The sequence below is a fragment of the Morus notabilis genome, unplaced genomic scaffold (assembly GCF_000414095.1).
Source record: "Morus notabilis unplaced genomic scaffold, ASM41409v2 Scaffold365, whole genome shotgun sequence".
NCBI classification, from domain to species: Eukaryota; Viridiplantae; Streptophyta; class Magnoliopsida; order Rosales; family Moraceae; genus Morus; species Morus notabilis.
The window spans coordinates 460,207-531,676 of record NW_010362906.1 but is presented as its reverse complement, the minus strand read 5'-3'; the positions used below and the strand labels follow the sequence as shown (position 1 = coordinate 531,676).

The 71,470-nt window shown below is 35.8% G+C and overlaps 6 protein-coding genes across 6 annotated transcripts; 4 read left to right on the top strand and 2 right to left on the bottom strand.

Moving 5' to 3' along the window:
* The first annotated feature begins 2,389 nt into the window (after window positions 1-2,389).
* LOC21400271 (ankyrin repeat-containing protein ITN1) lies at window positions 2,390-6,084 on the top strand. Its single transcript, XM_010103214.2, has 4 exons — window positions 2,390-2,698; window positions 2,931-3,431; window positions 4,450-4,859; window positions 5,111-6,084. Exons 1-4 carry the CDS (start codon window positions 2,677-2,679, stop codon window positions 5,939-5,941), a joined length of 1,764 nt encoding a protein of 587 aa, XP_010101516.2. The 5' UTR covers window positions 2,390-2,676; the 3' UTR covers window positions 5,942-6,084.
* A 6,864-nt stretch (window positions 6,085-12,948) lies between these two features.
* LOC21400270 (probable membrane-associated kinase regulator 4) lies at window positions 12,949-14,192 on the bottom strand. Its single transcript, XM_010103213.2, has one exon. It carries the CDS (start codon window positions 14,062-14,064, stop codon window positions 12,949-12,951), a length of 1,116 nt encoding a protein of 371 aa, XP_010101515.1. The 5' UTR covers window positions 14,065-14,192.
* A 2,476-nt stretch (window positions 14,193-16,668) lies between these two features.
* LOC21400269 lies at window positions 16,669-41,521 on the bottom strand. The gene is made up of 29 exons (XM_024168983.1): window positions 41,374-41,521; window positions 40,226-40,672; window positions 39,211-39,432; window positions 38,668-38,763; window positions 38,007-38,059; window positions 37,628-37,724; window positions 37,234-37,307; window positions 36,526-36,640; window positions 35,918-36,028; window positions 35,626-35,702; window positions 35,192-35,258; window positions 34,433-34,513; window positions 33,707-33,928; window positions 33,164-33,259; window positions 32,503-32,555; window positions 32,124-32,220; window positions 31,730-31,803; window positions 31,022-31,136; window positions 30,414-30,524; window positions 30,122-30,198; window positions 29,688-29,754; window positions 24,144-24,209; window positions 23,807-23,914; window positions 18,395-18,525; window positions 18,183-18,249; window positions 18,014-18,081; window positions 17,831-17,924; window positions 17,574-17,644; window positions 16,669-17,473 (listed from the first exon to the last, which is right to left on the bottom strand). The coding sequence occupies exons 2-29, from the start codon at window positions 40,373-40,375 to the stop codon at window positions 17,110-17,112; spliced, it is 3,024 nt and encodes a 1,007-aa protein (XP_024024751.1). The 5' UTR covers window positions 40,376-40,672; window positions 41,374-41,521; the 3' UTR covers window positions 16,669-17,109.
* A 7,831-nt stretch (window positions 41,522-49,352) lies between these two features.
* LOC21400268 (chalcone--flavonone isomerase) lies at window positions 49,353-51,490 on the top strand. Its single transcript, XM_010103211.2, has 4 exons — window positions 49,353-49,491; window positions 50,160-50,318; window positions 50,586-50,812; window positions 51,182-51,490. Exons 1-4 carry the CDS (start codon window positions 49,374-49,376, stop codon window positions 51,362-51,364), a joined length of 687 nt encoding a protein of 228 aa, XP_010101513.2. The 5' UTR covers window positions 49,353-49,373; the 3' UTR covers window positions 51,365-51,490.
* A 9,591-nt stretch (window positions 51,491-61,081) lies between these two features.
* LOC21400267 (chalcone--flavonone isomerase) lies at window positions 61,082-64,239 on the top strand. Its single transcript, XM_024168956.1, has 4 exons — window positions 61,082-61,449; window positions 61,564-61,722; window positions 61,952-62,175; window positions 63,720-64,239. Exons 1-4 carry the CDS (start codon window positions 61,083-61,085, stop codon window positions 63,891-63,893), a joined length of 924 nt encoding a protein of 307 aa, XP_024024724.1. The 5' UTR covers window position 61,082; the 3' UTR covers window positions 63,894-64,239.
* A 2,110-nt stretch (window positions 64,240-66,349) lies between these two features.
* LOC21400266 (probable LRR receptor-like serine/threonine-protein kinase MEE39) lies at window positions 66,350-70,392 on the top strand. The gene is made up of 4 exons (XM_024168982.1): window positions 66,350-66,419; window positions 67,374-67,923; window positions 68,837-69,303; window positions 70,268-70,392. Exons 1-4 carry the CDS (start codon window positions 66,350-66,352, stop codon window positions 70,390-70,392), a joined length of 1,212 nt encoding a protein of 403 aa, XP_024024750.1.
* The last annotated feature ends 1,078 nt before the right edge of the window (window positions 70,393-71,470 follow it).

Genomic DNA, 71,470 nt, shown 5'->3' with positions numbered 1-71,470 from the left:
CTCTCTCTTTCTATTGAAAATTTCGGCCACTCTAACAATTAGGGCAGAATAATTGTTTCAAAAATTGTGTTCAATATTTTCTATCATTCTCATATTTAAAGAGTATAAGTCAAACTTCAAAAAGGAATCAAATCTCTATCTCCTATTTAAATTTGAAACAAAAAATCTCGTACACCTTATCCCTTAAGTGGCTGGCCACCCTAGGGTTTTTCATCCCTGTGTGTGGCGCCAATTACACATAAGGAAGGAAGAGAAAATCATCATTTATCTTGCAGTCCAATTTTTAATTCAAATTCAAATTTGAATTTAAGTCAAACTTAAATTAATTTGAATTCTAAATTGAACAACTTATCAAATAAGTTTAAAAGGATAAATTTAAATTATCTTCACAATTCAAATTCAAATTTAAATAATCACATTATTTAAATAATAATTAATTCTCAATTAATTATTTTTTGAGTATTTAATTTTAGAATTTCATAATTCTAAAATTCCCATTTTGTCATTTGTGTCCGGTAGAATTACAAGGACGACGTGGAGACTTATGGACCTATAATCCCGAGCTCTAATAAAATTAATAATTAATTAAACACTTTAATTAATTAATTAATTCTATTAATTCCAATAGTTACTCCACTATAAACTTGGAATTGAACTCTCAAAATTATAGACATTAATTACTTCTAAACTGTGAAGTGTCCATTTGATATAGTCATTACATATAGATCAACTCTACATAAATAATTCATAATTAGAGTCAGGTAGAATCCATTAACCTCTCTAATTATATCTTTATCCTTGAGTACCATTGATTCTCTAATGGATAGTGATTCATAAAACACATTCATGAACCAGAGCGCTCTTACTAATCTAAGTACCGAATCAACACTCAAGAGAGTTATTTATCTACTTCTTTCTCAAAAAGAAATGGATTCCATCTCGTATAATAACATTCTCGGCTACCTATTTCATAATGTCTCCAAAATACAAGGAATTGGATTCAGGGTCTCATAATCCGTACCGAGTAAATCAAAAGACATAAATCCATAAATAGGAGTTTGTTAAGAACTCAGGATTAAGATCATTTTATATATGACTATCGGTAGACTCAATTAGAATTTCTATGCTTAACAGAAATTATTAGAAATTCATATTGTGTCTGTGTCCCTGTTCCACACAATCCCATTATGCTAAATACAGTCATTCAATATCTCACCATATTTACAGTTCGGATAGCACCGTTCCATTCTAAATGGTAATGACATGTATTAATAATGTTTTAATTAAAGATTCCGAACTTTAATTAAATTCATTATGAACAACGTCTTTTATTATTATCCTTAAACATTATCCTCTCGTATATAACACTTATATACAATGTTTAAGGTTACATAAATAATCACGGAATTTTCATTTGATATTCTTAAAATATTCATAAATATATGCACATAAAATAATAAATAAACTCTTTTATTAATTAAATAATAAATATCCTATTACATCTTATGCTTCTAGGACACTATTCCCAACAGATTTTGATTTTTATATAATTTTAACAAAACTAACTTAATAAGTATAAAAATTAAAAAATATTAAAAAAATTCAGGCTATTCGTGCGGGCTCGGACGGCCCGGCCGGGTTCGAGCAGCCACATATAAGCCCTCGGCCTGTTCAAGGGCATTTTCAGGCTCGGGCGGGCGGCCCAAATTTTTCGGGCGGGTCCGGCTCGAGCTCGGGTAAAAACTCGGTATTTTCTGGCGGTCGCGGGCGGCCCATCCAAAGTTCCAACACTAGTTATGTCAGGATATTTTGAAAATTATAAAATAAAATAAATAGTGTTTTGAATATTTAAGTCTTGTTTATTTCGCTAATTAAAGTTTAAAATTTGAGTTTTGTTATAATAAAAAATTATTAAAAATAATTACATTTAATTTTTTTATTATAATAAAAAATTCTCACATAAAATCATATCTTAATTCGTATTAATGAACTAAACGACTCCTAAAAATATTCATTAATATTTTTTAAAATTATACTATGCGCAGCTGAATTTCTTCAGTAAGCACTTTTTTACTTTTTTTTCATTAGAATGGTCTGTTCAGTTCACTCATTTGAGTTTTTAATTCGAGTTGAGATGTGATTTTATGCGATAATTTTTTATTATAATAAAAAAATTAAATGTGACTGATTATAAATTTTTTTTACTATAATAAAATTAAAATCGGTGAAATGTACGGACCTCATTTTGTTATCATTTCGCGGCAGCTACACGTACAGGATTGGACTATGGTCCACGCATGCGGCACACGATCTTTTTTTGTTTCCGATGACGTGGAAAGTCAGAGAGTGAAAAGAGACCAAAAATCCAAAATGCATTTTCTTCGGCTACGCTTCCGAGTTCCGACAACCGCAAATTCACCGACTACCATCTCATAACCATCAATCGTCGGGGAACTACATAAGCTTCAACTAATCAACGGTCCAAAAAATCCACGCTTAACACGCGCGAGTGAGCCTCCACTATTTCTTTTTCGTTTTCTTAATTCAGCGCCAGCCAACACCGCATTTCCAAGCAATTTCCTAGCTAGTGGTAGTAGTCTCTCTCTCTTTTTCTATCGTCTTCTTCTGGTTAGCTGAACCTTGAATGAAACCTGAGAATCTCTAAATCTCTCTCACATGGCGTCCGCAATCGAACACGGTATATTCTCTCTCTCCTCTTTTGTTCAGTTGGATCGATCTTTTCCTTTTTCTTTTTTGGTTGAATTTGAATCCGATACTTGAAGGTTTAGGATGAATATTTTCTCGATAGAAAATCAAAATCGTCTTCATTTTAGTTGAATTTTGATTTAGAACTTAAAAAAAAAAAAAAATTTGGCGGAAAGTTGTATTTTTCTTCTGAAACAAACGGATTTTGGGGATGGAATATGTAGGAGGAGGTGAGAGGGACTTGGAGGCCGCTCTGGTGAGTCCGACGACGCCAAATTCTCTGGCGGAGCCGTCGCCGTCGCCTTCGCCGTCTTCGACGGCGTCGGCGCCGGCGCTGGTGCTGTCTAACTCCGGGAAGAGGATCGACCAGGCCGGGAGGAAGAAGTACGTGAAGCAGGTGACCGGGCGGCACAACGACACCGAGCTCCACCTGGCGGCGCAGCGGGGCGATCTGGCGGCGGTGAAGCAGATTCTCGACGACATCGATTCGCAGATGGTGGGGAGTCTGAGCGGCGCGGAGCTCGATGCGGAGGTGGCGGAGATTAGGGCGGCGGTGGTCAACGAGGTGAACGAGCTGGGAGAGACGGCCTTGTTCACGGCTGCTGACAGGGGACATCTTGATGTCGTCAAGGAATTGCTCAAGTATTCCAACAAAGAGCCTGTTTCAAAGAAGAATCGGTCCGGATTCGATCCGCTTCATATTGCTGCGAACCAAGGCCACCATGGTAATGTTTCTCCACAATTTTGGCTTTGGCAGATTCATTGACTGTGTACTTTAGGAAGTTGATTGTGGTGGAGCGAATTAAATTCCTTTATTTCGGATATGTAGAAAATGAATCAATTTGCTGTGGAGAAAAATGTTGAAAATGCAATTTTTAGTAAATTTGTGATAGAAGTAGAACTAACTGGATGCCAAAGATATGTTGGTGCGGTTGTTCACGTCTGATAGAAGATATGGAGTTAAAGAATGGATAAACGAAACGGCTTTGAAACATAAAACTCATAGTTGTTCTGTTATGGTTTGGAAGTGTGGATATCTACTTTTTTTAAACATGAAACTCTCAAGTTTGTTCTTTTTGGTTTCTCACTAAGCAGTAAGCACAGACGGTGGAATTCAGATTGTCTGTGTTCCTTTAATGTAATAAGATATTGGTAACCGGACAATGAATTCTTCTTTATCATTTTTTCTCTTTTCTAATTTTGATAAATTCTTCAGTATCATGATAATGCTATTATCCGTACACCAATGCTTGAGCAAGATAGATTTATTATGAGTGATACCAGATGTCAACGTAATAAAGGCAAGATGTTATAATAAACTCTTTGGTGTATTTTGGCCTTGATTCTGTAGAACTTGTAAAGCTTATGTGCATTGGTTTACAGTGTAAACTTCTCCATTTGTTGTGTGTTTGGAAAAATGCATAAGCCATATAACAAAAACAACTATAAAATCAGGCTTTTAGGTTTGAAGGTATGACATCATCCGGAAATCATAAAAGGAGAAGAGGTTTTTTACATTTAGATACCTTTGTTATCAGTTAGCATTTTGCTCCTTTTGCTTTTGCACCCTGTTCTTTTGTCAATTCTCAGAACAATCGTTCCCCAATCTGCTAAGGTTATTTAGTTTTGCATCGAATGCATTTCTCCAACGCTAGTTCTAGTTGCAAAACTTTTATTTGTAAATCAATTGTCTTTGCATAGAACTATGTGTATATTCTAATGGTGGTACTAATTCTGTTTCAGCCATCGTCCAAGTACTACTAGATCATGATCCTGGGCTTAGCAAAACAATAGGCCCATCAAACTCAACCCCGCTTATATCTGCAGCTACAAGAGGGCATACTGCCGTTGTTAATGAACTTCTCTCAAAAGATTGTACCTTAGTGGAAATATCCAGGTCCAATGGGAAAAATGCATTGCACTTAGCTGCTAGACAGGGGCATGTAGAAATTGTAAAGGCGTTGCTCGATAAAGATCCACAACTGGCACGGAGGACTGACAAGAAAGGGCAAACTGCATTGCATATGGCTGTTAAAGGGCAGAGCAGTGAGGTGGTTAAATTGCTTCTAGATGCTGATGCTGCCATTGTGATGCTTCCAGACAAATTTGGTAACACAGCGTTACATGTAGCTACGAGGAAAAAGCGTGCAGAGGTACTTTCTTGTTACTTCTAAATTTGAATATTGCACAATATTTTATATCGTGCACTTTGTACAAATGATAGATGCAAAAATGCTCTTATGGTGAGATGCTCTGTAGAAAGTTTTATATTTCTTGTTTTCCCGGAACCAGATGTTTGAATTAAGAATTAGAAATATGCAGAAATTTATGTAAGTATCCCCGTACGGCTTTTAGGATTACATGTTTTGAGTATCGGTACTGAATATTTCTTTTTTCCCTGCAGATAGTCAATGAGTTGTTACTCCTTCCGGATACCAATGTGAATGCCCTGAGCAGGGACCACAAAACGGCTCTTGACATCGCTGAAGAACTCCCTCCTTCCGAAGAATCCACGGATATAAAGGAGTGCCTTGCTCGCTACGGTGCGGTCAGAGCCAATGAACTTAACCAACCAAGGGATGAATTGAGGAAAACAGTTACCCAAATCAAGAAAGATGTTCATACACAGCTTGAGCAAACAAGAAAAACAAACAAAAATGTCGTCAACATCTCCAAAGAACTCAGGAAGCTCCACCGTGAGGGAATTAACAATGCAACCAACTCGGTGACTGTGGTGGCTGTCCTCTTTGCAACAGTTGCCTTCGCAGCTATCTTTACTGTTCCTGGTGGTGATAACGATGACGGAACGGCTGTGGTTGTGAAGAGTCCTTCTTTCAAAATCTTCTTCATCTTTAATGCCATTGCGCTTTTCACTTCTTTGGCTGTTGTGGTTGTCCAGATTACACTGGTTAGGGGTGAGACAAAGGCAGAAAAAAGGGTGGTGGAGGTTATCAACAAGTTGATGTGGCTAGCTTCAGTCTGCACTTCGGTCGCATTCATGGCCTCCTCATATATAGTGGTGGGGCGAAAGCACCGATGGGCTGCAATTCTCGTAACATGTGTTGGGGGATTGATTATGGCTGCCGTTCTTGGCACCATGACTTACTACGTGGTGAAGTCGAAGAGGAACCGATCTATGAGAAAGAGGGAAAAGTCTGCAAAGAGAAGCGGGTCCAACTCATGGCATCACTCTGACTTCTCCAATTCAGAAATTGATCGGATTTATGCCCTTTGATATTTGATATGTGAATCTTGTACCTTAAAAGGAAACTTGAAGGACCGGTAAGAGACCGGAAAATGGATGTTGAACAGGTGCACACGCCATTGATATATTATTATTACATAATAGCCATGGAGTTAAATTAAGGCCGTTACAAATGTGAATTGTCTGTGCATTTCATCAAATATTATTTGCTCCTCCATCTCAAGTAATTAAGCCCCAAAACTCAGGATTATAGCTTTTCTGAACTACCAATCTCTGTGTTTCAATGGAGAAGAGGGATAAGGGGTAGGAATTCTGACGTTGCGGTTCAATCTGGATTAACCTAAAAACGAAGCAAAGACGGTAGTTTATGAGATGGAGATCACGCTACAATCATCTTTTTAGCCAAATGTATATTTATGCGTGGCTTTTGTCATTTGTGCTGGAGAAAAACTGTATCTTGCTAATAAATTTTTCCAAAAAACCCAACTCAAACGGAATTTCATCGAAAAAGCAATTACGAGCTATTCATGCTTGATGAGTTACTAAAAAAAAAAAAAGCCATAAGATTAGACTTCAAAGCTTACGGGGTGTGAGAATTTGAGGCTTCCCACATTATTCCGTCAGTTCATTTTATTTATTTATTATTTTATTTTTTTAGCAACTTCACAAGGTCCATTTGCTTCAGCTTTCTTTCTAACTTTTTTTGCCAACAAATCAAGCTGTTTTATTTCGCTTCAGCGTCTGCAAAGTGAAGAGCATGTTTTTGCTGGAGTACCTGGCATGATGGCAAATTCGGACTTATTTGAGCAAAATCCAAGCTTTATGGATTTGATTCTATGATTCTCCGTATGGAATAGAAAGTTAAATTGATAAGTAGGAAAATCGTATTCTAAATTTGGCTTCTGCATTTATTTTGTTGAATTCTTCTTTTCAATCAGAGAAAAATAAGGGCATCCAGTCATGACATAGGTAGTGGAACAACCAATGGTTTTCTTTCTTTTCCTCCTATAATAGTTCAAGGTTTGATATTCTAGAGTCACTGTCGATGGACCATGCAGCCCTGACTTGTTGCGGTGTGAGTGACATTAAACACATCCTTTGAGTAGATCATTTGGCCATGCAGTTTTGTTTTTGTTTTTGTTTTTTTTTAACCCGTGAAAAAATATTGAAAGAAGTGGATGTTTTGACGACAAAAGGAAGCTCTTTTTACTGGGTTAGTTCAGTTTAACTCAATTTGAATAATGAGTACAGTTTAAATTGGTGTTTAATAAACATGTAATTTGAATTATATTTCTCGTTTGAATTGAGTTAAACAGTCTAACTTAAAGTTTAGCTCCTCTCAAATTTAACCATTCAAACTATTTTTGGACAATAAAAAGGTACACTATTTTTGCTTTTCATACCTTCTAAACACAAATTTAAATTTTATTTCATGTTCAAATTAAAACTTTAACTGTACGTCTAAACGTCAATTCAAACTACAATTTAAACCATACAATTTAAATTTTTCTGTTTAAATTAAAAAATTTAAATCAATAAAATTCAAACCAACGAATCACGAAATATGTTTTGTCCAGGCTTTATTCAACGAAAGAGAAAAAAGTTTGTTTAAATAATTTTCCTTGCAAAACAACACCAGACCATCCAGGTTACCACTTTCGGCTAAATCTCGAGTTATGTTCCAACTCGCTCATTGTTGTTACCCATCGGCCGTTACCCTTCATTTGCCGTCCAAAACAACCAGGAAAGGAGCCAACATTTTAAATGTTGTTGATAACATTTGTCGTTTATCTGTTTTCTATCTTTTTTATTTGCCTGTAGGCTGTAGTTTTCCTTTTCCTGTTGTCGTTTTTACGTCCTTGTAGTTTTTGCACTTTTTGACTTTGTTCATTTGTTGTCGTTTCTGTATGCCGTCAACTCCCATTTTCCTTGTCGCTTCTTGCATTCTCGTTTCTCACATCTCTGTCAATTTTTCTGGTTTTTCCTTTATTATTTTCGTCGTAGGTTAAATTTTTTTTTTTTAATTTTGTTTATTCATTTTGTTCTCATTTGGTTACCGCTTTGTGTTGTCCTTTAACATTTTCTGGTCGTTTTGTTAGCTCATTTTGTCAATGTTTGCCTCTTGTCGTTTTTGTGCATACTCGGCTACTTCCTTTTCTATCGTTGTCGTTTCTGATTCACGTTGCTGTCATTCGCTTTGTCGTCGTTTTTTCTTCTGTTCATTTCCTTTGTCTTTAGTCCTTCTGATGACGTTTTTCCGTTTTTTTCCTCTTTTTTATCCCGTTTTCTCGTTTTGTCTTGTTTTTCCTTGCGCGTTGATTATTACTTCTATTGTCGTTTATTTCTTTCATTGTGTTTTTTTTTTACTCTAATCACTATTTCTGCTTGTCGGCAAATAGCCGAAAAGTATATGAAGTCTTAAAAATTTCAAGTGTAATAGTTCAAAATGTTACAAGTAGAAAATCGAGTTCACCAAAAAATCGCCATAACAAACACGTTGTTGGGCAGTTACGAGTTAAAAACTTTTTTATAAACTGCCAATGGCAAAAGCTCATTAATCCACCAACCGCCCAATGTGCGTCACTGCTTCTAACTCGCACAAAAAACATAATAAAATGGCCTATGGGCGACTAGTGCTTAAAATAATAATACTGTTTAAATCTGGTGTCCCAAATAATTTCTAATTAATCATATTAATATTTAATTAAAATTTTTAAAATGTTATTAATTGATTCTTTACGCGGGTTTCTATCTTAGTGGACTAAATGATAATGATAATATGTAATCTGTAGAGCACACAAAAAAATTGGACAATACATCTGAATGTCCCAAACTTGCATTATAAACATTTATCAAAAGAAACTTCCCAAGCGTTTTTCGCAACTTACTAATATCTCGTGAAGATGACAAAATTTATTATTACAAGTTTCTTAAATAAAGAGAAATTGTACGCAATATAATGATTAAGGAGACACAATAATGGCAAGTGAATTGACACTTCTATCATGATTTTCTGATCTCTTGAAAGCGAAACACCATTCGTGTTAAATAAAAAAGTCTCTTGATTTTTTAAGACATTTTTGAGAGATTTTTATTTTTGTAAAAAGACAAGTTGATGCAAGGCCTACCTTGTCGTTTCTTTCTGGTTGAAATTCATAGAATTTAGGTGAAAAAAGGCTTTTGTCGTTTAATTAGTGCTTATCTTTACATTGTTAGTGCTCAACAACATCAAATTAGCCTTTTAAACCTGCTTTCTTTGGCTCTAATCTTGTCAAATTTCTGGCTGACATCTTCACTTAGTTTAAGGTTTAGTACACCCACTACGGAAATTAAAATAATAAAAATAAACAAATGCCTAAAAGGAACAGAGCCACCTGAAAAGGCTTTCTGTCTGCTCTTTATTAAGATCTCTAATATACTTTTTCCTTTCATTGTTTGTTTCGTTGTTTAATCTTCAATCGACTAAGTAGGATTATTATTGCATAGTGTATCCATCAGGCGTGCATAGTAGACGCATGCTTCTTTCCCTCTTTTAATCAATGAATAAATGAATGATCTTTCTCCACATTAATAAAATTAGATTTTTAATAAGTCACGTCTTTAAATTTCTATATTTTATAGTAATACGGATAGAAACGTAACCATTAAAAACTTATTCATACATATATATGTGGTTTTAACGGTTACTCTATTATTTACGCATCGATCATTATCAATTTTGACCATAAAATATTAATCCGATAATTGTAAAAATTAAATAATTGACTAAAAAAATTATAAAAATTAATGAAATTAAATTTTTATCACGACATAACACGTCATTAAATTTCTATATTAGATGTCATTAAATTTCTATAATAGATGTTAAGTACGGATAGAAACGTAACTATTAGAAGCTCTTCCATATATATATAAAATATTCACACACGCAGAGCTTCAAAAATATTTGATGATAAACTACCGTACTTTCATAAATACTCACATATTTTTTTCTTAATAAAAAATAACTAATTATTAACCATATTCACCCGTACTTCTATTAAATAATTATATGATAGGGTACTAATCATTGACCATATTTTTTATTTAGGATATAATTTTCTAAATAGTATTACTCATACTTTCATTGATGACTTTTTTTTTCATACTTTTATTGATGATTATGTGATCGGTATTTGTTCAGGACTTTGATCAACTTAGTGAGAGTAAGGAGCCAGCTCAATGTGTGCACAACTCATCATTAGAAATAGCCTTTGTGTTAAGAAGTTTGTTAAGACAACTTGCTTTAGCTGATGTATCATGCTTGAACTAAACATATGGAGATAGATGTACATTTTTATGAAATAAGAATTTAAGTTTCTCATTCATTTTAAGTTCTTAAACTCAAATTTAAATTAATGAACAGTATTTTTTCTATTCTTAAAAACATCATAACTTTTTGGTTTTAATTCCGATTGAGAAGATTTTTTTTCTTTGCGTTCACAATGAAGAGACGAATAAAACTCCACTCATGTATCCTATTAAAATTTTTCATCACCATTGAGTTTTATTAAAATACTATCTAAATACAAATTCAAGTTTTGACCCACTCAAACACAAACTCAAATAGATTCTCAATTCAAATTATAACTCAAATGTGCACATCCAAATACAAACTCAAGTTACAACTTCAACTCAAATTATAACTCAAATTCAACTTAAGATGTACACTCAAGCCCAAAGTGTTGCAAAAGGAGTAGATCCGTTTAGTTCGCTGATTCAAGTTTTTAATTCGAGTTGAGATGTGATTTTATGTGAGAGCTTTTCACTGCAGTAAAAAAGTTAGATGTAACTGTTTCTGAGAACTTTTTATTATAACAAAACTTAAATTCTAAACTTAAATTAGTGAAATGAATAGAAATATGATTTCTGAGGATGCGTGACAAACTCAAGGTGGTAGAATCTCCCTTTCGTTTGAGAGGCCGTGTTGAGGACTTTGATAAACTTGGTCAGAGTAAGGAGCCAGCTCAGCATGTGTGTACAACTCACCTATGTGTTAAGAAGTTTGTTAGGACAAGTTGATTTAGCTAAGGTAATAATTAGTTACAGATGCAGATTTTACGGATGATTAGTTAAGCTTTAGCTATGTAAATTAAGCAGCATAAATACAAGTTTCTCTCTATCATATAGTTAGTTACTGAGAGTTTCAAAAATTTTCTTATTCATTTTCCTTTTAGCCAAACAACTAATTTTGTCTGTATTGAATATCTCTACGCCATTAGATTAACCTATTGCTTAATTTTAACACGAGTAATCCTAAAAGAAAAACAAAATCTAACACGAGTATAGTACAATTTGAAATTTTATAAAAGTATCCCTTAGTAGTTATTTACTATCATGAAATCCTATTTTGCAATAAGTGAAAAAATGTGTTGTTTGTGTCAAGTCAATAATCTTTCTTTCTTGCTCATTTATCCAATGCAGACGAGCGTCTCTCAGTTGCTCTAAAGGGGCACGATTAAACTCGTCATTCGATGATTGGCCAAGACATAATCATAATGATCTTTGCCTAGTCTAATCTTACTTTGCCGTATTTACGAAACAATGTCGGCTTATTGAATTCAAAAGCTTTGACATTATAGTACCTAAACAATGCAAACATAGTCAGACCGGTAATCACGGAACAAATTATTATTATTATTTTTTGTTTTTTCATTATTCAGGAAGAAAATAGAACTGTATCTTATATGAGTTATCTATGAATCTCTGTTATGTAAATAACTTAAACTCTTTCGTGTTATTAATGGAGTGGTACAAAGTGTTGAGATTTTATGTGATTGATTGGCAACAATTCTAGTAATTAACGTTTAATGATTCTTTCTATTTTTGGAGATTTTCTAGCTGCATATTTGGTGTGAAAAATCAATTAGCTTCATTGGAGATTTTTCTTAATTTATTTCTTATTTTCAAGTCAAAAATATCCTTTTTCTTTTCCTTTCCTATTTTAGTATGAGATCAAGTCTTAATACTATATGGCTATATTTAAGGTCCTTGTCCGATCAATAAATTTTGTGGTGCTTGGTTTTTGGTGTTGAGAGAGTAAAATTAAGTTAAGTTCTCTCAGTTTCATAATGGGGTCTCATATTCCCGATATAGACAAATAGGACGGGGAAGAATGAAACGAATAATTTATTTATTTTTTGGCTGAGAAAAAAGAAAACTTTAATCCTTTCATTTGAATTAGGCCCTCTTTGTTCTATTAGCAGACTGAAATTTCTTCTATAGCTAAATAGGACGCTAATGATAACTATATTTTTTTTTTCTCAGCAAAAAAACTTTAAATACTTTTATTTGATGCAATTGGTCATGATAATTCTCTCTACATAACTAAGAAACATTTGGTTGTTAACAATTAGAACTTGACCCACTTCCATTTTGACCTATTAAAATGGAAAATAAACAACCTGCTGATTCTTGAACTCTATTCCAGCGACGATCCCTACGAATAATCATACATATAATTTTGAAAGTATTTATGTTTATTGTTTCTGAAAACATAATTAGAATATGTTTAAAATATGTTTCTAACGTATTTGGCATCATTAAAGAGTCCAAGGTCTATATCAAAAGTTGTAGAATCATTGGACAAAATTTAGGACGTTGTAGGCAAAGCAGTTGGAGAAGAAAGAAGAGAGGGGGAAAAAAAACAAAAAACAAAAAGAAGACCAAACTTTTACCAAAATAAGTTAACTAATGATGTAAATTATATGATCAGTTAATGATGTACAAGACATAAATCAGTTGAAAATATTGAGTTCTTGATATGAAAGTTCTGATTTCTTTAGAGAAAAATCTCATTTGGAGATGCTTTGCTTTGACGTTTAGGAGAAGCCATGCAGAGTTCTGAAACTTGTACATTGCACTGACTCAAAGCATAAACTTTTTATGAAAGACCACAAAGACACAAAACTAGAAAGGAAAAAAAAATCATGATCAAGTCAAAAAAGTTTGTACTTGGCTCTTGTTTTTCTCCCTCTTTGTTTCTCTCTCTCTCTCTCTCAGCCTCTGCAAAGGTCTGGTTTTTCTTGTTCCTCACAAACACCAATTCTTGAAGCTGCCATTGAACATAACCCAACTTCACGTGAAGCCTTTCTTTGACAAAACAGCTGCTGAGACTGCTTGCAATGAGCAATAGCTCCTTGAATCGAGTTCTCAATCTCCGAATAGTTTGCGCTTCCACATCTCTTGAAGTACTTTGATTCATGAACACCATTTGAATTGTTTGAACTTGAAGAAGAAGAAGAGGAAGAAGAGAAACCGGATGATATTGATGATGAAGAAGATGAAGGCTTATTTGCTGAATGTCTGCTAAGAGCCAGTGAGAATGATCTCCTGTGGCGACCGGAGTCAACAATCTTTTCTTTGGTGTTTGGTGTTTGGTGTTCGTCTCTTTGAATTTGCCCAAATGGATTCTTCTTGTTATCTTTTTTCACAAATCTCCTAGAACTCTCCTGTGATTTCAGAGCTGAACCTTCATCCGCGACTTTCCTAGCTGCCGTGCTTGACTCGTCCGAGCAACCAGATTTACCAAACAAGGACTTGAGATAAGCCCTTGAAGCCTTGAGCTTTGACCCAAGTGAGGACTGCTTTAGCTTCTTTGCCAAAGACTTCTTGGGGTTTTCTCCATTGATGAAGCCACTAAATTCTGTTGAGTATTCATACATGTACTCTTCAGGGTTTATCTCTCTGCTGATCCTAAAAGACTCCGAGGGCGAGATATTGCACGACTCATATGGGGTACTAGTTGCAGTTGGTGTTGGAGCCGTCGTCATTAGTGGGGTGCTGAAGAATTCATGATCAAAAGTGTTTTCATCTCTTATATGATCAAATGAAGAGATGTTGGAGTTTTGAAGTAGTTTTTCGACCATTTGTAAGCGCGGTGGAAGGTGAAGCGGAAGGAGTTTCCCTTTGTAGAAGAGCTCATCCGCCGGAGAAGTTGTTGGCTCTCTCTCTCTTGTTGTGTTTGACATTTGAAACTCAAACTCTCTTGGGTTATGTGGAGGAGGAGAAGAAGAGGTCGCGGAGTTGTTGCAGAAGAAGTTCGAGTACGAACTAACTTCCATGTCTATGTAGTCTTCTTCTGAATGGTCAGGTGATAAGAGGTCTAAAGCCATTATTAAATTGTAAATTGTGGTTTCTTGTTTAAGATGGTGATCTTCTTCTAGTTGTTAAGAAGGCTAGAGCTTTGTTGAGGCTTGAAGGGAAGTGCAAAGCTTTATAAAAGGGAGGAAGATGTGTTTAGTAGGGCAATTTTTTAGGAAATATCTAAATGGTTGTTACTTCTCTTTCACATAGCTCTATTTTTTGTGGCTTGTTTTCTATTTGCCGTTCTTTAATAACATAATTAATAAATTTGTAGCTCTAGTTTGTTTCTAGGATCGTTTGTAAAGAAACCAATATTTTTTTCAGTCTTATTTGAAAAAAAGCTATGTATGATAGGGACAGGAAGAGGTAGAGGAGAAAGAGAATCAATGATGGGGTGTGTGTGTGTGTTTTTTTTTTTTTTTTTTTTTTTTTTTAATGGTAGATTGAGTTGTTAACATAATCCCACTCACGGGCTCAGCTTCCTTGAAAAATACTGTAGTTAGCATCATCATACATAAAATAGTTGGCGCAATATGTCAAAAGACTCAAAACTAAAATAGTTACACAAAGAATGTGGCAGAACTAAGGAGACCTGAATTTTAAATAAAATAAAAAGGAACAAAACAGGACAGAGTGGATCCATCATTAGAATTTGAAACAATCAGCACCATTTGATTTGGTTTGATACTCGGAGTACCGCAAGGAGATAATAACTAGTGGCGCGAGAAAATACTTCTTAACTATGACTTTAATTCGCTAAATAAACAGGCTCTAGTTCGTCCAAATGGCTGATGTTGGAAACAAGTTTTTATTCCCAAATACTATTTTCCATTGACCAGAGGAAAGTTGATCTCAAAGTTTATCCTTTAACCTCACATCAAATAATGAGTGCATATAGAAAGCAAGTATATGCATTTGAGATGATTGACTGCTTTGGAAAATAGTCAAGGGAAGGGACAGATAGAAACCGCCTTGATGTGTGTACATTTGTTGAAACTTGAAATTGTATTGGTTTCATTTCCAAGAAAAATAGGCACCATTATCCTTTTAAGCTAATTTCAAATTAGGAACAAACCCAAGTCTTAAATTCTGGCTGTTCTACACTTACGATAGGATAATTGGTTATTATATGTCCATCTATTTCTCTCTCTCTCTCTCGTGTGTCAACTAATAAAACAAACTTGAAAAGTGCTCCTTAACCAATAGAATAATACTTGAAGTTAAAGAATCACTTTCTACTTATCGTGAATTTTCTCTAACACAAGTATAGTTTTTAATTTCACTGGATTCCTGGGGTTTTTTTACTTAACTTTCACAACTTTAAAAAAAAAAAACTAATAAAACGTGTGCATCTTCTTTTATGCTTTTTGGTTTTCCTTTTTTTAACCGTCTTGCTTCTCCTAATTGTTATTGTTTATTTCCATTGTTTTATCCCCCTTCTTTTAGTTCTATAAAAATGACACTAGTGTGTGTCTATTTATATATATATATATATATAGAGAGAGAGAGAGAGAGAGAGAGAGAGAGAGTGGTTGACAATCAGCATGAGGCAACACAGGATCCGACATATGGAGGTGGGGAATGGGAAATTCCGGATGAAATGCCTGCAAAGCTCGAGACCTTGGTTTGGCTTCACCTTTTAAGCTTTTAACATATTCCCTATGTTTCAAGCCCTCTTTTAATTTTTAAACGCTAACGAAAGCCATTGGAGGATTCCACTTCCTTTTTTCTAAATACCAACCATTTTTGTCTGCTTTTCTGTTTTTTATGCCAAGCCCCTCTTTTTGTGGCTCTCTCACTAGGCTTCTCTGGTCCTTTTTTGCTATGTTTATAGCACTATGAAAGGCATTCTTCATTTGCAAAACTTGCAACCTACTATTATATGCATGATTCAAGCTGAACAATATCAGGTACAATAAAAAAAAAAAATTTGCCCAATGAATAACATTATGATACAATGATTTTTCAACTTTATATGACTTTTTAACCCAAAAAAAAAAAACACAAAAACAAAAAACATGATGCTCATGATTTAAACTGGCTCATCATTTTCAGCAAGGTTTTACCCATGACACTGACTCCCGCATAATTCACTCTCCATATAATTGTGTTTACTCTCTATATTACAAATAGATGGGCCACTGCAGATATTTGATTTAGCATAATGATGAGACAAAACTTAATTCCACAAAGAGAAAAAAAAAAAAAAAAACAAAAACAAAACAAGTACAAGCAAAGGATAACCATAGATGCATCCATCAAAATGACCCACCACCCAGAAAATCAGGACTTATCTGATTGCTTTAAGCATTTACATGTCAGTTTGTTGAGATTGAAGGAGGGGCTACTCTTGCCTGGTATCCTAGTAGCACTAGCCAAATGAGTGAACTGCAAAGCAAGTGAACAATTCCAACTATCTTCTGTAGTCGTTTTTCAAAACCGGCTTTTTAAGAGATTTTGGGTGGAATAGTACTGCCCATCCCACTAGCTTCTGTAGCCTTCTGTTTAAAACATAGGAGGACCTGCATAATGATGATGCTCTTCAAAAGATGAGACAAAATTTAACATTCCATATCCGGAAAACTTTACAAGACATCAACGTAAAAGGAAATCTCAAACCCCACACTTTCCCCCAAAGTTCCCTCATTTCTTAGTGTGTGTGAATCAAACGTCTTATTACATACATCAGGTGGGTAACCCCAATCTCCATTACCGGTGTGGGAAGCAATTGAAGCCACATTTCTACCCAAATCACATCATTAACCACTTAACTCTTAATGCCAAAGTGGTCCAAGAAACTGTTTTAAGTTCAACATTCGCATCCGAATACCTTTAATTCATTTGTTTCGTCAAATCCCATATTACAACAACAAACGTGTTCTAGAATTTACAGAAGAATGAACCAATTGATAATCCAAGTTGTTAACTAGTTACATAAAAGAGTTTGACACGCAGCTTTTGGGAGGTCAGATACAGATCTATACGGCTATATCATACTCATAAATATATGCAAGTTTGTTTATTATATTTGAACAAGGGCTGGCTAGATGGCCAATCGACATATTTGGTGATATTTAATCCCCGGATCTTAATTCCCTTTCAAGCTCATCAAACTCCCAGTCACCAATCTCCTCAGCCGAGTAGTCTTGACCCACCTTACCAAACTCCGACTCGAGCTTTGCTAGTTCTGCTGCAGGGTCTAACACTTGATCTGCCTTGGCTACAGGTGATTTTGGATGCTCATCTGTCTCGGCTTTATGTGCCCCTGCATCCTTGTTTCGAGGTTCTGGTGGACCACTTTTGATCGTTTCAGTAGATGGAGCTTCTTCTTTTGGGGGTGGATTCTCCATTTCAAGATTTGGTCTCTCAACAGATTCAAATTCCCCTCTTAACTTCTCTATGTCATCAAACAGCTCCTTAACCTTTTGATCACCTTTCCTATTTTACGGCAAGCCATGTATTTATTTTCAGAATTTATTTTTTTTTAAAAAAGAAAAGAAAGAAAGAATATCATAGAAATGAAAAGAAGTTGTGATACCTGGAAATTTTGGATTGTTGAGCATAAAATTGTTCTTTCATGTTATCCACAACACTAAGGGTGGTAATAATCTGGAACATGAGGGGGAAAGAAAAAAGTAATGCGAGTGCTCAAGAGAAAAAAAAAATAAAATAAAAAAATTCGTTCACACCTTAATATCACTTAAATTGTGAAAACCAGACATCGTGTGACAATGGTTGATAGATCACTAATGCGTAATTACATTTGAACTCAAGTCATTTAGAAAATTAAAATACCTTGGCTTCATAGTCCAAATATTCCTCCTCAAGATGTTTCCTTGGGTTTAGTAATCCAGAATCGTCCTTTTCTGCACCGGAAGCAGTCTCTGGCCTATATCATGAGGCCAAAATTATTTTAATTTTGAAAAGGTTCACATGAGAAAAGATCCAAACCACTTCGACAAAACCAAAGAATATTACCCATCACTCAATTTCTTTAGATTCTCCACAAATTTTCCAATACGGCTTATAGACGGCCCAAACTCTTTCTGCACAGAAAGTAGAAAGTTACGACCCAAGAATAACATGAGAGATAACTTCATATCATAGTGCAAAATTTGTATTTCCTCAGAACGAAAATTAAAAATACCTTGTAAGCAGAGAGAAGATGAATGACCAATTTCACATAATAGTCCTCATGCCTCTCCAATTCATCACTTGAAAATGCAAACAAACAATAAAAATAAGCATCAATGCAAAGATAAACAAGACAGATTAGGAACCAAATTGACCAGAAAAATTAAATACTACTAACAAAAGGATTAAGGGAGTATTTTCACAAGGTCGAGTTCGAACACATACTTGACCTGCTTCTCCTTCATTTCTGCATATGAGCATTGCAGAACCCAGGTATCTTCCAAAAAATTAAGCCATGTATTTAGAACATCTGCTTCTATTCTACATGAGGCAACAGATTTTGATAGCTCATCTTCCTGTCAACAAATTCAAAAATATTTTTGATATTGACATTTGTTTTTGGTTTAAAGAGCAGAGAAAAACGTAAAATGGCATCATCAAGTATAAGCCGTCCGACTCATAGGGCGCAGTTAAGAACTTCTAACAAGATTGCTCGAGTGTTAAATTACTTTATGTAGGAAATTAGAAGATTTTATCTTTTCAGTTTTTGAATTAAAGAGCCAAATCCCTTAGTTTGGGATTAGGATCCTAGGAGATGGGGAATTCCAGTTTTTTCTAGATAAACACCGGATCTAGATAGATTTAGATAAGATAAGAGCTTATTTGAATTTCTATGAGCTGTCAAGAGTACTTGGTATCCTATAAATTAGGTTTACGTTACACTAATAATAATAAGAGAAAAAAGTAAGTTTTTCCCTTCAAAACCTACATGGTATCAGAGCCTTAGGGTTATAATCTTAGGGCAGAATGGCAAAAACAGCCATGACAGGCGTAAACAGAGCCCAAACCTCATCTGAGGTAACCTCCGAAAACAACCTAGATAGCTCCCCTGTTACCGGTATTGACAGTATAACAACCGGTACATCCTATAGATTTCCATTCCAAAATTTAATGGGAAAAACTACCTTGAGTGGTCCCAATCGGTGAAGCTTGTGCTTGATGGCAGAGGAAAATTAGGGTTTCTTACCGGGGAAGAAAAACAACCTCAGGAGAAAGATTCTGACTTTAAAAGATGGAGGTCAGAAAATTCTTTGGTGACAGCATGGTTACTAAACACCATGGAAACAGCAATTGCAAAACCCAACATGTTCCTACCAACCGCCAAGGATGTGTGGGATTCAATTCGGCAAACCTACTCTGATTTGGAAAATTCTTCACAGATCTTTGAATTGAAATCAAAACTATGGCAATCCAAACAAGGAGACCATGAGATCACAGTATACTACAATGAGATGGTAGCCCTTTGGCAGGAATTGGATCAATGCTATGATGATGAATGGGAGAATCCGAATGATTGTGCAAGATATATGAAGCGTGAAGAGAATGATCGTGTCTACATGTTTCTTGCAGGAGTTAATCGAAGTCTAGATGAGGTAAAGGGTAGGATTCTTGGTCGAAAACCCTTGCCCTCTATCCGAGAAGTTATTTCAGAAGTACGACAAGAAGAAAATAGGAGAAGAATCATGTTGAACAGCACAGCACCAACCCCAGAACCTGAGAATTCTGCACTAGTCTCCCGCAACTCAGGAGGATCCGACATAGAAGGTGAACGGAAAAGACGCCCGTGGTGTGATCATTGTCGGAGACCATGGCACACTAAGGAGACAAGCTGGAAACTTCATGGAAAACCAGCAAACCTCAAGAAAAAACAAGAGGGCAATGGCAGGGCGTTCAAGACTACTACGGAAGACTCTCAAGAGCAGCCCATTGACTCGGAAGTGTCTCCTTTCACTAAGGAACAATTAGAGCATCTATATAAGCTCTTTAAATCTCCACAATTTACTGTCAATCCTTCATGCTCACTTGCAACCCAAGGTGTAATTCATATGTCACAGCCCTTTCTAGCCTAGGTTTTTTCTCTTCTAGTCCATGGATTATAGACTCTGGAGCAACAGATCATATGACAAATTGCTCACATCTCTTCTCATCCTATAGTCCTTGTGCAGGAAACAGGAAAATTAAAATTGTTGATGGATCTTTTTCGGCGATAGCCGGGATTGGGTCAATCAAAGTTTCCTCTCTCATAACTCTTAATAATGTGCTTCATGTCCCAAAATTGTCATGTAACCTCTTATCTATTAGTAAGATAACACAAGATCTTAAGTGTCAAGCTAATTTTTATCCAACTCATTGTGAGTTTTAGGAACTAGCCTCAGGGAGGATGATTGGCAATGCTAGGGAAAATGGAGGACTCTACTTTTTTAAAGAAGGACCAACTCCGAGTAAACCAATCCAAAGTTCATGTTTTGAAGCTGTCTCTTTCTAGGAATCATGAAATTATGTTATGGCATTATAGACTTGGTCATCCAAGCTTTTATTATTTAAAACGTTTGTTTCCATCTTTATTTCTCAATAAGAATCCTTCATTTCAGTGTGAAATTTGTATTATTGCAAAACAACATCGATCTACTTATTCTCCACAACCATACAAACCCACTAAACCTTTTTCCTTAATCCACAGCGATGTTTGGGGCCCCTCACGAACTTCTACTCTTTTCGGGAAAAGATGGTTTGTCACATTTATAGATGACCACACTAGAGTAAGTTGGGTTTATTTGTTGAAAGAAAAAACAGAGGTTGAAGGAGTTTTCAAAAACTTTTACAGTATGGTACAAACTCAATTTAATGGAAATATTCAAGTCTTTAGAAGTGATAATGGAAAGGAGTTTTTTAATAATATTTTGGGGAATTTTTTAACTGAAAAGGGGATTATTCACCAAAGTTCATGTAATGACACCCCTCAACAAAATGGAGTAGCTGAGAGGAAAAATAAACACCTTCTAGAAGTTGCTAGAGCCTTACTTTTCACACATAATGTTCCAAAATATCTTTGGGGTGATGCCATTCTCACAGCTACCTATCTCAATAATCGGATGCCCTCAAAAATTCTAGATTTTCAAACTCCTTTGCAAATCTTCTCAAAAACCTTTCCATTCTCTAGGGTCTTATCAGACTTGCCTATTAAACACTTTGGATGCACTGTTTTTGTTCACAACACTGATCAAAACCGAAGTAAACTAGATCCTACAGCCAAAAAATGTGTCTTTGTAGGCTATGCTCCAACAAAAAAGGGATATAAATGCTATGACCCTATTTCGAAAAAATTGTTTCTCTATGGATGTCACTTTCTTTGAAACACAGCCGTTTTTTAAGTCTTCTCTTCAGGGGGAGAAAAATAGTGAAGATCCGACTTGGGATAAAATAGAACACTTGGTGACTAAAGTTCCTTTACAGCCTGAACAGAATTTGATTTCAGAATCTGGTTCTAAACAGTCACCAACAAACTCGGTTTTAACTCAAAACCAGGAAGACCAAAGTCTCGTTCCAGCAGAAAATAATGGTCCTTTAGAAGGAGATGCAAATTAAAGGAAATTTGGACTGGTTTACTCCCAAAAGAACTTGACTCATGGAAGGGAGTCTGAAATTTTCCAGCAAAGCCGAAACTCCAACCCGCGGCAGGACCAAAACCTTGTGAATGCCCCTTCTCCCGTCCAAGATTATCCAGGTATCTCTCCTCTCTTAAACTCCATTCCCGGAGAAACAACTCTCAATAATCTCCCAATTACTGTCCGAAAAGGGGTTAGATCATGTACTAAGTATCCAATGTCCAAATTTGTGTCCTATGAAAAATTGTCCCCATGTTTTCTTCCTTCACTACTCAACTCTCACTTGTGGAAATTCCAAAGATTGTTCAAGATGCTTTACAGGTCCCTGAGTGGAAGGAGGCAGTTCTAGAGGAAATGAGGGCTCTCGAGAAGAACAATACTTGGAAGATGGTCGACCTACCGAAGGATAAGAATACTGTAGGCTGCAAATGGGTGTTCACAGTAAAATACAAGTCAGACGGATCTCTGGAAAGATATAAGGCTCGTTTGGTTGCAAAGGGCTTCACTCAAACATATGGAATCGACTACATGGAAACTTTTGCCCCAGTAGCAAAACTTAATACTATTAGAGTACTTCTCTCATTGGCAGCAAACCTGGATTGGCCACTACAGCAACTAGATGTTAAGAACGCTTTTTTGAATGGTGATTTGGAAGAAGAGGTGTACATGGATGCCCCACCGGGTTTTGACGGAGAGTTTGGCTCTAAGGTGTGCAGATTGATGAAGTCACTATATGGTTTGAAGCAGTCACCGAGGGCGTGGTTTGAGAAATTTACTTGCTCAGTAAAAAGGCAGGGTTATACACAGGCTCAAACGGATCACACAATGTTCTTCAAGCACTCATCAAGCGGAAGAATTACCATCCTAATTGTCTATGTTGATGACATTATCTTGACAGGGGATGACTCGGTAGAGATGCACAGCTTAAAAAAGAATTTAGCTACAGAATTTGAGATCAAAGACTTGGGCTCCCTCAAATATTTCCTTGGATTGGAGGTGGCAAGGTCACATAAAGGAATTGTTGTAAGTCAACGGAAGTATGTGTTAGACCTTCTGGATGAGACAGGTATGAGTGGATGCAAACCGGTAGATACACCAGTGGAACCCAATGTTAAGCTCAACAACGATGGGGAAGGAGATCCAGTGGACACAACAAGATATCAGAAGTTAGTTGGTAAACTAATCTACTTATCTCATACGAGACCAGACATAGCTTTCGCAGTCAGCCTTGTTAGTCAGTTTATGCACTCACCTAGGAAGGAACACTTAGAGGCTACTTACCGTATTCTAAGATACTTAAAGAATTCTCCTGGGAGAGGTCTAATTTTTAGAAAGAACACTCAACGTGGGATTGAAATCTACACTGATGCAGACTGGGCTGGATCCTCCACAGATAGGAGATCAACAACAGGATATTGTTCCTATGTATAGGGTAATTTAGTTACTTGGAGGAGTAAGAAGCAAAGTGTAGTAGCAAGGAGTAGTGCCGAGGCAGAGTATAGAGCAATGGCTAATGGTGTGTGTGAACTACTGTGGTTACAACGGGTGTTGAATGAATTAAAGTTGCTGATAGAAGCTCCTATGAAGTTATACTGTGACAACAAAGCTGCAATCAGCATTGCCAACAACCCTGTGCAACATGATGGAACCAAACATGTTGAAGTTGATTGGCATTTCATCAAGGAAAAGCTCGAAGGAGGTTTGATCTGCATGCCATTCGTTCCAACAGTACAACAAACAGCAGATATCTTCACGAAGGGATTGTTCAAGTCGACATTTGATTTTTTTGTTAGCAAGTTAGGTTTGCATGATATCTATGCACCAACTTGAGGGGGAGTGTAGGAAATTAGAAGATTTTATCCTTCCAGTTTTTGAATTAAAGAGCCAAATCCCTTAGTTTGGGATTAGGATCCTAGGAGATAGGGAATTCCGGTTTTTTCTAGATAAACACCGGATCTAGATAGATTTAGATAAGATAAGAGCTTATTTGAATTTCTATGAGCTGTCAAGAGTACTTGGTATCTTATAAATTAGGTTTACGTTACACTAATAATAATAAGAGAAAAAAGTAAGTTTTTCCCTTCAAAACCTACACTTTACAAGGGCCAAAAAGATGCATCGCTCGGAACTGTTACATTGCTACTAGTTACCACATACCACTCATTACAGAATAAAGAGAAAGAATCCAAACCTTCATTTTCAAGTGTTCAACAATCTGATTGTTTGCCTCATCAAACTGGTCTCTCTCTTCCCTGGCATTGCGAAGTCGGGCGTTAGCTGCAGCCAAGGAGATATTAACCTACACCAGACCAAGTCATCTTCTCAAGCATTTGCCATCAATAACGTAAAAAAGGAACAATAAATCCTTTTTTGTCCAAAAGAAAAGGGAAAAAAAAAATCTTACTGCACATTCAAATATACAGAGACAGAAAATTGCTAAATTACTAGTCGTGAAAGTCACCATTTTTGTCTTTTATTATAATAAAGTATAATATGCTGCAGATATAAGAAAAATAAAGGAGTGAAACCTTTTTCAACTGAGCTTCAAGGTCGTCTCTCTGTTTTTCAAGCTCCGCAATCTCAGATGCTAATTCCTGGAAAAGAAACCATTGGAACAAAAAACTCAAATTTCAGTCCAAAATATACTGACAGCACATACAAGCGACAAGCATTGTGATAAACCCCGGGAAGGAGAAGGTAGCCGAAGCACAGGGAAACAATCCTCAGGACGGTTAGAAAAGGGGGGCTGAGTGACACGAGGGAATGGGTTGATCTGGGGAAATAGGAAAGGTTTGTTAGTTAGTTATTTGCTTTGGGATCTGCAACGAATAGGAGGGATCCAAATAAATGGAGAGGGAGAGAAGAGAGAGGGTATCGAAGAAGTGAGAAACTGTGAAAGAGAGAGAGTGCACGGGGTCACTCGAAAACCCCCATATCTTGTATTCGTTTCCGTTTTTGTCTGCAGAATTAATTCCACAGATTCAGTGAATTTACTCAGATCCTTGTGTGTTGTGTGATTATCGCTTGATTAGGCCTGAGAGCTTAACATTTTGGTATCAGAGCATCTTCCTGGGGATGACGAAGAGGACGGACGACCGCAAGAAAGAAAGGACGGAGGGAACGAAGGAGGATTTCAAGAGGGAATTGGAAATGGTAAGGGAAGATTTGAAGAAGATTCCCAGGCTAGAGCAGGGAATGGCGATGATGCTGGAAAAATTAGACAAACTGATGCGTCATCGAACCGAAACGGACCGAGAGCCTACTCCGACGGAGAGGAGGACGATGGAGAATCAACCGGCGGCGAATGGGGGAAATCGAGCGGAATTCCGAACACGAAGGGTAGAAATGCCCACTTTCAACGGAGACAACCCCGATGGCTGGATTTTCCGAGCTGAGAGATATTTTGCCATGAACAAGATGACGGAGAGTGAGAAGTTGGATGTGGCGGTAGTGAGTTTGGACGGAGAAGCTTTAGCTTGGTTCCAGTGGGAGGATAGCCGGCGGGTGATACGAGATTGGGCAGACCTGAAGGTGTTGGTGCTGGAGAGATTTCGCCCGACACAGGAGGGCAGTCTATGCGAAAAATTCCTGTCGCTGTGCCAAGAATCGTCAATCCGAGAGTATTGCAAGCTTTTTGAGACATTGGCTACTCCATTAACGGAGGTCTCCGAGCAGGTCCTTGAGAGCTCATTCATCAATGGATTGAGGCCAGAAATACGGGCTGAAATTCGTATGCTGAAGCCTAAAGGATTGGGCCGGATCATGGAATTTGCCCAGCGGGTGGAGGAGCGTAACCTATTGGTACGCAGCCCAAAGGCCCATAATGTACATCACAGCCCAGGAAACAAAACAAGTCCAGGAAACCCATAGACTTTACCTAGGGGGGTTTCATTTCCAGCTGGCTTTTGGACCACGAGGGGGAGTGGCGCCGTGGGGAAGAATGACCCCCAATTCGGATCGACCAACGGGTAGCAGAACCAGAGCGGCACTGTTCCGGCGGTTGACCGACGCCGAACTTCAGGCAAAGCGGGAGAAGGGCCTCTGCTACTGCTGTGATGGGAAATATGTGTTTGGGCACCGATGCCCTAATCGGGAGTTGCAGGTGCTCATCGTGCGCGATGAGGAAGAGCAGGAGGAGACGCATGAGGGAAAAGAGGAGACACTCGAGGAAGGTGAAGTGGTGGAGCTCTCCATCAACTCCGTGGTTGGACTTACCGCTCCAAAGACTATGAAGCTCCGAGGAGTTATACGCGGAAAAGAGGTAATAATCTTAATTGACAATGGGGCAACTCATAATTTCATTTCGTACGAACTAGTGAGATGCTTGGATTTGCCTATAGACCGGACCGAAGGGTATGGGGTGGTTATGGGAACGGGATTGTCAATTAAAGGGGAAGGGGTTTGCCGAGGGGTGGCGGTTTGCTACAAGAGGTCGAAATCGTGGAAGACTTTCTTCCCCTGGAGCTAGGCAGCGCTGACCTTATTCTAGGAGTTCAGTGGCTGGAGACCTTGGGGATGATGACTGTGAATTGGAAAACCTTACTGATGAAATTTAATTTGGGGGATCGGCAAGTGACACTAAAAGGGGATCCGGGGTTGAATAAATCCCCAGTCACTCTTAAGGCCTTAATGCGAGCCCTCAAACAAGAGGGGCAAGGCATGTGGGTGGAGTTGAATGCCCTGGGAATGGAGCAGGAGGGGGAGGATGTGAAGGTGCCAGTGGAGTTGCAGACCGTGCTACAACGGCATTCGGTAGTATTTGAGGCTCCGACAGAATTGCCCCCAGAACGAACAAGGGACCATGCGATTGTGTTGAAGGCGGGGACTTCGCCGATTAACGTAAGGCCATACCGTAATCCACAGATACAAAAGGACGAGATTGAACGGTTGGTTGGTGAGATGCTAGCAGCTGGAATTATACAGCCTAGTTTAAGTCCCTATTCTAGCCCGGTCCTTTTAGTGAAGAAGGATGGAAGCTAGAGGTTTTGTGTGGATTACCGGACCCTCAATAAGGAGACGGTGCCGGATCGCTTTCCGATACCGGTAATAGATGAGCTCCACGGGGCTACCATCTTCTCCAAAATCAATCTCAAGTCGGGTTACCATCAAATTCGCATAAGGCCGGAAGATGTGCCTAAAACCACTTTTCGCACACACGAGGGGCACTATGAATTTCTGGTTATGCCGTTTGGGCTCACGAATGCCTCGGCAACCTTCCAATCACTCATGAATGACGTGCTCCGAGCGTTCCTTCGCAAGTTCGTTTTGGTCTTCTTTGATGACATTTTGGTCTACAACCGCACTATGGGGGAACATGAGTACCACTTGGACCAGGTATTGGCGGTTTTACACCAGCACCACTTCTTTGCCAATGAAAAAAAGTGAAGTTTTGGGCAGAACTCAATCGAGTATTTGGGGCACATTGTGTCTGGAGATGGGGTTTTGGCAGACCCTGCCAAGGTGGAAGCCATGGTGCATTGGCCTATTCCCACGAATTTGAAGGAGCTGCGAGGGTTTTTGGGGTTAACCGGCTACTACAGAAAGTTTGTGGCAGGTTACAGCCACATTGCAGGGCCTTTGACCAACCTGCTGCGGAAGGATAACTTCCACTGGGATGAGGCAGCCAGCAACGCTTTCGTTGCACTCAAGCAGGCCATGACAAGAGTGCCTGTTCTAGCATTGCCCGAATTCAATAAAACCTTCATACTGGAAACCAATGCTTCCGGATATGGGGTTGGGGCCGTGTTGATGCAAGAACAACGGCCTATAGCCTACTTCAGTCAAGCCCTGTCCACACTAGCTCGCAAAAAATCTGTATATGAACGGGAATTAATGGCCATAGTCCTAGCCATACAGAAATGGCGGCCATACCTCTTGGGACGACACTTCGTGATACGTACCGACCAACGTAGCCTCAAGTATTTGTTAGAACAGCGCTTAGTATCCCCGGAACACCAAAAGTGGCTGACTAAGTTGATGGGATACGACTTTGAGATCCAGTACAAACCAGGAGCGAACAACAGGGCTGCGGATGCTCTTTCCCACCGTGGCAGCACCCTGGACTTGTGCGCCTTGTCTCTGGCCCCAATAGCCGACTCTGGAGAATTGCACCAACAGGTAATGCACGATGAACAATTAGCTAAGATATGGGCCGAACTCCAACAGGATGCGACAGCCCATCCAGGTTTTTCCATCAATCAGGGCAGGCTATTTTTCCACGACCAAATGGTGGTGCCTCGGAAGTCACCATTTATCAAGAGTTTACTGCATGCCTACCATGAAGGTGTCTTGGGCGGGCATTCAGGGGTATTGAAAACGTACAGACGGATGGCAGCGGAGTGGTATTGGGCTGGAATGAAAAAAGACGTCACTGCCTACGTGGCAGAATGTGCGGTGTGCCAGCGCTGTAAAGCCTCCACACTGGCCCCTAACGGTCTCCTACAGCCCCTACCAATTCCAGACCGGGTGTGGGAGGACCTTTCGATGGACTTTATCGAGGGCCTACCGCGTTCAGAGGGGAACGACACCATATTAGTGGTCGTGGATCGACTTAGTAAGTATGGGCATTTCCTGGCACTGAGGCATCCTTTCTCAGCGGAGACGGTGGCCAGACTCTTCATTCGAGAGATAGTGCGCCTTCATGGGGTACCCCGTACCATCGTGTCGGATCGCGACCGCATCTTCATGAGTCATTTTTGGACCGAGCTCCACAAGAAAATGGGCACCATTTTATCCCGGAGCACGGCCTACCACCCCCAGTCCGATGGCCAAACGGAGGTAGTCAATAGGTGTGTGGAGACATACCTTCGCTGTTACACTTCGGACAAGCCCAGCCAATGGTACAAATGGTTAGCTTGGTCGGAGTACTGGTGCAACACTTCCTTCTATACAGCCACCCGCACCACTCCTTTTCAGGCTGTATACGGGCGCACACCACCTCCCTTGTTGCGCTATGGCACAGGCTCCTTGCTAGTGGATTCTGTGGAGCAGCACCTCATGGACCGAGATGCAATGTTGGACCTCCTCAAATTCCACCTTTCCCGCGCCCAGCAAAAAATGAAGGCCGTGGCCGATAGCAAGCGCCAGGACGTCAAGTTCGCCGTAGGGGACTCCGTGTATCTCAAGCTCTGCCCTTATTGACAAGTGAGCTTAGCGCGCAAGCACAATGAGAAGTTAAGCCCCCGTTACTATGGCCCCTTTGATATTATTGGCTGTGTAGGACCCGTAGCATACCGCCTTAACCTTCCAGCGAAGTCCGCGATCCACCCGGTGTTTCATGTCTCGCAACTACGCCGGGTTGTTGGGCAAGGATAGCCAGTGTCCACCTTGCCACCGCACCTGACGAAGGATTTGGAGCTGCGGGCTGAACCAGCTGCCCTTCTTAGAGTGCGGCAACGAGAACTCAGGGGACGCCCAGACACCGAGGTCCTGATACGCTGGGCCAATTTACCTGCCCATGAGGACACATGGGAATCCTATCAGGCCATGGACCGACAATACCCTTACCCTACGATTCACCTATGTACGGAAGAGACTACGTGGGAAATATCATGCAGGTACAGGGAAGGAGAAGGTAGCCGAAGCACAGGGAAACAATCCTCAGGACGATTAGAAAAGGGGGGCTGAGTGACACGAGGGAATGGGTTGATCTGGGGAAATAGGAAAGGTTTGTTAGTTAGTTATTTGCTTTGGGATCTGCAACGAATAGGAGGGATCCAAATAAATGGAGAGGGAGAGAAGAGAGAGGGTATCGAAGAAGTGAGAAACTGTGAAAGAGAGAGAGTGCACGGGGTCACTCGAAAACCCCCATATCTTGTATTCGTTTCCGTTTTTGTCTGCAGAATTAATTCCACAGATTCAGTGAATTTACTCAAATCCTTGTGTGTTGTGTGATTATCGCTTGATTAGGCCTGAGAGCTTAACACATTGCCTCTTTAGTCTCTCTACTACAATTTCAATATGGCACTCAAATTCCATATTACAACCTGTAATTGGGCAAGATATAAAAATGTTGTCTACTGCAGTGCACTCACACCTCACAAGAAATATATATTACTATGCGAAAAAATCACCTTCTCTTTTTCACTTGCTTCACTTGCTTTGGCAACACGAACTTTAAGTGCCTCCTCTTTTTGGGATCTACCAAAGTAAAGGAACAAGCATTTTTTTCAAGAACCAAAGATCTATGTACAATAATCAAGAAAGTACATGCTATATACTATATGCAAGTACATAATCAATAATAAAGTACATGCTACATACTATGAGCAAGAAACATAAAGTTTTCAACTAAATTTTGATTTTTGAATCAAGTTAATGGATAAAATGAGGACATTCACAATTGAAACACTTCATACAATAATATGAAAAAGAACATTCAAAAACATATTCATAGAGCTTTCAGGCAATCTACATCATATTCAATAAACCTTTTCAAATAGTAAGACATATTTGATAGTAGCTCTGAGAATATAAAGAGCAAGAAAATTTGTAGATATGAAATTACCTGTGATCTGAAATACGCTTTTCAGCTTTCACAGACGAGTTAGCAAGAGATTCTGATAAGACTTTCAATTTATCAACCTATTCATACAGCCAAAATAATGAGAATACAGCAGTTATAGTGCCCCCAAAAGCCGCTTAGCATTTGTCAAATGATAACACTGGCAAGTGAAACAACACATATTCAAACAATTAAACCAACCTTTTAATGTGAACATTCCTGATCTGAAAGAAAGTGCAGAGATTGCTATCTTAAAACAAGAGGACACATATAAAGCAGCAAAATGGAAACAAACCTTTTGAGCATGGATCTCCGGTGAGTCTCCGTTGTTGAGAAATTTCTTCTCTAGTAGAAGCCCTTCCAATCTTGAACAAGCTCGAATTTGTGCAAGTGCTTCTTTCAACGACTAAAGCAAAAGTAGGACATTAGTGGATTAAAAAAAGGAAAAAAGAAGAAGAAAAACAAAAGAACCTTAAAAATATGTAATTTCCATTTATTTGGATCTGAAGAAGGAAAGAGTTTGGACCTAGAACATGACTAAAGTGAACACTTTTACATCATCAGAGCATTGATGTGCACCTCCGCTGGGAACATTTCACTAATTGGTACCAATTGGACAGTTTTGGTGCTTTTGTTCCTCTCTTAGAATTACTAAATTCGAATTTTTCTTGTATGTGTGGACTCAAACATATTATGGACTAGATGCGACCTTGAACAAGTAATCCTTTTAATTGAAGCATCTTAAATTTACCATTTATAATTAAAATAAAAAAAATTAACGATCTTATACACATGTTACAAGCATTTGATGGTCTTACCACCAAGCAATAACTATAAGTAGCTCAGTAATAAAGGATCCATCTTATAATGATCACAAGGGCTATCAGAATTACCAAAGCTCACCTCTATAGTTTCTGGTGTTGTTCCTTCTGGCCCGTTGTCATGAACTTCAGAAGACTTCTGGGAAGCTGTCATCCCATCGAGCTTTTTCTTTAGACTAGATGCTTCAGCATCTATTCTGTGACCATCAAAAATCAGCGAAAGCAAATATCAGGAAACTAGCAGTAGAATAACGTGGACCAAACAAAAGTGAATCCATTGCAACTTCTCAGTGGACACGGGAAATTTTTATAGGACTAATAAATTATCCAACTCAGTTATATCTTCCACTCTCTGGGATGGATTTGCGGGGCAAGACTAAGTCATTGTAGGCATTACAAGTAGAGCAAGCAACTAGCATATTAAGAGCATTGGTTCTATAATAGTATATTATGCAGAAAAATGGAAGGGATTTTTCTTTCCTTTTTTTCTTTCTTTCCCCCTTAGCAGTCAATATTATATTTTTTTTTATAGCCCTGAAATCTCCCAAATCCACTTAGGCTTAAGTTAGAAACTGGAGCCCCCGCCAAACCCTACAATCTTTAGGAAGCTTGATACTCTTGGTTATTTACCCGGTAGGTGGGCTTGAGAAATTGAACCTCAGACCAAACCATAAACCCTGAACAAACAGTAGACTCTATAGAAGCTTAGTTTGATACCTCAAATCCAAGCATACGGGGTGAAGAAAAACATAAAAGCCAAAAGGATAATGACTGTTCATAGTTTTCCCACCTCCCAATATCAGCATTAATCTTCAGCCCAGTAATGGCCCCTTGTGCAAATTGAAGTAATTCCTCCCGCTTCACCTGAAAGAAAAGGGTAAGATGAATGAGTAAGCATTATTTAACATCAAGCAAAAATGGAAAAAGTCCAGAAGCAAATAGAAGAGGTCCATCAAAAACTTGTTAGCAGTATTAGGTCTCCGCATGGACTGGAATGGATATCAGAGTATTACACGTTTTATTCTATGAGCTTTGGCTGACCCTAGTAACAGAAATAAAGAATGTTCAAACTTACGGAAAAAAAAAATGTAAAGAATGAATATTTTCCAACAAAATTGTCCGTCAACAACTCCTAAATCACATCTTTCAAAAAATCTAACGCGTGACAATACTCATTTATTTACCAATACTTCATCTTCATAACTGGAAAAAGCTTTTGCCAGATCCTGTATACTGCTAACTACTGCATTATGAACTTCCTTTCCACCAGTAAGACAAAGCCTGTAAATAAATGAAGCTATATTCAGATCTCTTTCATGCTAATCCTAAGAAATGAATGCTCACAAGTTATTCTGCTATATTTTCCTCAGACAGGGTTACAAACAAATCTCAAAGATTGGAAGAATTCATAGATACAATAAGCATCCTGCAGGGGTATGAAAATGAGGGGATCACCAGCTTTATATTCGTAATGAAATTAAAACTTATCCCCCTGGAGAACTGAAAGTTTCACTTGCATACTCAGGCATCAAATCACTATTATGGTTATGTGAGTGGACTCACCCAAACATCACCGAAAGAAGGGAAACTTCTTCCTCATTTGGGGCTTCAAGAATCTGAGGCACAGAAAAGAGCAAACCTGCGGTTAACCTCCATAATCAGCAATTACAAAGCACTAAACTTACTTAGATTTCATTCTGATGTTAGATGTGTTAGGTAAGTACATTAGATCAAAAACGACAACGCTTTTCCAATTGTCAGTTTCTTTTAATAACTGAACAATTCAAACAGTGATCAAGTGGTACTGAAGCGCAAAAGCTTTTTTCTCTCCTAGAGATATTCTTGTAAATAAAAATATATATATGTATATATATATATATGTATGTATGTATATAAGAATGTCTAAGAATTAGAAACCCAAATCAAAACAAAAGTAATTTATAAATTATGAGATATGAGATTATTATGTTGATTAGGATTTACAGGTATTATCCCAAATTAACCGGTAAGTATATCTAAATAAGGAGGCTTTTATGTCAGAGATTGACTAGAGAGTACCTTTTGACAGAAATTCCTGTGAAAACACTAATTATACTTGCTTAGTATGCTCTCGAAGTATGGAAATTCATAAGTATACAGTATACAGAAATTCTGAACCTGTACAACCTACTCCTGATGTTAATCCAAATAACCATATGCATATTCCAGAGTTAGTATATCATACCATAGACAATGCTATGCCCTCCAGAGCTTGACTTTGAAGGAAGACATCTCGAAAATTCATTGGTTCACCCCCCACATCAGAGTCATAATACGAAGCCTATTCAGAATAATATGACAAAAATTTCAGCAGTTCATTCAAACTTGGCACCAATATTTTTGTGCAAATGGTTTCAGATAACAATTACAAACTGAATCTACTGAAAATGCATGGCAATAAAACAAATGACTGACAGGACTTAAATCCTAGTCCGATTATTAAAGTGAGACTGAGTGGTTTTAAACTAACACTGGTGTTCACCTTCAGGTACATAAGTAAATTATAGAACCCATCTATAAAAGTGATTCAATGCACTTTTTCTTAAATTTCTATAATAGGCGCCTGCTATAATACATCCTCGAAGTGAAGAGTTAACTTGACTTAGCCTAAAAGTCTAAAGCTTCAACTAATAAGGTTAGCCCCCCGCGCTACAAAACATTTTCAGATCATGTTAATCTGGCCTTGGATTCAACAAACATTATGACAAACGGAAAACACTTCTCTCACCATGGATGGTCTTCTTGGACTTTCCTTCGAATCATCAGAAGCAGTATGTTCATTGAGTGTGTTTTCTTTGTCCTCAGAGCTATCATGAGACAACTTTTCAGTGTCTTTAAGTGCAATCAACCACCTTTTCAGTAACAGAGTTCTTTCACTGCCCCTGCAAGAGACAGCTGCTTCTTCTAATCGTTTTATAGTCTGCTTGGCACTTCTGAAATTCCTAGCACCCTGGATATGCATAAAATTCAAGAAAATGAAATCAAAACACACAACTAGATACCAAACAGGTAAACATTCGGTGAGCAATTAGAACAATGATAAGGATAACTTTAGTGAGCTAGTTATCTCTATTTAATAAATCCTTCATTTGGTGGTTTCCCTGTTTCAGAGCTGTGATAATTTTTCACTTTCCTGAAATACAACTCATGATCATATCATTGAACTATTTTTTCCCCTTTCAGAAAAGTAAAAAGCTCTCAAGCTTCCACACCTACTGTCTACATTTTCAGTTTTTCTAAACACTTTCACAATGTCTTTTTTTACTTCAATTTAGTACTTGATATATTATATTACCCAGTGGCGGCCCGGTAGCATCCCGCCTTAACCTTCCAGCGGAGTCCTCGATCCACCCGGTATTTCATGTCTCGCAACTTCGCTGGGTTGTTGGGCAAGGACAGCCAGTGTCCACCTTGCCACCGCACCTTACGAAGGATTTGGAGCTGCGGGCAAAACCAACTGCCCTTCTTGGAGTGCGGCGGCGAGAACTCGGGGGACGCCCAGACCCAGAGGTCCTGATACGCTGGGCCAATTTACCTGCCCATGAGGACACATGGGAATCCTATCAGGCCATGGACCAACAGTACCCTCATTTCCACCTTGAGGACAAGGTGCGACTTTGGGACGGGGGTAATGATAAACCCCCCCCCCTACGATTCACCTATGTACGGAAGAGACTACGTGGGAAATATCATGCAGGTACAGGGAAGGAGAAGGTAGCCGAAGCACAGGGAAACAATCCTCAGGACGATTAGAAAAGGGGGGCTGAGTGACACGAGGGAATGGGTTGATCTGGGGAAATAGGAAAGGTTTGTTAGTTAGTTATTTGCTTTGGGATCTGCAACGAATAGGAGGGATCCAAATAAATGGAGAGGGAGAGAAGAGAGAGGGTATCGAAGAAGTGAGAAATTGTGAAAGAGAGGGAGTGCACGGGGTCACTCGAAAACCCCCATATCTTGTATTCGTTTCCGTTTTTGTCTGCAGAATTAATTCCACAGATTCAGTGAATTTACTCAAATCCTTGTGTGTTGTGTGATTATCGCTTGATTAGGCCTGAGAGCTTAACACATTGCCTCTTTAGTCTCTCTACTACAATTTCAATATGGCACTCAAATTCCATATTACAACCTGTAATTGGGCAAGATATAAAAATGTTGTCTACTGCAGTGCACTCACACCTCACAAGAAATATATATTACTATGCGAAAAAATCACCTTCTCTTTTTCACTTGCTTCACTTGCTTTGGCAACACGAACTTTAAGTGCCTCCTCTTTTTGGGATCTACCAAAGTAAAGGAACAAGCATTTTTTTCAAGAACCAAAGATCTATGTACAATAATCAAGAAAGTACATGCTATATACTATATGCAAGTACATAATCAATAATAAAGTACATGCTACATACTATGAGCAAGAAACATAAAGTTTTCAACTAAATTTTGATTTTTGAATCAAGTTAATGGATAAAATGAGGACATTCACAATTGAAACACTTCATACAATAATATGAAAAAGAACATTCAAAAACATATTCATAGAGCTTTCAGGCAATCTACATCATATTCAATAAACCTTTTCAAATAGTAAGACATATTTGATAGTAGCTCTGAGAATATAAAGAGCAAGAAAATTTGTAGATATGAAATTACCTGTGATCTGAAATACGCTTTTCAGCTTTCACAGACGAGTTAGCAAGAGATTCTGATAAGACTTTCAATTTATCAACCTATTCATACAGCCAAAATAATGAGAATACAGCAGTTATAGTGCCCCCAAAAGCCGCTTAGCATTTGTCAAATGATAACACTGGCAAGTGAAACAACACATATTCAAACAATTAAACCAACCTTTTAATGTGAACATTCCTGATCTGAAAGAAAGTGCAGAGATTGCTATCTTAAAACAAGAGGACACATATAAAGCAGCAAAATGGAAACAAACCTTTTGAGCATGGATCTCCGGTGAGTCTCCGTTGTTGAGAAATTTCTTCTCTAGTAGAAGCCCTTCCAATCTTGAACAAGCTCGAATTTGTGCAAGTGCTTCTTTCAACGACTAAAGCAAAAGTAGGACATTAGTGGATTAAAAAAAGGAAAAAAGAAGAAGAAAAACAAAAGAACCTTAAAAATATGTAATTTCCATTTATTTGGATCTGAAGAAGGAAAGAGTTTGGACCTAGAACATGACTAAAGTGAACACTTTTACATCATCAGAGCATTGATGTGCACCTCCGCTGGGAACATTTCACTAATTGGTACCAATTGGACAGTTTTGGTGCTTTTGTTCCTCTCTTAGAATTACTAAATTCGAATTTTTCTTGTATGTGTGGACTCAAACATATTATGGACTAGATGCGACCTTGAACAAGTAATCCTTTTAATTGAAGCATCTTAAATTTACCATTTATAATTAAAATAAAAAAAATTAACGATCTTATACACATGTTACAAGCATTTGATGGTCTTACCACCAAGCAATAACTATAAGTAGCTCAGTAATAAAGGATCCATCTTATAATGATCACAAGGGCTATCAGAATTACCAAAGCTCACCTCTATAGTTTCTGGTGTTGTTCCTTCTGGCCCGTTGTCATGAACTTCAGAAGACTTCTGGGAAGCTGTCATCCCATCGAGCTTTTTCTTTAGACTAGATGCTTCAGCATCTATTCTGTGACCATCAAAAATCAGCGAAAGCAAATATCAGGAAACTAGCAGTAGAATAACGTGGACCAAACAAAAGTGAATCCATTGCAACTTCTCAGTGGACACGGGAAATTTTTATAGGACTAATAAATTATCCAACTCAGTTATATCTTCCACTCTCTGGGATGGATTTGCGGGGCAAGACTAAGTCATTGTAGGCATTACAAGTAGAGCAAGCAACTAGCATATTAAGAGCATTGGTTCTATAATAGTATATTATGCAGAAAAATGGAAGGGATTTTTCTTTCCTTTTTTTCTTTCTTTCCCCCTTAGCAGTCAATATTATATTTTTTTTTATAGCCCTGAAATCTCCCAAATCCACTTAGGCTTAAGTTAGAAACTGGAGCCCCCGCCAAACCCTACAATCTTTAGGAAGCTTGATACTCTTGGTTATTTACCCGGTAGGTGGGCTTGAGAAATTGAACCTCAGACCAAACCATAAACCCTGAACAAACAGTAGACTCTATAGAAGCTTAGTTTGATACCTCAAATCCAAGCATACGGGGTGAAGAAAAACATAAAAGCCAAAAGGATAATGACTGTTCATAGTTTTCCCACCTCCCAATATCAGCATTAATCTTCAGCCCAGTAATGGCCCCTTGTGCAAATTGAAGTAATTCCTCCCGCTTCACCTGAAAGAAAAGGGTAAGATGAATGAGTAAGCATTATTTAACATCAAGCAAAAATGGAAAAAGTCCAGAAGCAAATAGAAGAGGTCCATCAAAAACTTGTTAGCAGTATTAGGTCTCCGCATGGACTGGAATGGATATCAGAGTATTACACGTTTTATTCTATGAGCTTTGGCTGACCCTAGTAACAGAAATAAAGAATGTTCAAACTTACGGAAAAAAAAAATGTAAAGAATGAATATTTTCCAACAAAATTGTCCGTCAACAACTCCTAAATCACATCTTTCAAAAAATCTAACGCGTGACAATACTCATTTATTTACCAATACTTCATCTTCATAACTGGAAAAAGCTTTTGCCAGATCCTGTATACTGCTAACTACTGCATTATGAACTTCCTTTCCACCAGTAAGACAAAGCCTGTAAATAAATGAAGCTATATTCAGATCTCTTTCATGCTAATCCTAAGAAATGAATGCTCACAAGTTATTCTGCTATATTTTCCTCAGACAGGGTTACAAACAAATCTCAAAGATTGGAAGAATTCATAGATACAATAAGCATCCTGCAGGGGTATGAAAATGAGGGGATCACCAGCTTTATATTCGTAATGAAATTAAAACTTATCCCCCTGGAGAACTGAAAGTTTCACTTGCATACTCAGGCATCAAATCACTATTATGGTTATGTGAGTGGACTCACCCAAACATCACCGAAAGAAGGGAAACTTCTTCCTCATTTGGGGCTTCAAGAATCTGAGGCACAGAAAAGAGCAAACCTGCGGTTAACCTCCATAATCAGCAATTACAAAGCACTAAACTTACTTAGATTTCATTCTGATGTTAGATGTGTTAGGTAAGTACATTAGATCAAAAACGACAACGCTTTTCCAATTGTCAGTTTCTTTTAATAACTGAACAATTCAAACAGTGATCAAGTGGTACTGAAGCGCAAAAGCTTTTTTCTCTCCTAGAGATATTCTTGTAAATAAAAATATATATATGTATATATATATATATGTATGTATGTATATAAGAATGTCTAAGAATTAGAAACCCAAATCAAAACAAAAGTAATTTATAAATTATGAGATATGAGATTATTATGTTGATTAGGATTTACAGGTATTATCCCAAATTAACCGGTAAGTATATCTAAATAAGGAGGCTTTTATGTCAGAGATTGACTAGAGAGTACCTTTTGACAGAAATTCCTGTGAAAACACTAATTATACTTGCTTAGTATGCTCTCGAAGTATGGAAATTCATAAGTATACAGTATACAGAAATTCTGAACCTGTACAACCTACTCCTGATGTTAATCCAAATAACCATATGCATATTCCAGAGTTAGTATATCATACCATAGACAATGCTATGCCCTCCAGAGCTTGACTTTGAAGGAAGACATCTCGAAAATTCATTGGTTCACCCCCCACATCAGAGTCATAATACGAAGCCTATTCAGAATAATATGACAAAAATTTCAGCAGTTCATTCAAACTTGGCACCAATATTTTTGTGCAAATGGTTTCAGATAACAATTACAAACTGAATCTACTGAAAATGCATGGCAATAAAACAAATGACTGACAGGACTTAAATCCTAGTCCGATTATTAAAGTGAGACTGAGTGGTTTTAAACTAACACTGGTGTTCACCTTCAGGTACATAAGTAAATTATAGAACCCATCTATAAAAGTGATTCAATGCACTTTTTCTTAAATTTCTATAATAGGCGCCTGCTATAATACATCCTCGAAGTGAAGAGTTAACTTGACTTAGCCTAAAAGTCTAAAGCTTCAACTAATAAGGTTAGCCCCCCGCGCTACAAAACATTTTCAGATCATGTTAATCTGGCCTTGGATTCAACAAACATTATGACAAACGGAAAACACTTCTCTCACCATGGATGGTCTTCTTGGACTTTCCTTCGAATCATCAGAAGCAGTATGTTCATTGAGTGTGTTTTCTTTGTCCTCAGAGCTATCATGAGACAACTTTTCAGTGTCTTTAAGTGCAATCAACCACCTTTTCAGTAACAGAGTTCTTTCACTGCCCCTGCAAGAGACAGCTGCTTCTTCTAATCGTTTTATAGTCTGCTTGGCACTTCTGAAATTCCTAGCACCCTGGATATGCATAAAATTCAAGAAAATGAAATCAAAACACACAACTAGATACCAAACAGGTAAACATTCGGTGAGCAATTAGAACAATGATAAGGATAACTTTAGTGAGCTAGTTATCTCTATTTAATAAATCCTTCATTTGGTGGTTTCCCTGTTTCAGAGCTGTGATAATTTTTCACTTTCCTGAAATACAACTCATGATCATATCATTGAACTATTTTTTCCCCTTTCAGAAAAGTAAAAAGCTCTCAAGCTTCCACACCTACTGTCTACATTTTCAGTTTTTCTAAACACTTTCACAATGTCTTTTTTTACTTCAATTTAGTACTTGATATATTATATTACCCAGTTCTCAGGTCTCAGCAAAATCATTTTCTGTACTGTTCTTTAACCTTTTCTCCAATCATAAAACAAAATTTCTAAAGCCACTAATAACAGAAAACCGAAAAGTAATTGGGCGAATCAGAATGAAACCAATCAGGCAGGTCCGAAAAAGATCAGACACTAGCTAAATTGAAAAATAGAACGGCTTAGGAGTCTCGAATCGATCAAAAACTCATATTTCACACGAAATCCCTAAATGCAACTGTTAATCAAATTCAGCTAATATTTCTTTTCCTCACATACAAAACCAAAAGCAAGCAATGCGAATATCGTTGCAAGATTCCAAATTGAAGAACGTGCAAGAAAGCAATCGTCCGACCTATTACCCCCGGAAATACAAACAAATTTACATCAAAACGGGCAAAAAAGGAAAAAGAAATTAACGACATTGAGAAATCGAGAAACTTACTATTCGATCCTGAAGGATTTTGGCGCCACCGGCGACGGCTTGGCCGGCGTGATGGACGACGGAGTCGGCGTAGTTCTTGACGGTCCGAGAGAGATTGTTCTTGTTCCCAACCTCAACCGCTTTGTTCACGGCGGACCTCAGCCACGACATTTTCCCGGCAGCTAAACAGGGAAATCGGAGGAAAAGGAACGGAATTTAGGATGGAGATGGAGAGAGGAGATCGCGGGACTAAGGGTTTAGAGGAAATGGAGGTGTAAATGTGACGTTAGTGTTGGAACGGTGCGTGTTGTTTTGTGTCTGTTTGATAGGGCCATTGACAATGGGGCAGAGAGAGAGAGAGACGACGGTGGTCGATGAGAGAAGTCAGCGTGGAATGGCCACGTCTCGTCTCGGACGTGGAACGACGTCGTATTTGTCATTCGTGTTGTCGGATCTCGAACCAATGGTCTTTTTTTTTTCAAATATATATTATATTTAGCACCCAAAAAATATAATAAGATACCTACATACCATTCAAAAAAAAATATAATAAGATATGTTACATTTATTTATACTCGCACAAAAAAAAATATAATAAGATACCAACATACCGTTAAAAAATATATATATAATAAGATATGTTACATTTATTTATACTCTAATGTATAATATAATTTGAAATGTGAAATCTAATTTTTTTTTTTTTTTTATAATCATTAGATTTTAAAAATTGTAAAATTAAATTTTTATTTTTAAAATAATTTAAAATTGTAAAAATTATAATAATTATATAAAAAAAATAAAAATATCAACTAATAACAATTTGTCACGTACAATGCTTGGTTAACCATAAGGTCGGAGGTTAAAGCCCTCCTTCTAGCGTTGTTTTATAAAGTTTTAAGTTATAGCTTATAAAAAATATATATACACACACATAAATAGCAAATATGTTAGAATTTTAATCATAAAGAGAATTTTTGTGCACTTGATCTGTCATACGATCCTATTGATTTCTAGGAGGATTTTTTTTTTCCCCAAACATTAAAAAGTGAAAAAAAGAAATTTTTTATAAAAAAAAGTACAAAAGAAGACATAAAAAAAGAAAAAAAAAACAGAAAACAGAAAAGGAGACGAAGAACAAAAATGAAAACGAACACTTGATGAACAACCTTCGATTACAGGTACGGACACAATGGTTTCCACCGGTGGTGAAGCCTCCGCGCTCCACGGAGACTTTCTTCCTTGCCGGTGCAGATACCTTTTGAAAACATTTTTTTTTTTTTCTGAAGCGCTGATTGAAATAAGTTGGTGAGTTCTTTTTTTTTCCTCTAAAGTTATGAACAAAGAAAGTCGAGACCACTAATTATATGGGATACTTGAGCTGATAGAAGTACATTAATAATTGAGTTGATGAAGTGACACGGGAGGGTTGTGAAAAAAGATAATAAATGAACTGTCTTGTTCACTTCGCTGATTCGAGTTTAGAATTTAAATTTTTTTACAGTAAAAAGCTCTCACAAACAATCACATCTAACTTTTTTGTTACAGTAAAAAACTCTCACATAAAGTTACATCTCAACTCGAATTCTAAACTCGAATCAGCGAAGTGAACAGGGCCTAAGACGTCATTTTTTCTGCAACTTTGCATCCATGATATTTGCCGATCTAGGTTAGTTTAGTCGGTATTTATTGGGTGATCGTTGTTTTCGATGTATTGAATGAGCTTATTCATGTTCTATAAGGACAGTAAATAAAAATATGTATTTTTGAATAATGTACAATATGTACGTCATTAGCAAAAGACACATACAAGTCAAATATACTTCTTGTTAAGAAGACGTGCATTCTTGCCCACGAGGGAGAAAAAGAAAAAGCTTAGCTTGAAAAGGTGGGTTAATTTTTTATAGCGTGCACTAATGAACGAAGAAGTATTTCATGAATAGAACTACTGATTTCGATTAATTTTTTTTATTGTTGCTATGTCAGTATTTACCATTGATAATAATTACAATTATTACTTTTAATCGTAGATTGATACTAAACTGACTTTTAGTAATTACTATAAAGACTAAAATAATATGGTGTGGTAGTAGTTAAGGATGCACAAAATAACCGGAAAACCGACGAAACTGACTGAAATCGAATAGAAAAAGTCGACGGGAGCGGTTTCTGACGTCGTCGGTCGGTGAACCGAATCGTACATCTTGATTTTCTTTTTTATTTTATTTTATTTCTTTTATATGTCAAACCCCTAAGTAGAAACTAGGTCCAAGCCCAAAACTTTGGCTTTTGAACAAAGTTTGAAAAAGGAAAGGGAAATTTGATGGGAGAAGGTGCAAAATAGCATTTTTGGTTCGGTGGATTGAAAATAGTAACATATATTGAGAAGATGGAAGTTTACAGCATATTTTCCCCAAACATTTTCAAAACCCCGAAAATGCCCCGACCACTCTTCACATGTTGTCATATCCGGAGCGCCATCGCCAACACCGGTGGTGCGTGAGATGTCAACGTCGACGATTCGCGATGCCAGCCTTCTTCTCCGGCGCCGATTCGAGATGCCGTCGCAGGGATTTCCGTCGTAATCTCGTCGCCTGAACTTGGAACAATGTGGGCAATCTCCTCGCCAGAACTTGGAATAGCGCAGACAATCTCCGAGCTGGAAAGTCAGAAGAACGCAGTCGATCTCCTCCGTGCAACCTGAGTGGTCAGACTATATCTCTGTCAACGGCGACGGCGGCCAAGATTCGTGACGTTGAAGACGAGAATCTCAGATTGGACAACATCCTCGCCGAGACAAATGGAGGTTCGATAGTGCAGAGAGAGACGAGAGAGAAGGAGAATGAAATAGATGAGAGAGATAGAGAGGGGAGTAGAGAAACAGAGAGTGAAAGAAATTGAGAAAGAAACGGTAAAATAAAACATGGCAAAGATTGGTAAATCATATAATACATATGTATCATAAACTTCAAAATGCTATCTACTAAATATATTAATTAGTTATGTTATATAATTCAATTAAGGTGTGAAAATATGTTATTTGCCGCATTTTTCAAATTTGTATTCACACCTCATTCTTTTATAAAGGCAACCCTTTCTATAAAAATTATTTTTTTAATACGATTATATCCCTGAACTCTAATAGGTTTTAAATAGAGTGACAATTCGTATTAATGGGTTATGAATCTGTTCAACCAGTTTATTAATCGTGTCAGAGAACATCAATACACACATAATTTATTTATTAAACGTATCAAAAATATCAATTCAAATACGATCCGTTTATTAATTGTGTTAATTTTATTAACCTACATAACTCATTAAAATGAATATATTAAATAAATAATTGACATAATTAGGATTTAAATAACACCATCATTAACATGTTAATAGTTTTATTAGTCAATTTTTCTTTTCTTTTAAGATAAGTAAGTAAAATTTATCTAAAATTTTGAAATATATATTATCTGTGTTTAATGCATCATTTAAACTTGTATATTATATCTTATATAATTTAACTTATAAATAACATATATAATTAATCGTATCGATTCGGGTCACTTCATATTAGAAGGTTAATCCTAACTCAACTTGTTTGTTAATGGTGTCAACCCGTTTATGACTCAAACTTATTTATAATAAACCTAAACCCGCTAATTTCGTACAGATTAAAGTTCTGTTGTCATGTCATGACTCAAATTGCCACCCATAGTTTTAAATGTTTTGTTTCACTATTAATACACCCACGAATAATAACTTATTTTCTGTTAGATCAAATTATTAACAAGTAAAAAAAGAAAAAATCATTCACGGATGAAGACCATCAATTTCAAATCTAAACACAAAACTTGAAAGCTTTTTTTTTTTTTTTTTCAAATGGAACTTGAATGCATTTTCAAATCCATCTACACTGAAATTCTTCTCTTTGCGTCGTCCTGCATCAATTTGTCTTGTGTTTCTTTGATTCTTTGTCGAGTTTTTATTTTTTTACTATATCTATGAATAAACTCGTTTTGGTAGAATTATTATTATTCGCATCAAAAACATCATAACAAGTGGATAAAAGCAATGGAGGAGTGGGATGAAGAGTAATGAGAAAGTTGAATAAATAAATAAAAGTGGAAGAAAACAAGCAGAGGGGACATGGATTCAAAATTGAGGGAGAAAGTTTCTTGTTTAAAAGAGTAGGAGAAAGAGGGTGAGAACTCTCGAGTGAGAATTGAAAAAAGGAAGGAGTTAGTGAAGAAAATCTATTGGAAAAAGGAGTGCACGAGAGGTATCGAAAATGCTTCTTTTTCCTTTCTTGAAGGTGTCCTTTTTAGTCATTTTACTATTTAAGGGGTGCATTTATATTTTTTAGGGGTACGAATAAAATTTTCCAAAGGAAAAAAGAGATGACTTCTAACCTCAAAACCAGTAGCGAGTCCTCCTCCTCCTTCTTCGTCTTTATTTCCTCCGTCCAACCCTAGAGCCACCGCCATCTATTTCGTTGTTCTCCTCTTTCCATTACAGCCATGCAAGTATAGTCGGTGATTGAACCGAAACCAAATCAAAAGTGACGGTCACTAAACCTTCAGTTTTTACATTTTTCAGTCGGCGTCGGTTTGTATTTTTTAAAAAACTGATGATATCGGTCGGAGGTTGAACGACAAAAATTGTCAGTCACTGATTGATGAACAACACTAAATTAGTCTAGTAGTTCAAAATAAAATAATTAAACTATACTTTTATTTTTTAGTGCTACGAAAAGATTAGCTTTGAAAAAGAAAGAAAGTTAGAAACAAAATCACCATGACTGCAAGCCAAAATAGAAAAATTAATTTCATAAAAAAATAGAAAAGTTAATAGTTACAGTTTATGGAGTCAGATTGAAATTTGATGTGGTTGAGAGTAAAGCCTAATGATTGTTACACACTTAGGGGTTTAAATCCTCCAACTCACAAGTGTAAATGAACAAAAAAAAAAAAAAAAAGAATGGATCTAATGTAAATGTTTTAGTACTTTTCAAGTTTCGACTGAAGGGTCTATTTTTCATTTCCAACTATAGTAACATTTTATATGAATTTTCGAGTGCTCTCCAAATTGTCAATTGATGAATCCTATCAAACGCAATCAAGAATTAAAATATCTTTTTATTTCCATTTATATAATACCGCATTGATGTAGTTGTTTTATTTCGGAAACTAAAATTTCCATTAATCAAATATTTTTTATGCTAAAAAGTAAGAAGATATTTCATACGTTTCCGAATGTAAGAAGATATTTCATACATTTTTATATTCCTAAATCTTAAGTGTTGATTTTTTTTTCAAAAATAAATACCTAATTTTATATCATTAAAGACGATATAGAGATATGTGTCTTTTTATAGATTGCAATTACAGAAATGTTAAGATCATTTGTTTATAAATTGTAATTACAGAAATGTTAAGATCACTTATTTGATCATTCTCTTTTTTACTTTTTAACTTGATCACTTATCATGTGTCCTCCCATTTTTTAAGAAAAATATATCGTAATTAAAGACTAGAGAAATATTAAGATTACTTATTTAATCACCCTCTTTCTCACTTTTTAACTTCTCTATTTATCATGTGTCTTTTTACTTTTCAAAAAATTGAAGCCTAATTGTAAAACCCATTTTTTGTCTTTTATTACAATTTTGTTATTATTTAATATTATTAAAAGTTTAGCTTTTTTTCATGGAACCCTCTTCAATTTTTTGTGATTGACAGATTGATCTCTTAAAAATTGTTTAGTTAAGAGATTCGCATTTCAATTTAAATTATGATTCATAATTCACTATAGTATTTTCTTTTAAAAAAATATACATAAATTAAAAATAATTTTAATCTAATAATTTTAATTCAGGAACTAAATGTCTTCTAAATTTTTTTTTTTTTTCCGATAATAGGCTCTTTAACGTTTGAAATTCATTACAATTTTGATCCAATTGAAAATGCTGTTAGATTTTTGGACGGAATTGACCACGTACAAGTCACGTGATCCACTAATGAGGGCAACCGATGTCATTTGCCCGGTTATCTAATCTCCATAATCAGCGAAAACAAATAAAAAAAGGGGGAAATTTTCAACTCCATATTCAGTCTCATATTCAAACTTACTAGCCAAAAAAAAAAAAGCAAATTTAAAAACTCATGAACAAGCTTAAGAAAACAAACATAAAACCCAAATTTTGTCCCCATACAACTTGCAGATCTTCAACCAATTGACTTTAAAAAAAAATTTAACTAATAACAAAAGAAAAACGCAGATCTTCAATGCTCTATCCTCGGTTCAGAAATCTAATCTTCAACCCATAGACTTAAAAAAAATTAAATAAATAAAATAAAAATCTTTAACCAATAACAAAAGAAAAATGCAGATCTTCAATGCTCCATCCCCAGTCCAGACAAATCAGACTTAAGATTAGAACATCAACAAACAACTCAAATCAACTCGTTCCATTAATATAACCACTGTCACTATATCAATCATCGTCGTCGACGGTTCAAGCAATCTCAATCAAGCCAAAACTGGAAAAAGAAAATAGAGAGAAAAGAAAACCACCAAGTCAATTAGTCAAGTCCCTCATTGGAAAAAGAAAACTTTTTACTGAGAAAACCCATAAGCAATTAACTCGTATTCACCTTTGCGCACCCCAGCCTCTCGTGAGCCGGGATCCGCCGTCCTTACCAGCCTCCGGTGAACCGAGATCTGTTGAGCCCAGATCCCCACGCGAAATCAAACGACAGATTCCCAAATCCTTCCTGAAACCTTCCAATACTTCATCACCAAATTAAAGTCACGAGGATATAAATGAGAAGAAGAAGCATGCTCGACTTTTGGGGTGGGGTTTGGAGTTCTTAGATCTGAGATCAATAGGGGGAAGATCAACTTCTGGGGGAAAAATGGAGGCCTTTTTTTATCTGCTTGGTTTTGATGCCTTCTTGGTAGATATATTTGGTTTTGTTATGTGAAATTGGTTTTGATTTTGATAGACATATTTTTGTTTGGTTTTGATCTTTGGTAGATCTGGTGTTCTTAGTTCTGAGTGTCTTTTTTTTTTTTTTTTAGATTAGGAGTTTTTTTTTTTAAATATAATTTTAGTTTTTTTTTAAAAAACATAATAATAAAATTTATGAAAATGAAAAACACACTCATTATCCTTATTAGTGTGTTATTTGAGGCTCACATGGGCGACTCTGACTAAAAATTAACGGCATTTTCGATTGGATCAGAATTGTAACGAATTTTAAATGTTAAGGACCTGATTGCAAAAAAAATTAAAGACTAATTTGCCAATCTCAAAAAATTGAGGGGGTCTCGTGAAAAAAAGCCTAAAAGTTTCACTGTACTATTTTTGTCCACATTTGTTATTGTTTTATATGCATATTAGAATATATTTTGAAAAAGTAAAAAACAAAGTGATAACGTTTTTGTGAAATCTTTTAAGGTGTTAATGGGTAAACAGATAAGGGTTGGTGGAATGCATTTATTGAAATAACCTAACTCTTTTTTGGTAAGGTCCGCATAGAAATATGCTATTGACGTGAAATAACTGTATTTTTTTAAAGATAAACAAGCCCTTAATTAATTTGAAACAAAAATAAATAGAAGCATAGTTTCAATAAATGAAACCCCATGGACCATATTCTTCTCTAATTTGGGTTATGCTCACACCTCAAATGGTACCCTCAAGCTTATTTTTATGACATACAATGTCTAAACTATCATTTTTATTAATTAAATAAAAATTAATGTATTTTTAAAAAAAACTTAAAATAATTTAAAAACACTAAAATATTTAAAAAAAAACAACAAAGAGTTCATAAATTTTTCAAGATTTATTAGTTTTTAATTAATTAAATAGAAGAGTATAAAGGTTATTTTACGTCTCAAAAATCAACTTCAAAATACCAATAAAATATTTTTAAAAATGTCAAGATACCGCTTTAATATTATGTAAAAACATAATATATTAAGGACATGTTTCGCTACGATACAAGTCATTAAAATGATTTTATCCCTTTTAGCTTTTATTACTCGTGGATGTTATTTGTTGTCGTTGTGACATTTCGAAGGGAGCAGGCAGACCAAATAACGCTTTCAGAGAAGATCAGTGATACTTTCAGAAGAGAAAAAAGATCATCACGAATTATTAATACGTATTGAATATTGTCTTAAATATTTTTAATTAATTAATAAATTAATAAAATAAATATAAAAATTCTGAAACAAAATATCTCCTACCTTCGCCAACTGGATCCCCAAATATCCAAAGTCCAACCACAGAAAATTAAAAAGAACTAAGGAGGACAAACGTAAGATTTTAAAACAACACAGAGAATTCAAAGTTACGAATTTGGAAAAGTGATTTATTGAGCAGAGAAAAATAAGGACACACAACACAACGTACATTGTATCTTACGACAATAAAAATAAACAAATTTCTACCCCCCATAAATTCCCGGCAACTAGATGGGAGGCAGTTGGCACGTCCTAATTACGTTTAGGTTATTCGAGACTGGACCTTCCTAGGATCACAAAAGTTTCTCGAACTTCTTGAGCTAAGTTTTCAACTTAGAAGAAATATCTTAAATATATGGCGAACCCTCGATGCGACAAGACACAAAGGTCTTGTCTTAGAAAAGTTTTTAATGGGAATATTGAAAACATACCCCAAAAAGACGAACAAAAGGAGTTTTTTGGATTTTGCTTGAAAGCTTTTAATATTTTTGGCGTCTAGAAGTTCTAGGAACGTTCTCCATTTTTCTTGTGTCTTGTTCTGTATACTTTTCAAGATTGAGAATGAGAAGTTGAATTGATTCATTAATTATAAGAACAATTTTAATCCACAAGGTGTCGTCTCTTTTTAAGTCTCTTCATTTAAAAGGAAAACAAATATCAAAATATAATTTATATTTTTCTCTCTTTTTGTCGTTGCGGCCGGGTTAATAACTTTTGTTGTGACAACTAACGAGTGAGGTGCCATCTAGCAAATTTTTAGACTTTTCAAATCATGGGATAAAAAATTTCAAAGTAACTAAAATTATCCAAACTCTCCCTATAAATATCCACGTTCTTTGATCCCTCAAATGCCCATAAGCAAAAGCATAACCATAGAATAGATATCAGTGACACAAAAACAAAGCTGCATTATTGTGAAATGGCCAGTGCTACACAAGTATCGCCGCTGGTCACCGGATTAGAGGTGGAGACACAGTGGTTTCCGCCGGAGGTTAAGCCTCCGGGATCGGCAAAGACTTTCTTCCTCGCCGGTGCAGGTACATTCTTTGATATAATAGAGACTTTTGTTTTAGGACTCCAACAGCCCGCTTGATTATACACTTTTATTAAAATTTGTATTAATTATAAAAATTCTCCTCAACTTATAGTAAATAACAGATTTATAAAACTAAATTAAGTTAATACCAAATTTTAAAACTATTTGAAATAGATGGTAATTTATTACGTAAATGATTCATTTACAAAAAAATAATTTACGTGGTAAAAAATCTTTATTTATGTGGAAAATAATATTTTTACTAATCGTAAAAAAAAAAATATTACTTAAAAAAAGTATTTTTTCTAATCTTAAATAAAATATTTATAGGTAAACTACTATTAACTTCAAATAGTTTTAAAATTTACTATTTACTTCAATTATTTTCTATAATCTGTTATTTACTTCATTCTTCTTAATTATAACTCTCGCAACAATTTGCATCTTGATCTCCATGCCCCTCCACTCCCTATGAAGGGATATTATATCTAAGACATTGCGGCATAAAATTTTGAATATCAGATTTGGGAGGGTAAAGTAATAAATTTTAGATCAATTAAATTAAGAGTGTAAATGAAATATTTTATAACATTATATTCATAAAATTCCCGGGCCTTAAGTAGTGCCGTTGAAATAAGTTAGTGATAATTGTTCTTTAACTTTTGGAAGGTTGGAGAGGGATGGAAGTCGATGGAAAATTCGTGAAGTTCACAACGACCGGAGTGTACTTGAAGGATGAAGCCGTGTCGTGGCTCGCCGCTAAATGGAAAGGAAAGACTGCGGAGGAGCTGCTGGAATCCGACGAATTCTTCCAGGACATAGTCACAGGTAGCCAACTATTTTCTATTTTCTAACTTTTTTATTTTTCTTTTTCTTTACACATTCAATTTGCCTTGCCTTGAAAAAATAAATAAATAAATAAAACAAAGAAACATAAGTTCTTAGCTAGAGCTAAAATTCTCTGACCATATATAGATGGAAAATTCTATTCAACCTAGAAACCTGTCTAATTTCATAATTATGATAGATATATATATATATATATATATATAATGTGACTATATCTATACGTTTCGGCTTTCCAATATTTCATAGGCCCGTTTGAGAAATTCTATCGCTTGACTCATATAAGACGGTTGGAGGGGGAAGAGTTCTCGGGGAAGGTAGGGGGACACTTGGCCGGCATGATCAAATCCGCCGGCGCTTATGGCGAGGCGGAAGCGAAAGCCGTTGACAAGTTTATTGTGCTCTACAAAGACAAAGAGTTCCTCTCAGTTGGATTCTCCAATCTTTACCATCAGTCACCAACCGGATCACTTACGGTTCGTAAAACATGATAATTACAAACGTTATTTTGGAAAGCAAGTTTTTCTACTGTCGTACCATATGGAGTTGCCAATCATTTTTTATGCAAGATCAAGCGAAAGCCGTTGACAAGTTTATTGTGCTCTACAAAGACAAAGAGTTCCTCTCAGTTGGATTCTCCAATCTTTACCATCAGTCACCAACCGGATCACTTACGGTTCGTAAAACATGATAATTACAAACGTTATTTTGGAAAGCAAGTTTTTCTACTGTCGTACCATATGGAGTTGCCAATCATTTTTTATGCAAGATCATACGTATTCTCAATATATATATATATATATATTTTTTTTTTTTTTGGTGGTCTTTGTTATTGAGAAATATAGGTAACCTTCTCCGACGATGGATCTTATATACCAGAAGAACGTGGAGTTGTGATAGAGAACAAGCCCCTTTCGGAGGTAATGCTGTACTCTATTATTGGGAAGAACGGTGTTTCTCCTACGTTGAAACGAAGCCTGGCTGAAAGGCTCTCTCAACTTATGAAACAAAAAGAGCACTTATACTAATTATACAATTACGACCGCATACGTACGGGATCTAATTTGAAGCTGATGATCAGAAGTGCAGTAAGTGATTTGATGAAGTGATGGAAACATGAAAGTTTGTGGGGAAAAATAAATAAATTAATAAATATGAACCCCATTAGTAAAGATGTAATATTTTTCTCTGTAGCTTACATCCGTGATATTAATAAAAATGTTTGAATAATGAACTATGTACATCATTAGCAATATGCCAATACATGATATACCAGAGAGTCCAACAAGTCCATACCTTGGTACATTAAAGAAAAAGAAAACAGGAAAAAAAAACATTTGGCATCAACATTACATGGTTATGAATCACGATCGGTGAAACCTTGAATCATTCCTTTTTTGTTTTTTGTTTTGTCTCATAGAAAAATGGAAAAAAGATATCAAAATCTCATAGAAAAAATCTCTGAACCGTTCAACAAGGCGGAGTGAACCTCCTATGCATCCCTCAGCTCCTCGCTACGCTATATATTGCTAGGGCCATATCTCATGCACTGTCACAGTGCCCCTGTTAGAAAAATGATTTGTTAAGCTTTTTAAAGGCCCATTTTGAGGCCCATATTCGGATGGGACCCAATAGGTTCTTAGTACGGGTCTCGATGGATTTGTGTTGTCCGTCGCAAGGAGATCGAAATCGAGTATTCATACACTCAAAATGATATTTGAGTGAATGAGAAATTGATGGTCTAAGTATGTTACTTGAAATGTTAAATGTAAAAGGAAATTACAAAAATCTCACATTGGCTAGGAGTGAGGTCAAGGTGGTTTTTATAAGTGATTGCACTTTGAAACCTAGATAAGCATGTATATCAGAGAGGTTCTCTCACGCACAGAGGGGGTGTGAATCACAATCCCGGCGGGTTAGGGCCTAATGTTAGACCGGAAAACCCGCTCCGTGTGAGCTTTTTTTTGCAATTTTCTTTTTATTTTTTACTTGGCCAAGATTGTCCAGATTTAGGCAAAACCGTTTGGAGGTTAAGGAAGGCTTAATGGGATGCTTAATGCCGAGTTTAATTGTGTTGTTAATGGCTGGTTATTGAACCAATTTTTCCATGAACCTAGATGTGAATTGTGGCCTGGTTCATGAAACATTTTTGCACAATTAAATTGGTGATTAAGACCTTTGATTTTTTTGTCTCATAACCTACATTCTAGAGCCTATAAAAGGCGTCTTCCACATGAAGAGCAAGTACACTTGCACATAAACGCAATCAGCTCTTCTTCCTCGAGTTCTTCCTTCTTTTTTCCAGTTTCTTTTGTGTTCCTTGTAGTTCGGGTTGGTGATAGAGGGAAGGTCCGAGTTCTAGTTCGCCGGACGGTTCTGATAGTGCATCGAGTTACCGTCGTTGTCGTTGTATCCTGAGAGACAGACGTCCAACGTTGCCTCAAGCACTCACCGGAGGGGACGAATCTGTTTTAAGGAAAACGTGGTTCACGTGCCTCGACATTCATACAATTCTGAGTTTGGTAGAAAGGTTGAATTTGCATTGTACAATTTCGGTTTTTCATTTCCCTATAGTTTTGATCTTCTTTGTATTATCTATATTATCTAACAGCCCCCACTCCAGCGGATCTCTGCCATCGTTCCGCGACATGCTCTCAAAAGATATCCCCGCCTTTGTCGCACCTGTAGATCTCCATCTCCATATATAGAGACACCACTCCATAAACATCCATACATGTTGACCCGCTCGTCCCCAGAATTCCATCAAACGCCCCACACCACCCTACATATTACTCATGTGACAATGCCTGCGCTCTTTGTCTCCGTCAAGCCGACCCTTATCTCCGTAGATGAGATTGATTCATTTTTTTAAAAAAGAAAATGTAAGATGTAGAGGGTGAAATCTACAATTGATTAGATCAAGGGCCAATCACTGAATTATGAGTCATCGATTAGTGAAGTTCATCTGCCGCAAGAACGAGAGCGTTAGTAAATGTGAAAGTAAAAAAAAAAAAGTAGTAAAAAGACACAGAAATTTATAATGATTCTCCTGATAATATATGGTACATCCATTGTAGGGCTCTGGTGGTTTGAAAAGCGTTACAAGAGTCATTTTAAGAATTACGGGATGAGAAAGGAATGTATGCTGGAAAATACAGTAAATAATAGGAAAATATGTTGTAAGTGAGCGTGGATGCTTTAACGTGCTGGAGAATATGTTGTGTCATGTCCAAATGCCTTGTATTTATAGTTGATGAGGCTCTATGAGTTATTTCCTGATTCTCTACGTGATATGACCTTCAATTCATGATATTCCCTTCCTTCTTAGTCATTGCATGACTTTTTTTAACTAGTTTTGTCCATAATTGACCGGTCAATCATAATTTATTGCCTATTTTGAATTGATCCGGCCTCTTTATTGCCTGATTACTGGAGATATAGTTTTTTATGTGGAAGACAATCAATTTCGTTCAATAAGAGGGTATCTTGCAGCCTAAATCAACTGTTGACATTTTTCCTCCTTAATTCCTCTAGCAAAAGTAGTCGATTTCCTTACTTTTCTGGATGATTCTGTTGCCAAATTCCGTATAAGGAATGTCTTGAGGATATTCTCTCTTGACTTGATGTCCAAGGCCGCCTGTCAACTTGTGGGATCGACCGGTGGAGTTGATCAGTCGACCAGTCAATTCTGTCTGCTCGGAGAGTTGTAGTGACTCGTCTAGTGACCTGTCAAAACCTAAATTATCACGTGTACGGAGAAAGATAAAGTACGAAATCTGACCCGAACATAAGATCATATTGATAAGAAAGTTAAAGAAATGAAAATCAAAAGCTTGAGAAAACTACAATATCCACAAGGCACATAAGAAAATGAAAAATAAAGAGACAAATCCGGTAGATTCGGACCTGGGCACTGGACATTGGACACGTAATAGAGACCAGGCTTATTTTTTACTTTTCCAATCTGTATTGGTGCTTTTTTTTTTTTTTTTTTTTTTTTTTTCCAATTTTTTTTTGGGTTTTTTTTTTTTTTTTTTTTTTTTTTCCAATAAGTGGAAATCTGTATTGTTGCTAGTAGATGACAATGAATCGTTATTAATTGGATTATATTATGTTATACGTTTTTGAACTCTTCACTCCACTATATATGCAGTTCGGACCCCATGACTAAGCGGGGAATTAACTATGTACCAACTAACACTCAATGATGAGGAAAAATCACCCAACAAATCAAATAACGATATCATTGAAATATCATTACGTGAAGGAGCATCATTAGTTTTATGATTATATTGATTTATAAATCTATTTTAAAATAGAGAGTAACACAGATGTTTGTTTCATATTATAATCCAATACAATATTGTCCTTTTTGAAGAATTTTTACGATTCCGCTGTGAATGTATTATAAATTTACGTTACTCCTACCACCCTAATATTATTTTCGTTTTATGCGTTATTACGTTGTCGTTAATTAGTCGTCTATCAAATAAGAATTTGTTTTATATCTTATATAATATATAAATCAGAATTTGTTTAACATTGGAAAGAAAATATATAAATGGTGATGAGGAGTTGCTAATCTGACCAGAATAAAAGCTAAATGCCGGGACTTTGGAAGAGATCAGCCACAACATTGCTCAGGCAGCAAACCTCACTTGGGCAAGGGGTAGATCCGGCGAGGTGCAACGCTTGAGCGAGGAGTTTGACAGATAAAGTGAAGGTGGTGCTTGGGTGAGAAGGTACAGATCTGGCCGGGCCGGCGAGAGTTGTCAGAGGAGCAGAGGTAGGGGCAAAGGTTGGCAGAAGAGGAGATGATGGGTTATGCCATTAGTCAGAAATGATGAAGTTGGAGGCTTCCAGATAAAATACACAGAGGGTAATAATGGAAAATATAGATAAATGCCTATTGGAATGACCATTCATCTTACCCCACAAAGGAATGACACTTCCTTAAAAATGAGCAAAAAGTCATTCCAATGGAATGATTATTCTGAGAATAAAATCCAACCAAACACAGAGACTTGCATTTCTTTTCTTTCCTTTCCTTTCCATTACCATAATAAGGAAAATCCACCCAACAAATCAAATAACGATATCATTGAAATATCATTACGTGAAAGAGTATCATTAGTTTTACGATTATATTGATTTATAAATAGATTTTAAAATAGAGAGTCACGCAGATGTTTGTTTTATTATAATCCAATACAATATTGTCCTTTCAGAAGAATTTTTACGATTCTGCTGTTAATATTTTATAAATTTACGTTACTCCTACCACCCTATTATTTTTGTTTTAAGTGCTATTACGTTGTCGTTAATCAGTCGTCTGTCAAATAAGAATTTGTTTTATATCTTATCTTATATAATAATATAAATCAGAATTCAGCTCGTATACCTCTTATTTGTATCTTTCTATAATATTATAACACCTCAATTAAAAATTTATTAATAACATAACATTTTAATTAATATGACGATTAATACGGTTTCCTAAACTACCCCATTTTAGCGCCAAAATAACTCACATCCATAAAGTAATACATGATTGTGTACACGTTTATGTAAAACACCGTGCTTCTTGAAAGATGGTAGAAAAGGCATATATGTATGTGGTATGGAATGGAAATCAAATAAAGAGAAATCACATATTATCATGGATTCATGTAGAAATGCCAAATAACTTCTGAAAGGGAAATGAACCTATATCCCAATTTTTAAAAGTCATATATTTGCTCCTACTATGCACTTTGTGCATGGATAGAATTGCCACCTGCTCAAAATAACAAATGGACACTTTTGTAAAAACACATTCTTTTAAGAAGTTCATTTGTCAGTGTTGATCATATTCATGTTTCAAGGTTTACGGGTTGCAAATCTTTGAACCTAGCGAAAAATTATGAGGTTGCAAGATTTGGGACCTTCAAAAATAATAAATAAAAAAATAGAGTTGTAAGTTTTTAAAACTCTAAAAAAATCTTGAGGTTACAATATTTAGAAACTCTAGAAAAATCAAAATAGAGTTGTAAGTTTTATAACTCTACAAAATTATGGGGTTACAAGATTTAAGACCTCAGAAAAATCAAAATAGAATTACAAGTTTTTTTTTTTTTTTTAAAAAAAAACTCTACAAAATCATGAGGTTGCAAGATTTAAAACTTCTAAAAAATATTGAAATGGTCTAATCGTTATGGTACAGCCCAAAATATATATATATTTAATGAATCTAATCATGATAGTACAATTTAAAATATTGTTATAATTTTAGGTATTGACTTACAAAGTGCAACCCGAAATTAAAAAAAAAAATAGTGATCACTTCATACAGAAGAGTGTTTCCGTTTCCTGCAAGAAAGTAAAAGGAATTAATCAAAAGATTGAAGCAAAAAAAAAAACTGACCAATGATGAAAGGAAAGGCCAAAAAGCAATTACCTTTTTTTAAAAAGAAGCCAAATAAATAATTTAGAAGATGGCTCCGTACGTAAACCAAAGATGGAATGCAATTAAAACTTCATAAGAGGCAATTGATGTATAATAAAAAAAATGATGATGAATTCAATGTTTACCTGTTGCCGACTAAAGCTTTGATGGAGTTGTGACTTTCTTCTCTACACACACATATATATGTTAGCCAAAAAAGTATCTTCGGTCACCTTTTTTTTTTTTTTCTGAAATCCAAACAGATTTGGGAAAAAAGTATATGTGTATTACATATCTGTTAAGATGTGATCAGTTTCCAAAAATCACGGAAAAGAAAATTATAAAATTAAAATTTGGCCCCAAAAACATTCAAAGATGTCATTCACCTCCCAATTAAAAATTCACAAATTTTCAAACTTTAAATTTCAAATCAAGAACTATGAAGACTTATTCTATTCTGAATACGTAGATAATCTAAATATAAAATCTAGATGCAGTCATAATTTTTAAATTCAAATCAAATTTTATATTGAAATTATTTAAATTTAAATCTTAAGTCTAAATTCTAAAGTCTTTTTAATTCCTTATACGGTAATACACAAAGAATTATCCAAATTCTAAATTAAATTTCACATAGGAATTATCCAATTTAAATCTTAAATCAAATTTCAAATGCCTTTTAATTTTTTATACGGGTATATACTAAGAAATTATTCAAATCCCAAATTAAATTCCACATAAGAATTATCTAAATTCAAATTTCAAGTCAAATTTTTAAAGTTATTTTAATTTCTCAGACGGTCATATACCTAGGAATTATCTAAATACAAATTAATTTAAAATAAAATCATCCAAACATAAGTCCCAATTCTAGATTCGAATTACAAGTGGTTTGATCACTCAACGGAGTATGTAGGCAACTCTGTCAAATTCATGGAGTTCAGCTTCCCAAATTCTAAAACAAAAATTATTAGAATTTACCGTTTTAATTATAATTAAAATGTTTTCTTTTGTACTAAATGATTGTATTTAAGAGATTATTCTTATAATCTTAAATGAATCGAACTAAAAATAATAAACTTATATGTTAATTATATTTTAATATAGAAGAAATTATGTTGCACGTGAAATATTATTATTAAATATTTTTGCTGAACAAAACTAAAACCTAAACAAAATCCTAAAACCTCAAACTAAGAATATTTGTCCCTCTTTTTTTTTTTTTTTTTTTTTTTTTTTTTTTCTTTTTTTTTTTTTACTAAATGGCTTTTGGGTGGCAAAACCCCAAACAAAAAAATTTTTTCCCCTTTTTTTTTTTTTTTTTTTTTTTTTTTTTTCCTTTCTTTCTTTTCACTAAATGGCTTATGGCTGCTCTGGTTCGTGGAGCTCAACAAAAGAGATGGGAATGGGCTCACCAAAAGCCTTGATTAAACGCACCAAGGAGAGAGAAGCAAAAGAGCTACGGATGCTTTGAACACGTGGCGATACGCGAGTGGGCAGCTGGGAGTTGCTGGAGAAGAGTGGGGGACAGCTTGGATTCGAATTCTAAAGCCTTTTTCTTTGCATATTTTACCCCACTTTTCACACTTTAATCCCTCCGTCGTCAAATTACTTTCACAAATGAGATAAATAATTATTTTAGAAGGGAAACTAAAATAAAATAAAATTACACAAAAATAAAATAAAATAAAACGAAATCAAATCAAAATAGAATAAACTAAAAATACACAAAAATAAGCTAAAAACAAACCTAAAATCTCAAGAACCTAGCTAGATTAAAAGCTTGAAAATGCTAAGATGACTCTATTTTATAGAGTTATCATTAAATCTAATGTAATTTTCAAGGACAACATGTTTGATTGATACAAAACTCTATAGCCACACACACACACATATATATCCTTATCCAGAAACTTGAGATCGCTACCTTTTTAACTAGGCTAGCTTTGTGGGAAAGGAATATATGTTTAAAGAATGACAACTATGAATCTCGAGAGTCTCCAATGATGCGCAACCATCTAATATACTTCGTATTTCATCAAAAAGGAAAAAAAAAAAAAAAATCTAATATACTTATTGAACTTATTATGTGTTGGATCATCTCGCTAAATAGATTTGAATTTATATTGCATGTATATCTCAAATGAAATATATATAAAAAAAAATCATAAAATTATTGTAAATTTTCTCGTAAACAATTAAAACAAATAGAATTATAAATAATCTAACTATAAACTAAGCATTATGACACACATTTTCATTTGTTTAGTTTATGTATTAGTATAAAAAAATTTGTATTTTGTTTATCAATTGAAATTTAACAACTGTGTATCATGTATAAACAAAGTTGATAAGTTACTCGCGATTTCTTTTCCCTTTTTTTTTTTTGGATTGAGTTACTTGAGATTTCTAATGATATGGTCTCATATTAATAGTGCATTATCGATCGTTAAATCTGATAAAATTATATTAAAATAAAATATATACATGTATAAATAGAGTCTGTTGCTGATATTGATTTAATAGCTAAACAAATAGACAACAATAACTTATTTTTTAAGTCTTATAAAAAATAATCTCTTATTTCTTAGGAACAATTTTCCTTTTGGAAAAGTTTAATTTCGTTTCCAAATGAATAATTTTCAATTGATATGGGCTAGAAAGAATACTGACATCACTAAAAAATTGATTCCAACTTCTCGTTGCTCTTTTTGAAAGGGATGGCTCTTTGTCTTTTCAAACAAAAGAGTTTTTTACTTACGACCGTGTTCTTCCGATCCCGCCACCAATGTTAACTAGTTGCCAATTACGGATGGTGTTGACTAACTTGGTGGTTGCCATCCACACTTCAAACGCTAATAAAGTTGAGTTCACTCCAAAATAGAAAAAGAAAAATATGGTGTTTTGTGTCTTGTAGTTTAGAATTTTATTTGTATTTGAAATTCATTAGAGCACGTTATTATTACAAATATACATCCAAAATATTAAAACCTAAATAATTACAGGCATACCAAATCTATACCTAACTCTATGACAAGATGTCGGAGACGTTTGGGTCATGGATTAAAATTATTTTTAATTTACATGTATTTTTTATGAAAGAAAACACTGAAACGAATCATAAACCATAATATGAATACTCCAACTAAACATCCCCGTAGAGTTTGAAATTTTCCCACCCATAAATTCAAAAAATGAAAAAGAAGATATCGAGACCTAGGGATTGAGAAACTATTTAAAAGTAAAAAATTATGGGGCCGTTCAGTTCTCTAATTCGAGTTTTTAATTCGAGTTGAGATGTGACTTTATGTGAGAGCTTTTTACTATAACAAAAAAGTTATATGTAACTGTTTCTGAGAGTTTTTTACTGTAATAAAACTTGAATTTTAAACTCAAATCGGTGAAATGAACGGAGCCTATATGACTCTATAATCTCTATTTAAATTTCTTTTAAAGAGTCAAGAATCATCATTGGGCAGCCAACAAAAAAAAAGATTTGTAGGAAAATCATTAACTCCGACGAGCACCCCGACGCACCCTCGTGCCTGCCTCAACCCTTGACCCACCTCGTGCCTGGCTCTGTCACAGCTGCCACAACTCCCCTGTCGTAGCCTCATTTCGTCCTTTCGCTTTCTATGTGTTCTAAAAGTATGAGAAAGATGCTGATACTGATCTGAGGAAGGTTGAGTGGCAAGATTTGAGGGAAGGTCGGGGTGGGGTGCTGCCAGTGGCGGAAGAGGAGAGTTGGCAGACAATGGGGGATGGGGCGAGCGGGAGGAGGGGCGATGGATGCGATCTCATAATTGAAGTGTGTGTGTGTGTTTTTTTTTTTTTTTTTTTTAATGTTTTGTTTAATTTTAGATTTTTTCATTTTATGTTTTTTAAATCTTTTTAATATCTTTTATGAAACTTAATTATGGAGCAAATTAAATTGAAGAGTAATAAAGACATTTTATAAACCAAAAATCACTCTTGGGGTACTAAAAATACATTTTCAAAAATATTAAAATACAACTTTAAGATTATAAAAAACACAATATTTTACTATAATATAAGATACCAAATTGATTTTATCTTATACTTAAATAATGTTATTCTCAAAAAAAGAATACCCAAATGAGATTTTTCAAACAAATAAGATAGACAAATAATTCGATAGTGATAGCTGCCACAACCTAGCTGCAAATTCCACGCACCCCATTCATCAAAAACATAAAATAGTAATAATTTGACAAGCTGTCAAACAACTCCTAATCTCCCATGTCGCATGATTATAAAAATACAAGAAGACTAATCAACTAGCTAAAAACGAAAGGTAGCAAATGGCAATACTAACTCCTCATAAATTCCTCACCCACCCCTCCCTCCACATGGCCTGCCTAACCACCGACGTCTATCATCCAATCTCTCAATCTACCTTTTTTACGCACCTAACTTTTCACGGACGTCCACGTCTTCACCTCCGCCATTGCCTTAAACCTCCAAAATCTCCATATAAACCCTTTGGATTACTATTCGCCTCTACACTTATAATTGGCAAAACGACACCTTCCAAAACCAACGTCCTCAACAAAAACCGAACCCAAATGGCTCTTACGACAGTCGCCGGAGTTCAGGTCGAGATAGCCACGTTCCCGCCGGCGGCGACGCCTCCGGGCTCCGACAAGACTCTGTTTCTTGGCGGCGCAGGTGAGTGTAAAGCGTGATTTGTAAAGTGTTAAAAGTGGAGACGACGGTTTTTTGTTTCTTTGTCGTTTTCACATTTATTGTTAAGTCAACGGGTGATTTTCTAACGTGGCGTAGGTGCGAGGGGTTTGGAGATCCAGGGGAAATTCGTCAAGTTCACGACGATCGGAGTTTACCTGGAGGATAACGCCGTTAAGTGGCTTGCCGGTAAGTGGAAGGGGAAGTCGGTGGAGGAACTGACGGAGTCCGTCGAGTTCTTTAGAGACATCGTAACCGGTATGTAATTTATCTATTTTAAGATTTTTATTTTTTTATTTTTCTGATCTCATATTATATTAGTAGCACACATTTTTTTACGGTTAGATACGATAAAAATCACATTAAGAAAAAAGCATATCAGGCGGAATTTTACGTCAAAAAACAGAGTCCTATTGACTCTGCGTGTTTTTCAGATCCTACGGTAGAAATCTCTTTCTTTTTAATGTTAATGTTCGATTTTTTTTAGGCCCATTTGAGAAGTTTACCAGGGTGACGATGATATTGCCGTTAACGGGGCCACAGTATTCGGAGAAAGTGTCGGAAAATTGCGTGGCAATCTGGAAAACTTTGGGGATTTACACTGACGCAGAGGAGAAAGCCATTGAAAAGTTCATTGAAGTTTTTAAAGATCAGAATTTCCCGCCAGGATCCTCTATTCTCTTCACACAATCGCCCACCGGTTCCTTAAAGGCAAGTAAATTTATGCTTTCTTCAATAGTTCTCAAGTTTCTGTTACGTTGTTTCCCTCATAAAAATTCTAATTCAACTTTTATTGATACAATTTTTCTTTCAAATAAATTCACTTTTTAATCAACAAGACGTGTTGTTCTTTTCAAAGGCAAAATAATCAAATTTATATCATTGATTTAGTATGATATATAGGCGCTCCAACTTTTATGTAGTGGTCTTTGATTTGGGTCACATCCAACACAGTAGGCGCATTACATGACGTCCTAATATTTGTCAATTTTACACATTTTAACTCCCAAGTGATTATGTAGATGGCGAGGTCTAATTTGAGGAGCTGAGATCTGTTGTTTCCATATCTCTATCTCATTAGTTGCCCTTCTATTATTTTATTTCTTTGCCATCAAAATTTGACAACTTAGATGTTGCAAAATTTTTCATAAGTGCACGGGTCGCAAAAGTAATAAAGTGACTAAAAAATCGAATATTGTTCCACAATGATTGAATTTTTGAGAATTAAATTAAGTATTGTGAGTGTTCGTGACTAAATTTTATCTAAGCAAAATCGAGTGAATTAAGTAATTGAAGCAAGAAAAGTAAATTAATTTAATTATTAAAGCTAGAACACAAGATCTAATAAAATAAGTAACTAAATATCGAAACTATGAGTGGAAATAACAATAATAATAGAGTTCTAGAGTCTTGACTTTGCTTCGCTCTCCCTATGTCTTCCTATTTAGTGGTTGCTAATTAATTTAACTCAATTCATTAATCTAAAGTTTCTAAATTAGTCTCACTACCTCTCCTGAGCGTCAAGTAAGACAACATGTGTAAATAAACAAGCCAATATCCCTATCTAACTTGGCTATAAACACATTCATCATGCTCAACCTTTCAATGATTATCTAAGCATTTGATCACCTCTCGGTCTCACAATTACCAAGATTCTCATAATGATTACTTACGTGTTGATCACTTTCCCGTCTCACAACAACATTAGATTTTGTTTCCTATATTGATATTCTAACTAATCTCTCCCGAGCATCAACCCAAATATCAAAGAAACTAGTCTATTTAATATTTATATTTATTATTTATAGATAAGGTTGTAAATATTTATAGATAAGGTTGAGATTATTTAATATTTATAGATAAGGTTGTAAACGGCCTGCTTCGATTTCAAACCATTGTTTCGGTTGGGGAAAATTCAAACAAAACAAGACCGTTGTGTAGAAGGAAACCAAATTAGTGCAGGCTGTTTGTGATCCGTTTCGTTTCCAGTGTCTCCTACGCTGATGAAAAGTTGCTATAGTTGGTCAACTCTCCCTACGTTCTTCTTTTTTTAATAAAAAAAAAAATGATATGAAAGATTTTCCAAAACAACGAAAATATGAATCCTTACAATTGATCTACTTTGGTGGGTATAATCATTTATGCATTATTTCAATAGTACTCTGTATCTGCCCTTTACAAGGCAGGAAAAGACTTTGCATTTTTTTGAACACCCGATCAGTCTTTTTAACTCTTTTTCTTGTTTTTCAATATAGATAAGCTTTTCCAAAGATGAATCCATACCAGAAAAAGAGAATGTTGTTATAGAAAACAAACTACTTTCGGAGGCGGTTTTGGAGTCGATTATTGGAAAGCTTGGAGTTTCTCCTGCTGCAAAGCAAAGCATTGCTTCAAGGCTAGCGGAATTGCTTAAAGAGACAAAAGACTGATGACCTGCCCTGCAGAAAAAATTAGAGAAAATGTTAGGTGGAGGGAAAGTGAAACGGGACGTCTAACAAGGAAGTTGAAGTGGAAACGGAAAAATTGTGTGAGAAAGAAAGGAGAAATGAAATTCCACATGAATACTGTGCGTTTTTTCTGGAACCTTTATTTTTGGATCAACGTTAATAAGCGAAAGCATATTGTTTGTGTTTTTGTGTTTTTAATCAAATATTGAACCCATTAGAGTTAATTTCATGCATTTTCTCGTTCAGTACTTACAATGGAGAAGAAATACACAAGAAACATGACAGATTGTGTTCTGCGAAGGGCTATACAATCTTTTATTTTTTATTTTATTTTATTTTTTTATAATTTCATCTTCTTGTCAAGAGTATTGCAGCACCAAGAAACTTCCAATAACTCACCGAATAAACGATTTTTTTTTCCTCTTTTCCTATGGAATATGTAACGTCAGATTTGGAGGGGGAAAAAGGGAATGGCACTCTTGTAAACAAGATTAAAAGAAATAACTTTGTATTAAGTTAGTTTGTTTGAGAAAATGAGGATGCCACATATCAAAAGACAGTAGCAACTAGCATCTGAAAAAAAGTTTGTAATAGGATCTGTATTTAGCACTCCTCTATTTACGAATAAGGTTGTGCACAGCATGCTCTGATATCAAACCTCTGATTTGGTCAAACCAAAACTTTGGTTTGAGAAAATTTAAACAAAATGAGACTGTTATGTAGGGCACCAATGCGCTTTGTTTTTCCACTTCTCCTACGACGCGAAAAAGTTGCTATAGTTGGTCAACTATACCTACATTTTTTTTTTTTCAAATATGAAAGATTTTGCAGTTAAAAAAATTGAAAGATTTTAAGTTTAAACTACTGGGATTTTGTCCAAGTATAGTGATCTTCATTTTTAGACTCCTGAATGATTCAACTTAATCATTTGTGCATTATGTCCTAAGAGTATTCTGTATCTGCCCTTTACCCGGCAGGAAAATACTTAGCATTTTTTAACACCGGACTAGTCTGTCTAAGTCTCTCTCTCTCTCTCTCTCATGACATAGATAAGTTTATCCAAAGATGAGTCCATACCAGAAAAGAAAACGCTGTTATAGAAAACAAACTACTTTGTGAGGCTGTTTTGGAGTCGATTATCGGAAAACGCAGAGTTTCTCCCGCTGCTAAGCAAAGCCTCACTTCAAGGCTAGCAGAATTGCTTAAAGACATCAACACTGATGACCTCCCCAATGGAGAAATTTACAGAGACACTTAAAAGGTGGAGGGAAGGTTAAACAACGTCTAACAAGGAAGTCGAAGAGGAAACGGAAAAAACGTGTGAGAAAAAGAGGAGAAATGGAATTCCGCACGAATAATGTGCGCTTATATTGGATTACTTTTAATAAGGGAAAGCAAATTGTGTGCGTTTGTGGTTTAATCAAACATTCAACTAGTTTAAAGTTAAAAATTTCATTCATTTTCTCGTTCAGCACCTAGCATAAGCAAATTGTTATCAAGCAGAATATGTTTTGCCAAGGGCTATACAATCCAACTTTGGTTCCTTTATGCATCCTTTTGTTTGGCGCTACGCACGTTCAAAGTTTTGAAGATAATTATAGTATTTTTCTTTGAAGTAGTTTAACATACATACATCTTTCTCAAAAAGGAAGGGAAAAAATAAAAATAAAAACAAAAACAAAAACATCTATGTACACGGGTTTTTTTTAGCATTTTTGTACCCTGAATTTTTTAGGTTTCAACAATTTGCCCTCAAACTGTTAATTTTGATGCTTTCTCCCTCAGCTTGTAAAATTGTTGTATCATTGCAATGTGTTACATTTACTAATGACCTTTAAATTAGTGAACAAGAAAGCCTATGATTGTCTCGCCTTTGACAAAAACACTCCAAATCTCAATTCGAACTCTAACACAAATCACTAATAAAATCTCCAAATCAAGCCCTAAATATGAGCCCAAAAAAAGTGAAAATGGGGCACATGTCAGCAATTTATAAAGTTAAGAGGATAAAGTGCCAAAACTAAAAGTGCAGAAGGGTAAGTTGTTAAAATTCAGAAAAAGGAAAAAGAATAATTGAGGGGCACAAGTGCTAAAAGCCTATATAATATAAATATAGTGTATTGTATCATAAGAAGACTCGAAACCATTATCACAGAGAGGTACAAGTTGAAGTCTACAACAATGTGAGATTATAACGAGGAATATTTGTAGGTTTCGTTTAACTGGCCGGTAAGTTGATTAACTTGATTTAACCCGAAGTTCTTTATGGATGGAGATTACGAGGAGGATTTAGATTTTTTTTTTTCCCTTTATAATCTGTGTTTTGAAAGGAAGCTCTGTACTACTTCCAATTTGCAATAAAACTTTCTCTCTCTCTCTGTTTTTTTTTTTTTTTTTTTTTGAAATTTTTGAATTTACATCCTTTCGTCATCCCTAAAATGAAGAAAAAAATTTGGATATCGCTGCTTCTTCTACTGGTTTTGCGTGTCTTCGTTGCTTATTCACTAGGTAAATTGGTTGTTGCCTGTTTTTTATCAATTGCTGGAAAAAATTACTTGTCTCAACTTTAATAATACTGATATATTGATTGCCAATATGTACCAACATCTTATCTCTACTATCGTTTCAACTTTTACCATTCATATAGTTTATCCGTCAATCTTCATGAGATAATTTAGGTTGTGTTTTGTAAGAGGAAAAGAAAATAAAGAAAATAGGAAGAACGTAAAGCGTATAATCTAGGTGAGAAAAATGAAGAGAAAAGAGACGAATTTATTGTTTTTAGTATGATGCCCCTATTCTAATCCCTCCAATAGTACGGGCGGAATTAAAGTTAGGAAATTTTTATTAAGAATTTAAAAATCATCACTTGTTCTTGCTTATCGAAAAAAAAAAATATATATCATCACTTGTTCTTCTCTCATCTTTTTCTATATCTCTTACTAAACGACCATAAGATCTCAAAATCAATCCACTAATCTCCCTCAATCATTTCCTTTTATATGGTATCTACCTTTTGAGCCCTATCTACTGCAATTGAGAATTTATACATAGCACCAATTGACGGATATTCCCTCTATATGACATGTCCATCACACATTTCTCTTGAGGCTATTTGCAATTTAAATCAAACGGCTATTTGCAATTTAAATCAAACGGCACATATGTTAAAGGCTGCATATCACGAGAGTTTTTCTTAGCGCGTAGCATTGTTACAGTCTTACACTTTATAAGTGTCATGTGATTTGAATCATATGATTGCAGTTAACAGCCAGCGGGTGCCCCATCTCTTATAGAAATATTGTACAATATATATGTATACATATATATATATATGTGTGTATATATATATGAATGTAGGAGTTACCAACCCCATAAGTAGAATTATGTTCTCAAATTTAAATTTTCCAAACACAAATATAATTACTAACTGCTTTGATCATATTCTATTGCCAAATGCAGATCTAAATTTCAGCACATGGTGGAACATAGACTGTGGCAATGACGTGGTAAGACCGCCGGATCTTGAAAAATTCCTATACTGGGATACAGATGAGGACTTAACACAATCGGGAATCAACGCACGGATCAACCCGACAACACAAGTACCAAAAGAGATGAACACCCTGCGATTCTTCCCTGATGAGGCCCAGAAAAATTGCTACAGTCTGCCCTTTATAAATTCCCAACGGTATCTTATTAGAGCAGGATTCTACTACGGTAACTATGATGCTCTCTCGAGTCCACCAACGTTCGATCTTTATCTTGATCAGAAAAAATGGTCAACCATCAATACGTCAATAATCGAAGGGTCGATATATCATGAAGCTGTTTATGTGACACGTGCGTCGGGGTTTCTAAGTCTTTGTTTGGTGCAGACGAAGGAAGGAGATGTTCCTTTTATTTCTTCAATAGAAGCTGTTCCCTTACCAAGTGATTTGTACTTTCATTTGGACACTAATTATAGTTTCATCTTGGTAACAAGGACCAACCTTGGTGGGGATGAAGTCAGGTATGCATTACTTTGAATCTTCTATTTTCTTCGTACTCTGAAAAAAGAAAAAAAAAAAAAAAAAACCTAAAATTTTTAACATATTATTTATGAGTTGTCAGTAGGGTAACGCTGAAACTAAATATTGATGAAGGAGAAAAAATAAAATCTAAATTGTTTTTATTGTGTAAAACAATTCAGATTGTGAATTTAGGGGAGGTCAATTCTAAAATTAATGTGCATAGAAGCCTAAAAATTAATGTAAGTACATTGTATATAAAATGGTAATAAATACATACATAAATATAAAATTGATATACATATTTTTCAAATTTAATACTTGGAAGATAAAAATGTCCTCAATATGATGAATTTTATATGTTATTTATTATTATTTCATTGTATTTAATTAATTATTAATTTGTATTTTTATTAGGCCCTAAAGGAATTCAAAAAAATTATTATCTTATGCATTTAGCGAGATTATTAATTTAATTTAGTGGCCCAAGTTGGGACTAAAAATGTTATTATTTAATCGAGATTATTAATTTATTGAACATTCATTTATTGAGATTTCACTGTATATATAAACATATTAATTTTGACTACATCGACTTTTTTTAAATTTATTTATAACTCATACATAAATTTTACTCAAAAGAATAATACATGTACCAAAATGACACATATAATTAATTTTGACTACATTAATAAATATTTATTTATTGATAAATTAATAATTTATTTATCGATAAATTAATAATCTAATTAAAATAATATTCTTTCTTAGTCCCAATAATATTATTTTATAGAGGTTTTAATGTATATAGCTATTTTATAGAAGATGGACTCAGATAGGTCTATTTGTTTCGTGAGTTAAATCACAATTCAAGCATTTTTCATTAAAAAAAAAAAAATTGTACAATTCAAGCAGGTACGTGGACTTTACATCTGATGAGAAATACAACCGAATATGGACACACGGAGAAATCCCATCAAACTGTATCAGTGTCCCTACCTTACCAGATATCTCTTTCACACTAGAAAACGAACCCCCAAACACTGTGATGAGCGATTCCATCCAATCACGCATTGCTACTAATCCAATAATCATGACCGTTGATCTCCCACCAAGGACCCCATACCCACAATTGGCTTACTTCATTTTCTACTTCAATGAAATAGCAGCCCTACCTGGCAACACCAGAACCATTCTGATTTACAGTGACGGTCAGATGAAGTCCACGGTGACAACAGAATTCATCAAGTGCAAGGTGGTGACCATCAAGGCAGTAACTGTAGCGGGCCCCACCATTAATGTAACACTGGGCACAACAGATGGCTCCACCTTGCCAGCTATTATTAGTGCAATGGAAGTTTTCATAAGGGGAGAATCCTACGGTGAGGGCCATGAGAAAAACTTGTCTTACACTACAGGGGATCATTTCTTTTCTGCATATGCCATGTTGATTTATTTTCTTTGGCTCATGTTGAATTAGTGTGAAAGTTAGAAAAGTCCATAAAGTTTGTGGTCAAAATAAAATTATTAATTATGTATGTAAAGGGTAAAATCTAAGTAGATAAATCAAGGGCCAATGACCGAGTTAAGATCGTCGATTGGTGAAATTGATCCGTTGCAGGAATGAAGCCGTTAGTAAACGTGAAAGTAAATGAAAAAAGTAAAAAGACACAAAAAATTATAATGATTTCCCTGATAATGCATGGTACATCCATTGTAGGGCTCCCGTGGTTTCACTATGACTACTGAAAAGTGTCACAATGAATTGTTCTGAGTAGAACAGGATGAGAGAGAGAAAGGTATGCTAGAAAATACAGTAAATAATAGAGAAATATGCTATAAGTGGGCGTGAGAGCTTTTGTGTGCTGTGGAAGCATATCAAACTGTGTCCAAATGCCTTGTATTTATAGTTGATGAGGCTTTAAGAGTGGTTTCCTGATTTTCTAGCATAATATGACCTTTAATCTATGATATTCCTTTTCTTCTTAGGCGCTGCATGACTTTTCTTAACTGGTTCTGTCCATAAAAAACTAGTCAATCATGGTTTCTTGCCCATTTTGGGTTGATCCAGCCTCTTTATTGTCTGATTGCTAGATATATAATTTCCTTATGTGGAAGACAATCAATTTCATTTAATGAAAGGGTATCTTGCGGTCGTTGACCTTTTTCCTCATTAATTATTCTAGCTGGAGCAGTTGATTTCTTTCATTTTATGGCTGCTTTGTACTGCCTCTGAAATTGCTTTTTATACGTCAAATGCCCCAATAGGGAGGCCAACAAGAGTTGGCTGAGTCACGGCTGGTAGTCTGATCAACGACTGAAGAGTCGTGATTTGCACACCTGAAGAGGTGGCTAATGGATTGGTGACTGATGAAGGAGTCGATGAGTTGAGTGGCAATGTTCCAGCGGTTAATGAGGTGAGCGGTGTCACTAGGGAAGGTAGAGATGCCATGGGACATAACGAACTGTAAGGTGTGAAAACACCTGTAGTCCGTGTTCTGTCCATAGAAAAGGCGGAGGTCTCAATGACCCGCTAGGTGCTTTATTTATGGCGATTGCTTCGATGTGGGAAGCTTGTTAATTCAAAGACTTCTGCATAGCTTCAAGCATCTGTGACACCCTTTCCTCCATAGTTTCTTGTTGCTGAGATTCTACAGGTTGGTTGGTCGCCTGTTGAGATGATTCCCTGAGAGGGGTCGATCTATCGCTTGCAGGAGCGCTGGTGTTGCTTCTGTTCATAGCCTCGGATGTTTGGGGATCGATGTCGTCCATTTAGTCAGTCAAAGGCCCCACGGTGGGCGCCAAACTGTAGAGTGTAAAATCTACAATTAGGAAAATCAAGGGCAAATGACCGAGTTAAGAGTCACCAATTAGTGAAATTGATCTGCTGCGAGAACAAAGGCGTTAGTAAATGTGAGAGTAAATGAAAACAGTAAAAAAAAAAGATAAGGAATTATAGTGGTTCTGTAACACCCTGAAGAATTAATTGAAATTAATTAAGGTAATTGGGATTATTAGTGTGCCTAATATGATTTAATTAATTGAGTTTTGATTAATAAATGTTTCTGACGTGTGAGTTTAAATAGTTCCAAGGTATTTAAATTATTCTCAGTAATTTATGTTAACCCAGAAGTGTGTATGGGCGCATTTCTAGATTGTTGTTTTAAAATATTGTACACATGTCCTTTTCTTTTCCTTTTCCTTTTCTTTTCTTTTTCCTTTTCCTTTCCTTTTTCCTTTCCTTTCCCGTGCACCTCTCACTCTCTCCCACTCTCCCGTGCTCTCTCTCTCTCTCTCTCTCATTTTGTCCCAAATCAAACGGATCTTGAACCAAGAAAAAATTTAAAGAAGTTTTCAACGTCAAGAGAATGATTCGAGGTAAGATTATGTAGGATTACGTTGTGATTTTTAAGTGAAAAATCATTTAAACAACAACAAACTTGTAGGCGGAAATTTCAAAAATTTTCACATATCTTTTAATTCCAAATTAAACACAAATCACAACGAGAGGTATATGCATGATATATGTTTATGGACAAAGGAATAAAA

Coding starts and splice junctions, on each gene's coding strand:
- LOC21400271 (XM_010103214.2), top strand. CDS start 2,677: ATGGCGTCCGCAATCGAACACG. Junction 2,699..2,930: donor GGCGTCCGCAATCGAACACG/GTATATTCTCTC, acceptor TGGAATATGTAG/GAGGAGGTGAGAGGGACTTG. Junction 3,432..4,449: donor TGCGAACCAAGGCCACCATG/GTAATGTTTCTC, acceptor ATTCTGTTTCAG/CCATCGTCCAAGTACTACTA.
- LOC21400270 (XM_010103213.2), bottom strand. CDS start 14,064: ATGGCTTTAGACCTCTTATCACCTGACCATTCAGAAGAAGACTACATA.
- LOC21400269 (XM_024168983.1), bottom strand. CDS start 40,375: ATGTCGTGGCTGAGGTCCGCCGTGAACAAAGCGGTTGAGGTTGGGAAC. Junction 35,259..35,625: donor AAGCGTATTTCAGATCACAG/GTAATTTCATAT, acceptor TTACTTTGGTAG/ATCCCAAAAAGAGGAGGCAC. Junction 17,925..18,013: donor CTAAAGAAATTGAGTGATGG/GTAATATTCTTT, acceptor CTCATGATATAG/GCCAGAGACTGCTTCCGGTG.
- LOC21400268 (XM_010103211.2), top strand. CDS start 49,374: ATGGCCAGTGCTACACAAGTATCGCCGCTGGTCACCGGATTAGAGGTG. Junction 49,492..50,159: donor TTTCTTCCTCGCCGGTGCAG/GTACATTCTTTG, acceptor AACTTTTGGAAG/GTTGGAGAGGGATGGAAGTC. Junction 50,813..51,181: donor CACCAACCGGATCACTTACG/GTTCGTAAAACA, acceptor TGAGAAATATAG/GTAACCTTCTCCGACGATGG.
- LOC21400267 (XM_024168956.1), top strand. CDS start 61,083: ATGGCAATACTAACTCCTCATAAATTCCTCACCCACCCCTCCCTCCAC. Junction 61,450..61,563: donor TCTGTTTCTTGGCGGCGCAG/GTGAGTGTAAAG, acceptor AACGTGGCGTAG/GTGCGAGGGGTTTGGAGATC. Junction 61,723..61,951: donor CTTTAGAGACATCGTAACCG/GTATGTAATTTA, acceptor GATTTTTTTTAG/GCCCATTTGAGAAGTTTACC.
- LOC21400266 (XM_024168982.1), top strand. CDS start 66,350: ATGAAGAAAAAAATTTGGATATCGCTGCTTCTTCTACTGGTTTTGCGT. Junction 66,420..67,373: donor CTTCGTTGCTTATTCACTAG/GTAAATTGGTTG, acceptor TGCCAAATGCAG/ATCTAAATTTCAGCACATGG. Junction 67,924..68,836: donor CTTGGTGGGGATGAAGTCAG/GTATGCATTACT, acceptor CAATTCAAGCAG/GTACGTGGACTTTACATCTG.